This window comes from Nipponia nippon, unplaced genomic scaffold (genome assembly GCF_047370975.1).
Source record: "Nipponia nippon isolate SJK-2023a ecotype South Korea unplaced genomic scaffold, ASM4737097v1 scaffold_77, whole genome shotgun sequence".
Classification (NCBI taxonomy): domain Eukaryota; kingdom Metazoa; phylum Chordata; class Aves; order Pelecaniformes; family Threskiornithidae; genus Nipponia; species Nipponia nippon.
Window position 1 is genome coordinate 207,587 of NW_028262399.1, and position 69,500 is coordinate 277,086.

At 52.9% G+C, this 69,500-nt stretch overlaps 3 protein-coding genes, 1 non-coding gene and 2 pseudogenes across 4 annotated transcripts; 4 read left to right on the top strand and 2 right to left on the bottom strand.

Annotated features, from left to right (window-relative positions):
• The first annotated feature begins 293 nt into the window (after positions 1 to 293).
• LOC148050647 (olfactory receptor 14J1-like) lies at positions 294 to 1,755 on the top strand (annotated as a pseudogene).
• Positions 1,756 to 18,522: 16,767 nt separating this feature from the next.
• On the top strand, positions 18,523 to 19,461 carry LOC148050648 (olfactory receptor 10AG1-like). Its single transcript, XM_087741137.1, has one exon. The coding sequence runs from the start codon at positions 18,523 to 18,525 to the stop codon at positions 19,459 to 19,461; it is 939 nt and encodes a 312-aa protein (XP_087597263.1).
• A 12,590-nt stretch (positions 19,462 to 32,051) lies between these two features.
• On the bottom strand, positions 32,052 to 33,017 carry LOC148050649 (olfactory receptor 6E1-like). The gene has a single exon (XM_087741140.1). The coding sequence runs from the start codon at positions 33,015 to 33,017 to the stop codon at positions 32,052 to 32,054; it is 966 nt and encodes a 321-aa protein (XP_087597266.1).
• Positions 33,018 to 34,982: 1,965 nt separating this feature from the next.
• On the top strand, positions 34,983 to 36,353 carry LOC148050650 (olfactory receptor 6B1-like; annotated as a pseudogene).
• A 3,028-nt stretch (positions 36,354 to 39,381) lies between these two features.
• Positions 39,382 to 39,453, top strand: TRNAA-UGC (transfer RNA alanine (anticodon UGC)). Its single transcript has one exon. It is a non-coding gene; the product is annotated as a tRNA-Ala (tRNA).
• Positions 39,454 to 42,064: 2,611 nt separating this feature from the next.
• On the bottom strand, positions 42,065 to 55,215 carry LOC148050652 (scavenger receptor cysteine-rich type 1 protein M130-like). The gene is made up of 18 exons (XM_087741136.1): positions 55,093 to 55,215; positions 53,785 to 54,099; positions 52,023 to 52,331; positions 51,036 to 51,359; positions 49,065 to 49,373; positions 48,523 to 48,837; positions 47,616 to 47,942; positions 47,215 to 47,529; positions 46,555 to 46,869; positions 46,021 to 46,083; positions 45,618 to 45,932; positions 45,162 to 45,197; positions 44,736 to 44,873; positions 43,901 to 44,014; positions 43,386 to 43,469; positions 43,042 to 43,194; positions 42,604 to 42,813; positions 42,065 to 42,129 (listed from the first exon to the last, which is right to left on the bottom strand). Exons 1-18 carry the CDS (start codon positions 55,193 to 55,195, stop codon positions 42,065 to 42,067), a joined length of 3,810 nt encoding a protein of 1,269 aa, XP_087597262.1. The 5' UTR covers positions 55,196 to 55,215.
• Between the last annotated feature and the right edge of the window lie 14,285 nt (positions 55,216 to 69,500).

Sequence of the window (69,500 nt, forward strand, 5' to 3'; positions counted from 1 at the left end):
GTTCTTGCTGCCAGGCTCTCCGGCAATGGGAATTTTTAGCTGCAAAGTCACAGGAGGATCTTGTGGGTCCTTTCATGCATTTGTGACCATGGGAACACATGTCTCAGCTTTCCTCTAACCTGTGTGGCTGTGGGCAATGCAGTCTGTGGGGCTGGGGTATGAAGTGAATCATACTTAATCAGATGCCATCATTACGACACTTGGCCATCTCCTTGAGGATTCCTTCCAAGCTGTGAGCTTCCCTCCAGGATGAAAACCTGGCCTATAGCACCTTTGTGATATCTGAAGGCACCATGGAGAAGATCAGAGATGCTACGACAGAGAAGATGCTGATGGGTTTGTGAAATGAGCCATGTGTGTCCTGGGCTAGAAGTGGGGTGCTGAGACCTTAGGAGAGGGTGAGACATTTAGTGGTCTGAGGTGGATCCCTCTGCTCACAGCAGTGCATGGTGGCTTTTCAGGGTAATATGGGAGTGTGATCACCCTCCACCTCAGAAAGGTGCAGGCCCAGGGCAGCTGGGAGCCAGACGGAGGGACAGACCAGCTCCCCTCCCTCTGCACTAAGCCACAGGCACTCCTCTTGCCTCGCAGGACTCCCTCTGTTCTCCCTGAGTGCAGCACAAATGCTGGGGCTTTCTGACATGCAAGAACACTCCCCTGGGTGCGAGGGGAGGAGGAGCTGTAAAAGAACCAAACCTCTCAAAGGGTTTGTGCAGGAGGTGGAGGTTGTATGAGAAATGGCTTTGATTTTGCTCAGAGAAGTCCCCCTAACTTGTCAGTCTTTTCCTCCTTGGACAGTGTCCCATGCCCAGAGGCAGCAGGTGTCCAATGACAGCTCCATCACACAGTTTCTTCTCCTGGCATTCGCAGACACACAGGAGCTGCACCTCTTGCACTTCTGGCTCTTCCTGGGCATCTACCTGGCTGCCCTCCTGGGCAACGGCCTCATCATCACTGCAGTAGCCTGCAACTACAACGTCCACACTCCCATGTACTTCTTCCTCCTCAAACTTTCTGTTCTTGACCTGGGCTCCATCGCCATCACTGTCCCCAAAGCCATGGCTAATTCCTTCTGGGACACCAGGGTCATCTCCTACGCAGGTTGTGCTGCCCAGGTTTTCTTTGTATTCTTCTTGATTGCCTCAGAGTATTCTCTCCTCACCGTCATGGCCTATGACCACTATGTTGCCATCTGCAAACCCCTGCACTACGGGACCCTCCTGGGCAGCAGAGCTTGTCCACATGGCAGCAGCTGCCTGGGGCACTGGGTTCCTCAATGCTCTCCTTCACATGGCCAATACATTTTCACTCCCCGTCTGCCATGGCAATGTTGTGGACCAGTTCTTCTGTGAAATCCCCCACATCCTTAAGCTCTCTTGCTCACAATCCTACCTCAGGGAAATTTGGCTTCTTGTGGTTAGTCTCTTAGTAGCATTTGGGTGTTTTGTTTTCATTGTGCTGTCCTATGTGCAGATCTTCAGGGCCGTGCTGAGGATCCCCTCTGAGCAGGGACGCCACAAAGCCTTTTCCACGTGCCTCCCTCACCTGGCCGTGGTCTTCCTGTTAGTCAGCACTGGCATGTTTGCCTACCTGAAGCCCCCCTCCATCTCCTCCCCATCTCTGGCCCTGGTGATGGCAGTTCTGTACTCGGTGGTGCCTCCAGCAGTGAACCCCCTCATCTACAGCATGAGGAACCAGGAGCTCAAAGACGCACTGAAGAAGCTCATTCAATCAGCAGTCTTTCAGCAGCAATAAGCTGCCCATGTCTCTTCACAAGTGATTTCCAATGTATCTGGGGAATCTCCTGTGCTTTGGGCATTTAATCTGTGATCACTGTGTTTCTCCAGGAATGTCTACATGCAGTTCGCTTCTCCAGAGGCATGAAGCCAGTCTGTCTGACCCAAAGGTCTTTGCACATGTGCCTGGCTCAATGGTACAGTGGCCTCCCATGTCACACCTCTGTAATAAATGGGGGTTTCCTCAGTCCTGGTGTCTGGAGGTTGGGCTCTTTTTCCAAAGCTGAGGTCTGGAACAGGCTGAAGGGATTGCCCCCAAAAGGCCGTGCTGCTGTGCTTTGATTCTCTATGGGCTGAGGGCAGTAGAGCTCAGGGCAATGTGTTAGGGAATGGGACTGGAGGGAGCTTTCAGTGGTGCCCGCCCTATTCGGCCACTTCCAGCACTGGCCACTCTCCACAGGTTTATGGGTGAGTTTTGCTGCATGGCCTTTTTTGCCTCCTCCTGTTGGGCTCAGGGCCTGCACTGGGGGAATGGCCATCCCTGTTCGACCTCTCTCCTTGTCCAGACCCTGGCAGACCCCAGAGCAGGGATGTCTGTGAAACTCCACATGGGATGCAGATAGGGCTGGGTAGGTTCCAGGACCTGGAGGAAGCTGTCTCAGTTAGGAGGAACAGAAGGGGGACAGGGCACAAGCGATGTTGTCCTGGTTTCAGCTGGGATAGAGTTAATTTTCTTCTTAAAAGCTGGTATAGTGCTGTGTTTTGGGTTCAGGATGAGAACAATGTCAATAACACACTGATGTTTTGGTTCGGGCTAAGTAGTCCTAAGTTGTTGCTAAGTAGTGCTCACACTGGTCAAGGCACACCAGGTGCAAGAAGCTGGGAGGGGGCACAGCCAGGACAGCTGACCCAGACTGGCCAAAGGGCTGTTCCATACCCCATGACTTCATGCTCAGTATAGAAGCTGGGGAAGAAGGAGGAAGGGGGGGATGTTCTGTGTGATGGCGTTTGTCTTCCCAAGTAACCGCTACACGTGATGGAGCCCTGCTTTCCTGGGGATGGCTGAACACCTGCCTGCCCATGGGAAGGAGTCAATGAATTCCTTGCTTTGCTCTGCTTGTGTGCGCGGCTTTGGCTTCACCTATTAAACTGTTCTGTTTTATTGTACTTCAATTATTAAACTGTTCTTATCTCAGCCCAAGAGTTTTCTCACTTTTCCTCTTCTGATTCTGTCCCCCATCCCATTGTGGGGGAGTGAGTGAGCGGCTGTGTGGTGCTGAGTTGCTGGCTGGGGTTAAACCACGACACCGCCACAGGCTGCTGCAGAGCTCTGGGCACTCACCCCACAGCCCCAGCCCCTCTGAAGGGCACAGCAGCTCCTGTCTCAGCCTCCCCATCAGCCCCAGGGCTGCAGGCTCACCATGGCATGAGCAAATGGAGGTTAGGGAAACTGCAGGAAGCATGGTCTCTGGTCCAGGAGACGCCCACCACAGACTGACTCTGTTCCATCATTGTCAGCCCCTGTCCCCACGCCAGCACAAGAGTCCTGGCCAGGGGACAGAGCAGCCTGCCTCGAGTGGGTGCCTGCAGAAAGAGGTTTCTCTTTCTCATGGATTCCTCCCTGCAGGCACAGAAATGCTCCCTTGCTCTTCTCCACAGTCATCCCTGCTCTCCAGAGAGGCTTTCCCCAGGTCAGCATGTCTGTGCCGGCCTGGCCAGACATTCCTGGTTCCTGCAAGGTCCCACGCTGGCATTGCTGCTCTGCAGAGGGAGGGGGCTGTGGTGCCCTGGGGCCATGGGGTGACCCTGCACTGGCCATGCTGGTCAGGGTCAGAAGCAGACCCAGCTGGAGCAGGAGCACTGCTGCTGAGCCCTTTTCCATCATCCCTGATTGCTCAGGAGCCAAGGACAGGGCTGGGCAGGACCACGGGGTGTCTCTAATGGCACACAGGGCAGGGGATGGCTGCACTGGATCCAGCCCATGGGGTTTCCAAGAGGTTGCCCTGAAACACTCTCCAGTCTTATGGCCCTTTGCCTGCTGTCTCCTCACATCCTCTCCTGGCATTGCAGGGCCCTTGTTAGCCTGTGAGCTCCTCACATTCACCTTTTCCTCTGGGACACTCTTCCTTGGATGGTCACTCATTTTATGAGATGCCACTCACTGCCCACCCAGACTCACACACTGTCCCTGGAGATCCCCTGAGCTCTCCTGGCAGCTCTCAGTTCCTCTTCAGGATGGCATCTGCCATCAGCCCCACTGCAGGTGGGACAGCACCAGGCAGATATGTCAAAGACCGGTTGCTCTTTCAGGGGACATATGCAACCAAGAAGGGAGGTCTTCATCCATGCCTTGGTCCCTAACACATCACCGTGGGACTCTCAGATTGTCACCCTGAATCCATCAGAAGCCCAGAAGAGCAAAAGTCCTTCTGAGGGAGAACCCTATTGGGTGTATTCCTGACAGCAGCTTTGGAAGAGGCGCCCAGCCTTCTGGCCCTGTCCTGAGGAGCCCCTTTGGTTATGAGGGTGCTTGCATGGAGACCAGCTCTGATAGAGTGGTTCACGTGGCCTGCTCCTGCCCTCAGCCACAGGGATGCCACCATACAGATAACAGGACTGTCACAAGTTGCACGAGACCTTAGGGGCAGCAGAAATAAAAGGGCACAGCAGAACAGTGTGGAATTGAGGAGAGACCAGCACTGAAAAGGCAATGTCCTGCTGCTGTCCTTGGCCATGGCTCCAGGAAAGCAGCAGCCCCAACGCGCAGGCGGCAGAGGGATAGTGCCCACCAGGGCTGCTCCTCCGTGAGGTAGCTGGGCATTTGCCTCCTGAAGCCCTCCTGCCGGTTGGGGCTGTTCCCCCAGCTCCAGAGGAGATGTGAAGAGATGGGAGCTGAGACAAATGATTTTCTACTTGTTTCTTTATTGAATTCATCTAAATGGGGAGCTTGGATCCATAGGTACATGAGGACTTTGGGTCAAGAAAAGGCAGGTAGGAGGCCAAGAATAATATTATCACAGGTATGAACAAAAAAACAACACCCCAAATATCCCACAAAGGAAAAATAAAGACACGTATGAAGAAAAGTTAGTCCAGGCTATTCCTCTGATACTGTGGGAGCCCGAGTGGGACAATGGGCACCTTCTTAATATGAAGTAGCTTGTAATCAAATACTTCACACTGCATCCTTCATTTCCTTGTTCCTCATGCTGTAGATGAGGGGGTTCACTGCTGGAGGCACCACCGCGTACAGAACTGCCACCACCAGATCCAGGGATGGGGAGGAGATGGAGGGGGGCTTCAGGTAGGCAAACGTGCCAGAAGTGACATACAGAGAGACCACGGCCAGGTGAGGGAGGCACGTGGAAAAGGCTTTGTGGCGTCCCTGCTCAGAGGGGATCCTTAGTACGGCCCTGAAGATCTGCACATAGGACAGCACAATGAACACAAAACACCCAAATGCTAACAAAGAACTTAAAATAAGGAGCCCGGCTTCCCTGAGGTAGGCGTCTGAGCAGGAGAGCTTGAGGATCTGTGGAGGTTCACAGAAGAACTGGTCCACAGCATTGCCTTGGCAGAGTGGTAGTGAAAATGTATTGACAGTGTGAAGGAGAGCATTGAGAAAAGCACTGCCCCCGGCAGCTGCTGCCATGTGGACACAAGCTCTGCTGCCCAGGAGGGTCCCGTAGTGCAGGGGTTTGCAGATGGCAGCAAAACGGCCATAGGCCATGACAGTGAGAAGGGCACACGCTGCTCCAAGGAAGAAGAAAAGCAGAAAGAGCTGGACAGCACATCCCAAGTACGAGATGTCCCTGGTGTCCCAGAGGGAATTGGCCATGGCTTTGGGACAGTGGTGGAGATGCAGCCCATGTCAAGGAGGGAGAGGTTGAGGAGGAAGAAGTACATGGGTGTGTGGAGGTGGTGGTCACAGGCTACAGCAGTGATGATGAGGCCGTTGCCCAGGAGGGCAGCCAGGTAGATGCCCAGGAAGAGCCAGAAGTGCAAGAGCTGCAGCTCCCGTGTGTCTGCGAATGCCAGGAGGAGGAAGTGGGTGACAGAGCTGCTGTTGGACATTTGCTGTTTCTTGACATGGGGGCACTACTCAAAAAATGAAAGGACAGGTTAAAATCAAGACAGACTCCTCTGAGCAAAACCACTCCAGTTTTCATCGCAATACCCTCCAAGTGAAGTGCATTTCCTTTCTCTGGTCTGCGCTGGCTGAGTGTGGTGTACCGAGCAGGACCTCTGCTCATGTGCTGCTGAGGAGTCAGCTTTGCTCTGCTGCAGTGGCTACATGGGAGCTGGTTTGTGACAGCTCCATTGCTCTCAAGGGATGTCAGACGTAATCCGCCTTTAACAGAAAAGTTCAATATCTGCACTCATGACTCTGAAGAGTGTGGGCTGCAGAAAAGAGGCTTAGCAAGTCTTTATAATAATTTTGTTTGTGGTTTTTATTTTCAACCATCACAACCGGTGGGTATCCCATTTAGGGATAGAAATCCTCATTTTTATGACTGAAAATGTAAGTGTCTTGAGAAAGGACATACAAAAGGGCTCAGATATTTGTAGCTTAGTGCAGAGTCAGGAGAGCTGCAGTGTTACAGAGTCATGGAATCATAGAATCATTTAAGTTGCAAAAGATCTTTAAGATCATCGAGTCCAATCGTTAATGTAGCACTGCCAAGTCCACCACTAAACCATGTTCCTAAGCACCACGTCCACACATCGTTTAAATACTTCCAGGGATGGGGACTCAACCACTTCCCTGGGCAGCCTGTTCCACTGCTTGACAACCCTTTTGGTGAAGAAATCTTTCCTAATAGCCAATCTAAACCATTTCCTCTTGTCCTATCGCTTGTTACTTGGGAGAAGAGACCAACTCCCACCTCACTACAGCCTCCTTTCAGGTGGTTGCAGAGAGCAATAAGGTCTCCCCTCAGCCTCCTCTTCTCCAGGCTGAGCACCCCCAGCTCCCTCAGCCACTCCTCATAAGACTTGTGCTCCAGCCCCTTCACCAGCTTTGTTGCCCTTCTCTGGCCGCGCTCCAGCACCTCGATGTCCTTCTTGGAGTGAGGGACCCAACACTGAACACAGGATTTGAGGTGCAGCCTCACCAGTGCCCAGTACAGGGGAACCATCATTTCCCTAGTCCTGCTGGCCACACTATTCTTGATACAGGCCAGGATGCCATTGTCCCTCTTGGCCACCTGGGCACACTGCCAGCTCATATTCAGCCGGCTGTCTACCAACACCCCCAGGTCCTTTTCTGCCAGACAGCTCTCCAGCCACTCTTCCCCCAGCCTGTAGCGTTGCATGGGGTTGTTGTGACCCAAGGCACTGAGCCTTGTTGAACCTCCTACAGTTGGCCTCGGCCCATCGATCCAGCCTGTCCAGATCGCTCTGTAGGGCCTTCCTGCCCTCCAGCAGATCAACACTCCTGCCCAACTTGGTGTCGTTGGCAAACTTACTGAGGGTGCACTCGATCCCCTCATCCAGATTATTGATAAAGATACTAAGCAGAAGTAGGCCCAATACTGAGCCCTGGGGAATACCGCTTGTGACCGGCCACCAACTGGATTGAACTCCATTCACCACCGCTCTTGGACCTCATCATCCAGCCAGTTTTTTACACAGCAAAGAGTACTTGGGCCCAAGCCATGAGCCGCCAGTTCCTCCAGGAGAATGCTGTGGGAAAAAGTGTCAAAGGCTTTACTGAAGTCCAAGTAGACAACATCCACAGCCTTTCCCTCGTCCACTAAGCAGGTCATCTTGTCATAGAAGGAGATCAGGTTGGTCAAGCAGGACCTGCCTTTCATAAACCCATGCTGACTGGGCCCGATCCCCTGGTTGTCCTATACGTGCCGCATGATGGCACTCAGGATGATCTGGTCCATAACCTTCCCTGGCCCCGCTGTCAGACTGACAGGCCTGTAGTTCCCCAGATCCTCCTTCTGTCCCTTCTTGAAGATGGGCATCATATTTGCTAACCTCCAGTCGACTGGCACCTCCCCACTTAGCCAGGACTGCTCATAAATGATTGGAAGTGGCTTTGTGAGCACTTCTGCCAGCTCCCTCCGTACCCTCGCGTGGATCCCATCTGGCCCCATAGACTTTGTGTGTGTCTACATGGTGTAGCAGGCCGCTGACCATTTCCCCTTCCATTATGGAGGCTTCATTCTGCTCCCCATCCCTGTCTTCCAGCTCAGGGGGCTGGGTACCCCGAGAACAACTGGTCTGACTATTAAAGACTGAGGTAAAGAAGGCATTGAGTACCTCAGTCTTTTCCTCATCCTTTGTCACTATCCAATTAAGGATGGAGATTCTCCTTAGCCCCTTTTTTGTTGCTAATGTATTTATAGGAACATTTTTTTGCTGCCTTTTACGGCAGTAGCCAGATTAAGTTCTAGTTGGGCTTTGGCCCTTCTAATTTTCTCCCCGTGTAACCTCACAACATCCTTGTAGTCCTCCTGAGTTGCCTGCCCCTTCTTCCACAGATCATAACTCTCCTTTTATTCCTGAGTGCCAGCCAAATCTCTCTGAGCTCTGAGCTCTCTCTGCCCACCAGTCTTTTTTCCCATCTGTGCTGCCCTTTCGCTTGTGCTGCCTTGAAGATGACTTCACACACAAATTTCTCTTTAAAACCCCAAACAACTGAACTCGTATGGCAGCAGGGGAGCACTGGTTCAATGGGCAGATCTGCAATCTCTTCTCTCTACCAGCCCAGAGATGGAGCTGTGATGAAGAGAGCAGGACAGGAACCCTCACAGAGAGGAGCAAAGGATTCTGAGAGGAGAGTGCCAAGCCCCAAGGAAAGGCTCAGCACTTCCTAGGATCCCGCAGGAGAGCTGTGCCTTTCTGGGGGCAGCTCACAAGCCCAGCAGGACAGGCAAAGCAAAGAGTCAGGGATCCCGAAGATGACAGGTTCTAAAGAGAGAGCCCGAGCACTGCCCAGCAGACAATGCCCAGAAGACATCTACAGTGAAAGACAACAAAAGAGCTGCCGGAGAGCACCTTCCCCCAGTGCTTGTTTGCAGTTCCCCCCACCCCTTGCCCCTGTCTCTGCTGCCTGGAGCTGTCCCTGCCAGGAGCTGTTTCTCTGGCCCCAAGCCTCCTCCCTGTCAGCGCTCACAGAGCCCATCCCACCTGCTGTGTGCTCAGCTCTGCCCTGCAGACACCTCCCAGCAGCAGGGCACTGCCCAGGGGCCTCTCTGTGTGTGCAGGCTCTGATGGGAACCTCAGATCAAACCTGATGAGGCTGGAAAAGTGATACTGATGCTGTCTGTAAGCCACGGTATGTTGACTTCTGATACTGCCTGGTTTATTCACTTTGAAGAGTAAAAGAGTTGCAATTTCAGTGCCTTCTCCAGAACTGAGAGATGAATTTCTGTGTCCCATTGCCCACCCAGACAACCCAGAGTAGAAGACTGAAAGAACAGGATCCTTCCCTTTTGGGTAGCCCCTGCCTTGCTCTGCTTCTTGGAAAGTCTTCTCCTGGGAATGCCCTGTAGTGATCTGCTGCTGTGAGCAGCCCTGACCTGCGCAGCACCCACTCGAGAGCAGGACCCTGCCCTGCCAGGGGTCGCTCCTTCCACCCACAGCTTCTCCCCGCATCGCTGTGGGGAGCTCCCGGGGCAGGCTGAGTGCTGACCCTGGCAGGCGGCAGAGTCCCTGCCCCAGCACACAGCCCCTGGGGTGCAGGGACCCTGCTCTGAAGGACGGCCCTGGGCACCCCTGGCTGAACACCCATATGCACACCTCCACAACCATCCCCGGGAGAAGGCAGCCGTCCTGTTCTGTCCCTCTGATGGTGCAGCAGGGAAGCTGTGCTCTGGAGCACATCCTTCTCCTCTGCGTTAGAGAAACTAAGAGAGTAATACTGACAGATCCCATAAGCTGTGGGATGTGCCAGCTTTTGATGGTCCCTCCAGGAACTGAAGCTGCATTGCCCTACACCCAGAGACTTACCACATAGAGGGCTGTGAAGATTTCTCCCCCAGTGAGCTCTCCTCCCACTCCCAACTGCCTTTAAGCTCTCTCAGCCTCGCTCCTCTCCCCTTGCTGCCTGCAGGCAGCGCCCTCAGCCCTGTTGCCCTTTGCAGAGGAGCTGCTCCTGGGCAGAGCTGTCTCTCTGCAGTGCTGCCCACTTGCCAGCAGCTCCCTCCATGCCAGGAGCCCAGCCCAGCTCAGCAGCAGAGGCCCAGCCCAAGGTACCACTTTCTCTGCCCCTCTGGGCTCCCTCCAGGTGTCCCTGCGGGTCCAGGGGAACCTGCTGGGAAACAGGCTGAAGGCATCTCTGATGTTCCCTCCCTCAGGTGGGGAGTGACGCTGCTTTCCACCAGTGTCATTTCTCCCATCTGAAGAAGAGTTAGGTCCAAGAATCACCTTATCATTGTCCCATCTTTAGGCAGGACACCCAGGCAAGGACAGGGAATGATCTCATTTACCATTGCTGAGGGAAGGGATTCAGCCTCCATTCATGTCTGTAGTCCTCAGTTTCCCCCATGCACAGCAGAAACCCACAGGAGGTGGGATTCCTCTTGCCTCAGTTCAGGTGTGCACACAATAGGCACCTGCATGTGAGCTCCTTGGCTCAGCTCCCATGCTCATGAATGGAGATGGAGGCCAGGACTGAGGTGTTCAGATGCAAAGACCTGGTGACCCCTGAAGTTCCAGAGGTGCTCCAAGGTACGTGGAGCCAGCTGCAAGCCCTCGTGGAGCAATGCTGAGAGACAGGGCAGCATCTGGGGACATCTTCTTGGAGGCTGGTGGGGAATCTTTGGCCAAATGAAATGACATCAGATGCCCCCTTTTAGGATGATAGAACTTGTCTCTATTTGTTACCTTCTGGGCAGCCTATGCAGGGATTCTTCTGCTGAAATGGCATCATGTACCATAGGCAGAGCTAAGTTTCCCTCTGTCTTTTCATCAGCCACGTTTACTGGATCTCCATTGACTCTAATGATGGTGGCGTCAAGAACATTCTCACATTGCCTGATCAAATTCAGGGCAGTTATTCCGTGTAATGCCAATTCCAGGCCCGTAATGTCATGTGAGGTGCCAAGGCTCTCACACACAGCCACAGGCATTTGGCAGGGACAGCGATGGTCCTGTACAGGAAAGCCATCCCCATTCAGAGTGAGCGTGTGTCAGACACCCGGCAGCATTGCCCGCAGATTCGGTGCCTTGGTGGAAGGAACTGATTGCTAGCTCTGCAGTGGGGCAAGGCCTGTCCTTCTCTATCCAGTGGATGTAGGGCAGTCCATGACTAGGAGAAACATCACCTTGAGGGTCTCCGTGCATGTGCCTACCCTTTCAAACTTCTTTTTTTACTCTCCATCAACCTTTACTCACCCCCCAGGAAAACACAGTCAAGGAACAGACAAACCATTTTCACGGTGGGCCTGTCAGTAGCACCTTGTCATTCCTGGAGACCAGCTTCACCTCCACCAAAGGTCCTAAGGGGCAGAACAGACACCACTGACAAATAACCCGCTTCCTGCCAGGGCTGCCCTTCCCAGCCCTGGTTCTCTCTGTCCTTGCAGTCTGCTCACTCTCTTAGCAGTCAATTTCAGCTTTAAGTTTCCATCTGCCAACCCCTCTGGCATGTCTCTGCTCTGAAGCCAAGCCTTTGCCCACATGGGGTCCTGGACACTTGGTGCCAGGTTTCCCTAAGACAAGTCAGAGCTTGGCCTGGTGCTACAGCTGAGTGCTACAGCCCAAACGGGCACCGATGCCCTCAGCCAGGGGCATAGGCAGGACAAGCTGGAGCCTGTGCTTTTTGACATCGATGGAGTAACTGCCAAGGCATGGTGGGACAAGTCACGCAGCTTGGGGTGCTGCGATGGATGGCTCCAGACTTTTCAGGACAGACAGCCTGGAAGGATCAGGAGTTGGGTTTCCTCAAAGTGAAGAAGCTGCTTGGATGTCTGGAGCTCCTTACTGGGGCAAGTGAAAAGCTGGCTGAGCCCTGGTGAGTGAGGGTCAGAGGAGGCGCCAGTGAAGTTGTGACATCGTGGTGGGAGACAAGGAACCCTCAGTCAGGGTGAGAAAGTGGGCATAGTCATAGACTCATAGAATCATAGAAACATTTAGATTGGAAAAAGCCTGTAAGATCATCGAGTCTGACCATCAACTTAACGCTGCCAAGTCCACTGCTAAACCACGTCCCTAAGCACCGCACGTCTTTTAAATATCTCCATGGATTAGGACTCAGCAGCTTCCCTGGGCAGCCTGTTCCAATGCCTGACAACTCTTTTGGTGTAGAAATTTTACCTAATATCCAATCTAAATCTCCCCTGGTGCAACTTGAGGCCACTTCTTCTTGTCCTATCGCTTGCTACTTGGGAGAAGAGACCGATAGGCACCGCAAGGAAGTCTCTGGATGTAGAAGCCTGGGTCTCACTGGGGTCTTTAATGACGTTGGCATTTCCTGGAAGAGGAACACAGCAGCATGCAAACAGCCCAGGCAGTTTCTGGAGTGTCTTGGGAGAACTTAGCACAGCTGCTAACACACTTGAAACTTGAAAGTCAATTCAAGGGCATCATAATAAGCTGTTACTACTTCAGGGACAGCTAAAGAAGGAGCAAAGCTAATATGGGACCACTGCTAAAGAGTAGGTAGAGACAGATCTGAGATATTTTGTGTGCTCTTTGTCTCCATTATCACCAGCAAGCTCTCCCAGGCCTTTGTGCCTCAAGGCAGGACTCTAGAGGAAAACAGCCAAGAGTGGAGAGGAATCAAATAAGGGGCTACTGGAGCAAACTCAAATGTTACCCATGAAAAGAGACTGGATGTATAAACCTGTATTCACACAGAGGGAGAGAAAGCGTCACCAGCTTGCTGGTCCATGTCCATGGCCCATGAAACAAGAATGAGAATTTACAGACCAGCGTCCAAGTTATGAAGATGAAGACTTCTTACACACTCAGTACACCGAGGTCTTTCCTGCATATGTTTCAACTTCTGCCTAACATCTCCCTCCAGGGGTTGATGCAGTTGCCCACACAGAGGCGTCCACTGCCTCCAGGATCCCCGGGGGTAGCTGAGGCCCCCACCTGGGACTGGGCAATGTGACCCAGAGCTGACGGGAGCCTTTCTGGAGCAGGAGCTGGTGGTCAGGCAGGGTGGGCCAGAGCATCTCAGTGAGACAACGGATTTCTCTTCCTTGAGTAGAAAGGGAAGCCTGGAGAATTGCACGCAAGCTGTCCAGCGCTGGAGGAGAATGAGAAATGAGTGAGTCTAGATGCTGCAGAGTCTACTTGAAGATGCTCCTGTGACCCAGATATGTTTCAGTTAGAGCAGATTTGACTATTCAAAAGAGAGCTTTTCATTCACTTTGTGTCTTTGCTTCCCTCTGTGAATCGATGGAGCCTGGGACTTCAGTGTGTGGCTCACTGCGAGCAAATATGGACAAAGTGCAGGGCAAGGAATGCTTTGGGGGGGTTTTAGGATCTGTGCTTGACACAAAAATGTGTTTTCTGTTGACCTAAGGCCATCCACTGCCAAAAGAGGCCTTCAGAGGAGGTAATGTGGACTTAATGGATGGAGTAATTACATCAGTGGACAAGAGAAATGCTACGGATGTCATCTGTCTGGCCTTCTGTAAGGCCTTTGACATGGGCCCCAACAATATCCTTCTCTCTAAATTGGAAGGCTATGGATTTGATGGGTGGACTGTTCGGTGGATAAGGAATTGGCTGGATGGTCACCTCCAGATGGTAGTGGTCAATGGCTCGATGTCCAGATGGAGAACAGTGATGAGTGGTGTCCCGCAGGGGTCCGTTCTGGGGCCAGTGCTGTTCAATATCTTTATCAATGACATAGACAGCGAGATCGAGTGCACCCTCAGCAAGTTTGCAGATGACACCAAGCTGAGCAGTGCAGTCGACACGCCTGAGGGACAGGACTCCATCCAGAGGGACCTGGACAAGCTTGAGAAGTGGGCCTGTGTGAACTTCATGAGGTTCAACAAGGACAAGCGCAAGGTTCTGCACCTGCGTCGGGGCAATCCCTGGTATCAGCACACGCTGGGGGATGAAGGGATTGAGACCAGCCCTGCCGAGAAGGACTTGGGGGTACCGATACACAAAAAGCTGGACGTGAGCCGGCAATGTGCTCTCACAGCCCAGAAAGCCAACCGTCTCCTGGGCTGCATCAAAAGAAGCGTGGTGAGCAGGGTGAGGGAGGTGATTCTGCCCCTCTACTCTGCTCTGGGGAGACCCCACCGGAGTACTGCGTCCAGCTCTGGGGTCCTCTGCACAGGAAGGACATGGACCTGTTGGAGCGGGTCCAGAGGAGGGCTACAAAAATGATCAGATGGATGGAACACCTCTGCTATGAGGAAAGGCTGAAAGAGTTGGGGTTATTCAGCCTGGAGAAGAGAAGGCTGCAGGGAGACCTTATTGCGGCCTTTCAGTACTTAAAGGGGGCTTATAAGAAGGGTGGGGACAGACTTTTTAGCAGGGCCAATAGGACAAGTGGTGATGGTTTTAAACTAAAGGAGGGTAGATTCAGACTAGATCTAAGGAAGACCTTTTTTACAGTGAGGGTGGTGAAACACTGGAAGGGGTTGCCCAGAGAGGTGGTAGATGCCCCATCCTTGGAAACATTCAAGACCGGGCTCGATGGGGCTCTGAGCAACCTGATCTAGTTGTAGATGTCCCTGCCAATTGCAGGGGGGATGGACTAGATGGCCTTTAAAGGTCCCTTACATCCCAAAGCATTCTAGGATTCTATGATTCTTCATAGCAGCCGTATGGGGCCATGCTTTGGATTTGTGACCAAAACAATGTTGATCACACAGGGATGTTTTAGCTGTTGCTGAACAGTGCCTGCACATTGTCAAGGCCTTTTCTGCTTCTCACCCCACCCCACCAGCGAGTAGGCTGGGGGTGCACAAGAAGTTGGGAGGGGACAGAGCTGGGACAACTGACCCCAACTGACCAAAGGGATATCCCATACCATGTCATGTCATGTTCAGCAAAAAAAAGCTGGGGGAAGGAAGGAGGAAGGGGGAACATTCATGGTAACTTGGGAAGACAAATGCTTCCTAACCTAACCCTGAACTAGCCCTTTTACCTTAAACCTTACCCTAACCATTACCCGAAACTAGCCCTACCACCACTCCAATCATAAACCTCAACTCTAACTCTAACCCTTACCTAACCCTAAACGAACATCAGCCACAGCCTGAAGTCTAACTCTAAACCAGGTGTAACCATAACTCTTACCCTAACCCTAACTCTAATTCTAACTCAAACCTGAACCCAACCCCTGACTAACCTAACAGGTATCCTAAAGCATCTTGCAAAGCCAACAGCACCTGTGTAACGACATCTGTAATATCGTCTCAGGCAATGATTACTATGGTATCAGCATTAGAAAAAAAAGATAATTTGGGTAGATGGGATGGACAGACGAGCATCCTGATATCATCCTGTCAGTGCTGGTTCAAGGCCTGGCAGCATGCAGCAGCTGCCCTCTGCTTCCTCATGAACTGGAGGCTGTAGGCACCATGGCTGTAGGCACCACTGTGTGTCACCCAAATCAGACTCAGGTCAGATGAACCATTTTGTATTTCTCATATACCATGTCCATTGTTTCTCTGTTGAGCTCTAATCAGAGCTTAGTTACGTAGAGAACCAGGCTTTGGGTGGGATATTTCTTGTGCAATGACCTCCTGGAGTAGCTCTGCTGACCCCAGTCTCTCTCCAGATTTACAATCCTACAGCTCTGACAGGAGGAAAGCACCCTGCAGTGCCTGGATTTGTCCAAGCCACAGCACTTCATAGCCTTCCTGACCATTGGGTCCTTTGGTCCTGGTGGGAGATGATCCTCTTGTCTTCATCCTGACCTTGTTGGGTATCCCGAAAGGACAGACTGGAGGCTGTTAAGTCCCATGTCGGGTTTCAGAGCAAGGAATCAGGGACTACATTTACCTCACACAATGGCGGGAGATCCTTTCCTCTGGTGGGGTTATTTGTGCTATTGGCTATAAAGCCACCAAGCCTACCTAGGTCAGATTCAGTCAACCATTCTTGAGGCATTGGGGCCAAATTATTCTGTACAGATACAGAGATCTGCAGTGTAGTGCCATGACACAGTCCTTTTTTCCTTCCTAAGCAGATGTCCCAAACCCAAGCTTCCTCTCCAAGCTCTTTCTGGATGTGAACCAGCATCCAGACCACCACAAGCAGTCAGAGTTCAACCTCTCAGGGCCACCTCCGTCTTGAGGATAACATGGACCACAGGCACGGGTTGGGACCCAGAAAGGTGGAGGTACAGAGAAGCCTTTTCTGCTGCTGCACAGTGAAGTTAAGCACAGACCGAAAAGGCTTATGTTCTGCTTCCCTGCTTGCCTTTTTTGTTTGGTTTGTTTTTCCTTCCAGAAGTTTGGCACTTGTCCTTTGAGCAGCTAAACCTCATGTCTCAGTTTTTCTAAAGACCGATAGTTATGCTGGAAGTTGCTTGTCAGGCTGGCGCCTGTGATTCTGACAGTCTTTCTAAAACAGTTCCTGGTGCTGTGGGTGTCCAGGGAGGAGCAGTGGCAGCACCAGCATCCCCACCTTCTCTCCTGAGGCTGCTTACTAACTGTCTTATAACCAGGTGAGAGTGACAGAGATGTGTCCGGAGAGCCATAGCCAGGTGGTTTTGAGGGGAATGATGGAGAGAAAAAGAGGTCACCACTGCCTCCTGCAGCACCGTGGACTGAGGAGGGTGTTCCTGCCCCTTGGCTCCTGGCAACGGTAAATCCCTTTTGGCATGCCCTGAAATGCTGAGATAGTGTGGCAGCACAGACACCGCCAGAAGCAGCTGCAGGCATCTGTCCAGCTTGGCTGGGCTCACTGGGATGGGCTTTTTCAGCTTTGAAAAGTGCTGCCTGTGAGATAGTCACCATCTAAGAAGTACTCTGGCAGTTTCCCATGAGCAAAGCTAGCCTGAACCGTGCTGCACCCATGATCTTGGGAAGCACTGAGACATCGGAGAGTTAAAAAGAACAGGCTGTATGTTTGAGGACATTTTGAAACAAGCAGGAGATGCTGGTATGTGGGTAATCTGCATGTAAATGGTTGCTTTGAGTGAAAGCCTTAATTTAAAATAAATGTGGGTATCTTGCAGGTTTTTTCAGAGAAGTATTTTATTTTTCTGTACATTTGTATGAAAAAGTAGGTAGATTGGAAAAACAATCATGGTGACTCTTCACTCATGCAAACCCTAATTTTATCTTGGGAATTTTGAATGGCACCTCTCTGAGATGGAAAAAAACTCACAGGAAAAAGGCAGGAATAGCTTGGGAAAAGGATCACACTGTCAGGACCATGTGTTTTTGTGAATTCGGATTTTTCTCTTGAGAAAACCGCCCTGTGTTTTTCACTTGGCTAGTCTGAATGTTTTTATCACATGTTTTCTGACTGGCTGTTCTCATCTTTAGTACATCTGAGTTGAAGAAGACTCCACAAAGGGAGACAGCGATAGCTGGAGAGACATGGCCAGCATCCTCAGTCCTCTGCCTGGAAGAGGGTATTCTTTTCCCATGTCAAACTGAGATTATAAAACATTGTTCAGCTGAGACTCTTCTGCAGAAGAAGCAACCTGCTCTTGCAGCGCTGCTTGCTTGTAGCTCCCATCTCTCAAGTGTGCCCAGCTTTATGCTCTGGGAAGGTGGGAAATGCAAAGGGAAGGCTCAGTTCCCCAGGCAGCAAGGGCATCGCTCTGCTTCTGTGAGGGCTTGCAGGGGAGTGGGAAGCATTGCAGGGTTGGGGCCAGAGCGAATGGGCCCTCGGCTGGATTTGTAAGCTGTCAGAAATCCAAGCGACAGAGCAGCAAGTTTAGGAATGCTGAATTATTCAGGACTCATTCAGAAGTTATAAAAGCCTGACCTGCTCCGGAAAATTGGGTATCGCAAGGAGGTCAGTGAATTTTAATCATTTTCTTCTCTGTATAACTGAAAAGTTCATCAAGCAGTTTGATTGCTTGCATAAAAATGTCTTTTAGCACCCTGAAAACTTGAGATTTATGCATAAACTGCGGCTTATCCGTCTTGTTCAAATGTCCCCTGGATGCATCAGTGTCACAAGAGTCATTGGCAGATAGAAGCGTGTTGTACTTCTGATGGGATTCACCCTTCACCATGTAAAAAGTAATGATTCAGGTCTAAAATAGTCTCCCAGATGTTTGTGGGCGGACACCGCATCAGGGGATGAGCTCTTACATGTGAGGAGAGCTGGCATGAATCTCTCTCGTCGAGATCTAAGAATCAAGGCAGGCCTTGCCTCGCTTTCTTTTGATTGCCTCTCCTTGCCTGGCCTTGCCTTGCTTTGTCTTCCCCTTTTCATCCCTTTCCTCCTTTTCACCCTATTTCTTCTTTGTGTTCTTACATTCAACGCAGCTCTTACAAGATCTGGACAAGGAACGTAAGCCAGACTGTTCTGAAAGGGGTGAGTATTTATCCTTTTTCTTCCTTTTTTTCTCATCTCTCACCAGGTATTCTGTTTAAGAAATTCAACTCTGAAAAAGAAAGTGAAGTTTCTTTTACCTATATTAAAAAAACCAGTCATTCAGGCTCAAGGACTCTGTTCTTTCCTCTTTTTAACCCTCCCCCTGCAACAAGCAAACCATGTTAGATTTCCAAACATTCAGGCAGATCTTGGTCCAGCTCATCTAATCCTGCAATCACGTGTACGCTGATGTTCATAGTCTTTCTCTAGGCTTGAAGTGTGTGGGATGGTGGACAGGCCATTAGCATCCTCTAAGAGCCTGTTGTTTGGATTGCTCTGTCTAGGGAAAATGCCCCAAAGAAAAGGTTTGGAGAATCACACCGTTGGATCCGGATTCGTTCTTCTGGGATTTTCTGACCCCTCCGGCCTGCAGGGCCTATGCTTCACAGTATTCCTGGTCATATACCTCATGATCCTCACAGGGAACAGCCTGATTGCACTCATCACGGTGGTGGACTCAAGCCTTCACAGCCCCATGTATTTCTTCCTGAGGAACTTGTCCATCCTGGAGATCTGCTACACATCAGTCACTCTGCCAAAAATGCTGGTGGGTTTCCTGAGGGCGGATGGCAGGATCTCCTTCCTGGGCTGTGCTGCCCAGCTGTATTGCCTGGTTTTGCTGGGCAGCATTGAATGCCTTCTTCTGGCTGCCATGGCCTATGACCGCTGCATAGCCATATGTGACCCCCTGCACTACACCCTCGTCATGAGCAGGGGTCTCTGCATCAGGCTGGTGGTGGGGTCGTGGGTGGCTGTCATACCAGTGCAAGTAGGACAGACCTACCAGGTGTTCACTTTGCCCTTTTGTGCATCCCATGACCTCCATCACTTTTTCTGTGATGTCCCCCCTCTGCTGGAACTGGCCTGTGCAGACACGTTCTGGAACCAAGTGATGCTGTACACCATCATCCTGCTCTTCGCAATCCTTCCCTTCTCCTTAATAGTTACTTCTTACGTTCAGATTATTAGGGCAATTCTGAAAATGCCTTCAGGTCTGGGCAGACACAAAGCCTATTCCACCTGCTCATCACACCTCGGGGTGGTGACGCTCTTCTATGGCTCGGCCACAGTTGTCTACTTAAAGCAACGGTCAAGGGATTCAGTAGACACCGACAAATACCTTGCCCTGTTTTACACAGTTGTGACCCCCATGTTTAACCCTGTCATCTATAGCCTGAGGAATAAGGAAGTGAGAATTGCCTTGAGGAGACTCCTATGGACAAAGTGATGCTACCGAGGATGTAAAATAGTCCCAAGCAGTACCAAAAGTCCCGCTGGGTTATGTGGTTGCCTGAACAAAGCATCCCATATTTGCTCAGACAAAACCATGCCTCCAGCCTGGCTTTCATCCTCCTCAAGAAGGGGAGAGGTCTCCTGAGGCATTCCTGTTACGCCATGCCCCACCATGATATCTTTGTACTCTAGAGCACCTTCAGTGCCCCTCAAGAGCGTGATGCCAATAGCTACTTCAAGCTGTGTCTTCTGACCAACGTAACGTTCAAGGGAAAGAGTCCAAGCATGGTCAGTAGTCAGCAGGGCCCAGAGGGTGACACAACCGATGAAGAGATGACTACCCTCAGGCTTGAGAAATCACTTGCTAGATGCCACGGACTATCTACAGTGGCCCCGTGTGGGATCAGCTTCAAAAAGTTAAAAGACATGAAGGCCATCTTCCCCTGCTATGATGTCTTGCAGTGAGTTGTGTAATGCTTGACCAACTTGACATAAAGAACAAAAAGAAAAAAAAAATCACCAGGGGGCCAGTCCAGCACTGGAACAGGGGCCCAGAGACCTCTGGAGTTTCTGTTTGTCGTGGTTTAACCCCAGCCAGCAACTAAGCACCACACAGTCGCTTGCTCACTACCCCCCCCGATGGGATGGGAGAGAGAATCAGAAGGGTAAAAGCAGAGAAAATCATAGGTTGAGATAAAGGCAGTTTAATAGGTAAAGCAAAAAACATGTGTGCAAGCAAAGCAAAGCAAGGAATTCATTCCCTCCTTCCCATCGGCAGGCAGGTGTTCAGCCATCTCCAGGAAAGCAGGGCTCCATCACGCATAACGGTGACTTGGGAAGACAAACGCCATCGCTCCAAACATCCCCCTGTTCCTTTTCTGCATGCAGCTTTTTAAAATCATGAGCACAGTTGGGAACGGCTGAAACTGTGGGGGATAACTGTGTTTCCTGAGACAGTATTTGATACACAGACAATCCAAAAAGGTTGTGAAGGTGAATGGGCAGAAGAAACAGGAAAACTGCCCATCCCATGGAGCTCTGCAGAAAGAAGATGGAGCTGTACCCAGCAGAAGGTGATACCAGTGGGATTAGCACGTAGAAAAGGCTTTTGTGGGGAAGGCTTTGCAAAGGAATACCCTGACTTCACCCAGATGAAAAATAGAGACCGGGCAGTGTATTGAAGTGATCGTGAGAAGCGTCCTGGGGTAAAAGACCTTTGATGAGAGAAGGTTGGAGACATTTGGGTCGCAGAGATTTGAGGTAGTCCTTTGACGATCTGAGTAGGTTGAGCTTTGGAAATGAGAAAAATAAAGCAGCTCTCAAGGCTGTCTAAGGAATAAGCGGTACTATCACTATAATAACAGGTACAGCACAGTGCTGTCAGGGAGTTCCTTCTTATTCGTCATTATGATTAATTGAAGCACTTTAATTTCATTCCCAACATTCATTTTTACTTGAGAAAATAGCCATAAGTGCTCAGTAGTTAGCTTCTGGCATGAAGTTCTTAGAACAGTGCTTTTTCTCTCACTGCTAGCTCTTATCACTTAAATATTACATTTAAATATTACACTTCTTAGACAGTATTGCCTTTAAATTACCCCTGCTTCCTATCTCTTCTCCCTGTTTTGTGGAGGAGAGGGTGGAAGAGGGCAGCTGCTTCTTTTTTAGCCAAAGGCAGCCAAGGGACAGATGCCAGGTTAGTGCAAAGGCACAAAGGAAGCCAACATTTTCACGTTCTGGAGACTGACACAACACCATTACCTGTATTTCTGGTCTCTGAAGTCCTAACTGGGCAGCAGAGAGCCTGGAAGCTCTGAGCTCCCTTCATCTGCCCTGCATTTCAGCATGAAAAATGAACCTAACCTGGTCAAAACTATTCTTTTGATTCTCTCCACAGCCTAAAGCACCGCATTTGCCAGGAGACTGGCCAGGACACCAAAGGAGGACTCACGCCTCTCTGCACACAAAGCTTAGGTGTCCCTGGGAATCTCAGGAGGCATGGCATACCCATTCCTGGGTTCTAGGAGCTGGTCAAATGCCTCGTCTCCATTTCCGTAATGGTGGCAGACTTTGTACAGGGGTGCTGACATTTATAGAGCAACCTGCCCAGACCTCAGAGCTGGCCCTGCTTGGAGCCAAAGGTAGAACTAGAGACCTCCTGAGTACAAGACCATTCCACCCTGAATTGTCCTATGACAATTGCAGATGACACCAACTTGAGTAGAAGTGTTGATCTGCTGGAGGGCAGGAAGGCCCTACAGAGGGACCTGGACAGGCTGGATCGATGGGCCGAGGCCAACTGTACGAGACTGAACAAGGCTCAGGGCCGAGTCCTGCACTTGGGTCACAACAACCCCATTGTCCCGATCCAATGTCGGGGGAGGTTTCGATACGATCCCAAGGACGAGATTAAGACGCTGGAATCGGTCAGATGTCGTACAACCTTTTACTTTTATTTGAGGGGAGAAGAAAACGGAAGGAGGAGGGAGGGCAAGGGAGGAGAGGGAAAGAATAGGGGAGAGAGAGAGAAAGAGAGAGAGAGAAGGAGGAGTTTATCACCACCACTTTGAGTCCGATCATCTTCCGCTGGGCCTTCGGTGGCCTCAGGCTTTGTCAGGGACTGAAGCGGGGGGGGGGAGGCTTGAGGGTGTAGGAACAGAAGGAGTGGTCTCGCGCGCTGCCGCCGCCCCCACCGAAGGGCACGTGTGCTCCTTATATAGGGGCTCTCACGCATGCGCGGATCACAAATGCGTACGTGCAGTTCGCCACGGACGTGCTGCCCCCGCCTCTGCTCTTTTCGCTCCTTTTGTCCCTACCTCAGCTCTTTTCGTGCCTTTAGTCCCTGCGCAGGTGCACGAGGTTGTTTTTCTCAAAACTGTGGAGAAGAGGGTTTTCTCGAAGCGCAACGCTGGATGGCGCTACAGCGGCAATGTCGAGACAAAACTGCATTTGGTACTGGTTCTCTACACCACCCCGTGACTCGACATTGCAGCTTGGTGGCATAAGGGAGAGGGAGAAAGAGAAAACAAGGGAGAAAGAAAGAAAACGCAGAGTCGAGAGAGCTGGGGATAAGGGTGGAGGAAAATTGTGGGAAGGAAAAAGGGAATAACATTGTTCCGGGTGAAGGAATGTCTTAACACAGATTAACTGAGGTATTGCTCAATGCAAGCTCGTTCTCGAACAACTTTAACAATTCTTCAACTGTGAAGGGTAAACATTGGAAATGGGGTTAACAATAACTGGTAATATGCAATTTCTTCCTTTAGAAGGAATTGGGGACAGGTTTAAATGATAAGGTTGGTTGTGGCTGATGGATGGCACAGATTTTTGTTACACCATCAGGTGGAACGTTAGGATCAAATTGCATATTTGACACAACGTGTTGAATTAATTGAATAAAACTTGGAATTATACAGGGTAGGAACAGTAAGGTGGCAGTTGCACATAGCAAATACAATATTAGTTGTTTGACCCATGGTGCCCCTGGTAACCAGGACCACAAATCGCCGTTCCAACCGCTCCAGTTTTGACTTGGGCTATTTTGGATCAATTGGAGAACTACTTCTCCCACGTCATCATTTCTAGACAGCAGTTAGCGATATTTAATTTTCCATACACCTCTCCCTCCTCTGCCAACAATCTAAAACCATACAGTGTTGAAGGATTACCGCACGCACCCGTTGAGACCGTCGAGTTAATAGGTCTATGGCGTCAGTGGTTTTGTTGGTGATAATTTCTAGGGCTGCTTGTAGTCTGATTATTCGATTTAGATTATAGATTGGTTCTCTTGCCCCTGCAATGGGCTCGTTAGGATTCCAGGTTGCTGGCCCATAATGTTCAATTATTTGCTCGGGGAGCCATTTGTCATTTCCTCGTTTTTGTGTCCCACCTAAATTTACCTTGGTAGATCGCGTCTTACGGGCAATACTTCTGTCCCCGAGGTTACCATACACCTTTACGCCTAGTTGGGGTCCACCAGTTTCCGGCAAGAGGAAATATAGGGCCCTTATGATCCCTATATAACAAACTCCCGACCACCCCACGGGTAAGAATTTATATGCCATATTCCCACAGATTCAATAATGCCCCTTTTTGGCTTTATTTCCTTGAGCAAATGGCCCATCTTTCCCCGGTGGAAACTGAAAATAAGTTGTGTCTCTGTCACCCAGAGGGCTGAAAAAGGTGGTTGCCCCATCCCTTATTCGGCCGGTACAATACCAAGCCCCATGAGTAGTGAACATTCAATATTTACTTTTTGCAAAGAAAACTAAACAATTACATTTTCTAAGCAAGTACATTTCATGTTACTTGGCTATTAAGTTTTCCCATATACAGGAGTATTTAGTGATGAAAATATAGGAAGATCAAAAAAGTAAGAATTACATACATAGTAAATCATAGGTTGAAATCCTTGAAATGTCTAACATAAACAGGTATCATTGGAAAGTTATTGGGCATTTTTTCTTAAATAAGCACACACACATATATATGCTTAAACATGCACCAGACAATTGGATGTCTTTGTACTATTGCATAAAGACTGTAGTGCATTGAAACATCTAATATTTAGCCTGTTTGCCATAAATATTAAATCTTGAATTATTCATAGAGCTGCAATGAAGTACAAACATGTATGCACACATACGTACCACCAATTATAAAAACTGATATACACAGTGGAATATTCTAATGGGTTGGTGCCCCTGAGTTAAAATGATCCAAAGTAGCAGGTGCATCATGGTCACATCGCCGCCCTTAAAAAACAGAAATAGGAACAAAACTCGCTCCTGGGGTTAGAAGGAGGGAATAATCCATTTGGTATGGATTTTGTGGCTTCTCCCACAGGTATCTTTCGCTTTCCATGTATATTTGTTTAGGGGGGTATCTAACATGAGAGGCACAGCTCCCACGGTGGGAAGCTTGACCAGAACCGGCTGGCCGGGGGAGTAAGATGATGCACTGGGGGAATTAGAGTCTTGAGAGACGGGTACCATGGTTGAGGCTTGTGGACAAAATGCTAGAGTTTTCAGGCACCCGTTTGTACCCCAGCGATTACTGACATTGGCCACTGCCTCCCCCACCCGCTCAGCCCATCCCAGTTGGTGGGGTTTAGTAGGTCTCCTTTATTATTGCAGGTGAGTTGTCTGATAAACATCCCCCCTCCGCCTCCCTCCTCACCCTGAGGGGGTGGAGGTTTTAGTTTCCCGCCACTCTTTTCATCCTTCTTAAACCCTTCCTCCCTGTCCAATGCTGGCACAGAAGGCGGGTTCAGTTTGGGAGGGGTCCTTGCCCAGACCACCTCCGCACCAGGAGCTTTAACTTTTTGGTGGGGAGCCCATCCATTAGGTCTCGGGGCACACCTTTTTGCAGTCCCATTTGCCACAGTCCTTGTCGGATCGAGTGTTTCTCCCGTTTTGTTAGGTCGGGGCTTCCCCCTGAAAAAGCCAGCGATTTATTTGCTGGCTTTGCTTGCCCACATGGCCCTGGTTTCTGCCTTTTGGTGAGTCCTGCCTACTGGCCCATATTTCCTCCCGTAGTTTATTAGTTCCTGAGCTATCTCGCCCCAGGTCCACACCTTGCTCCCCCACTGCCGCTGTTCGGGGGTTACCATTCCCTCCAGGGCAGCTGCGATTCACTCCTCGCGAGGCACATTTTGAATTCTCCCCTGTAATTGGATCCCGATAGGTTTTAACGAGTCGGGGAGTCCTCTTATTAGCGGCATCAGCCACTCAGGGTCTACCGGTAGCAACATTGGAGAGCTTAGATTTGGTTTAAGTTCCTGGTCATATATCATTTGCAGGCATGCCGCCTTCTGTACGTTTTCAAATAGTTGATCGACCGAACCAGTTATAGCTCGGGGATCCCCCCTCTCTAATGGGTTCAGCCCCCCCGCCCAATATGCGGCCCTCTGGGTCAGAGACCATGGGGCTCGGCGATCGCCCGTTGTGAGGAAGACGCCTGGGCCCCAATACCCCTCTGCTTCCTTTTCCGATAGCATGATCCCGTCCCCCCCCGACAGGGATACCCTCCACACGTATTCGGTTTCGGACTCCCTTGCTGTTGTAGCAAAATCCTTTCGGAGTTTATCAATTTGGTGGTGGTGAAAGGGATTTCTTTGGTTACAACTTGGGGACAGTTGTCGCTATCGTCCTCGTATATGTACTCTGTCTTACCAGTGGGCACATATGGGGGGTGGGTATCCACAGTATCTCTTAATCGCTTTAAATCTTTCTGGGGATAGATTTGGCGTACCCCTTTCTCCTCCAGCATTACCTCTGCCTCAGCAGGGGTGTCTGCCTCCCTCAGGAGCTGAACCCTCAGCTCCTCCTTCAAAATCATATTTTGGCACTTCTCTTCCTCTAGCACCCGTTTGGTCTCTAGTAATTGCTCTCGCAGCGGTGCTATCGCCGCTTGTAACGAAGCAGCCACAGCCTCCGATGGGCAGGGCGCTTGTTTCTTGTCCTCCACCGCCGCCAGACACGCTCCTAACACAGCACAAACAATGGCTTTCCCTTTCCCCTTCTTCACTCTAGCTTCTTTATGCAAGACCGCTATTCGCTCCATAACACTTTGCAGTTGGAACCAGTGGTCCCGTGCCCAATCTCGTCCCGGGGGTGAGGGGCGAGAGCGGTATGTTTCTAAAAACTCATATAATTTCTCCGTCTCTTCACAAGAATCGCCTGCCTTTTGGGCGGCCATGTCCTACAAAGGGGAGTTCGTCCCGGGAGGGTCAAACCTTAGAAAAAACAAGTTTCCCCTATGCACTCCCAGGAGGCCAAAACACAAACTAATGCCAAAAAGTTCCTACAAAGGGGGGGGGGTGTCATCCCGAGAGGGTCATGCTTCAGTATCCAAGTTCCCCCTATATGCTCCCAGGAGGCCAAACCGTACACTACTACTAGACAGAGAAGAGCCTACAAAGGGGATACCGTCCTGAGGGGATCACACTGTAAAATTCAAGCTTCCCCTATACTCCCTCAGGGGACCAATCCGCACACTACTACAAGACAAAGACAAGCCTACAAAGGGGATATCATCCTGAGGGGGTCACACCCTAAAATTCAAGTTTCCCCTATAGTCCCTCAGGAGCTCAAATCACAAACTACTACAGGACAGAGGAGAGCCTACAAAGGGGATATCATCCTGAGGGGGTCACACCATAAAATTCAAGATTCCCTTATACTCCCTCAGGAGCTCAAATCACAAACTAGTACACGCGTTTCAGTGCAAAGTCTCAACACCCACTCCTTCCTTGTGCTTCGTTCATCTCCGGCTGCTTCCCTCTCAGGAGAGCAGAACCGCAGATCGGAACTCCGCACTCGCTTCGTACTGGTTTGTACGTCTCGTTCACACACAATCGCGCAGCACACAAATAAGGTTGTATGACACTCTCATCTCAAGGGATCCTGTCCGTGATGCCAATTAAATGTCCCAGTCCAATGTCGGGGGAGGTTTTGATATGATCCCAAGGACGAGATTAAGACGCTGGAATTGGTCAGATGTCATACAACCTTTTACTTTTATTTGAGGGGAGAAGAGAATGGAGGGAGGAGGGAGGGCAAGGGAGGAGAGGAAAAGAATAGGGGAGAGAGAGAGAGAGAAAGAGAAGGAGGAGTTTATCACCACCACTTCGAGTCCGATCATCTTCCGCTGGGCCTTCGGTGGCCTCAGGCTTCATCGGGGACTGAAGTGGGGGGAGGTGTGGTCCTTGAGGGTGCAGGAACGGAAGCAATGGTCTCGTGCGCTGCCGCCGCCCCCACCGAGGGTCACGTGTGCTCCTTATATAGGGGCTCTCACGCATGCGCGGATCACAAATGTGTACGTGCGGTTTGCCACGGACATGCTGCCCCCACTTCTCCTCTTTTAGCACCTTTAGTCCTTGCCTTGGCTCTTTTTGCGCCTTTAGTCCCTGTGCAGGCGCACGAGGTTGTTTTTCTCAAAACTGTGGAGAAGAGGGTTTTCTCAAAGCGCGACGCTGGATGGCGCTACAGCGGCAATGTCGAGACAAAACCACATTTGGTACCGGTTGTCTACAGAAACGTGTCACAGGACATATGGGAGACCTTTTGCAGCATGAGCTGGTAGGCAGGCTGGGTATCTCGGTGTGGTGGAAGACATCACCTGCCTTCAAGGCTGCTGGGTAGGCTATGAAGAGGCCTGTCCAGCATAGCAGCACACTGTGTCCCCTTGGATGCTGGCTGTGAGGTCATTTCTGACCAGGCAGCTGTGGGGAGAGAGATACTCTGAGGTCTTCAAAGCCATCACAATGCTCCCCCCAACAAGGTGAAAGATGTGGGGAGGTCAGGGGCAGCTGGGACAAGATTTGGTGGAGGGAAGAGAGGTTTGGCCAACAGAGACAAAAGATTTTAAAGAGGAAAGATGTGTTTGGGTAATTTTGATGCCACCGTGATACTAAGAAAACATTCATGTTCGGCATCTACCCTATTTCTAACCAGTAAGCTTAAGCCCTAACCCTACCCCTAAATGGCACCCTTCGCCCTGACAGGAATCCACTACACTAATCCCTAACCTCAAACCTTACCCCTAAACCAAAGCCCCAAACCATAAGTGCTTTCTCTCATCCTATTACTCACCCTAATTCCTAGCCTTTATCCGGAACAGCCCTCAGTGGGGCCAATCAATGCTTCAAGGTTTTGCTTCTGCCTTTGACTTCTTGAGAGGTTTGTTCAGTCTCCTCTCAGGATCTGAGGTTCACGGACACAGGGCCAACTACAGCATGGGGGCTCATTAAAATACAGAAAGCCCTAACGAGCTATTTCTCTTCCTGTGATTTTCTTCAACTCTTCAAGACTCGTACAGCTAATTGCACTAATTTCATAGTGTAGTTATGGAGGAAGTTTTCCAAGTGCACCTAATAAAAATCCTTTTCTTAAAGGTTATATTTTATTCATTTCAGTTGAGAGCAGAGATGATAGCAGCATTCTCCAATTGGTATTGATGCCGAGGGTGTCCTCAGGCAGTCTGGACAGCTAGGAAAAGCAGTCCCTTGAGGTCTGGCACTGTAGTGACAACCTTGCCCCTTGCTTCCTCCCTTCCTCAACCTCACCGTTTCTCTCATTGGCCACCTGGGATTTACATCAGTTTCCTGACATCAGACTTCCCTGACCTCTGGGAGCTGAATGTTACAGCTCCATTGCACCATCTCCCACCTCATCTCCTTAGACAACTGGCTGCACACAGGCACAGAAGGATTTTTCCTGTTGGCAAGCAAAGAAAATGAAGCATGATAAAGTTTCATAAACAATAAAATACGCTCCTCGAGCATATGCTGCTTACAAGCTACCTGTAATGAGGTTGCCTTTCTACAAGGGATAATCTTATGAGAAATGTTTTAGATACATAGCTACAGAAAGGTAGAGATAAACATAATTAAAGAATTGGCTAAACAGACACTTGTCCTACTGAAGGACAGGCAAGCTTTTAGTCCCTGAAGCTCAAAGCAGCAGCATAGGTGAGAAGTATCTGAATGAACAAAGAGTAAGGGCAGGAGAAAACTGGAGGATAATGGAAAGGCCCTTTGTCTACACAGTCTACTGGTAAGATGACTTTAGAAATGGTTATTGTATCAGGACAGGTGAAAATACATGAACGATTAGAGAAATTAAATACAGCATATAACAGGCAGAATAGTGGTAATGAAGTTACAGGGGAAGATGGATATTTCTGTGGAATATCCCTTTTGAAAGGTCATGCGATTGGTAGAGGTCTCTTGTGAGTGAGGACAAAGCAATGTTGCGCCCATCACTGAAAGAAGGCTAAGGAGCAACCCAGGGAACCACAGGCTGTACAAGCTCACTTTGGTGAGGAGTAAGCCATCAATATCTCTTGGGTGGTATTTCTGGGATCTTTAAAGAGAAGAATGTGTCCAAAAGCAGTCAGCATGGGCTTTCAAAGGGTAAAGCATGCCTCACCAAGCTGACTGCCTTCATGATGAAGTAACTGCATTTGTGCATGAGGGGACAATAGTGGATGTTGGTCACCTCAACTTCAGCAAGATTTGTGACGTGTTCTCCCTCACTATTCTTGTAGCCAAGTTAGGACATTACATTCTGGAAGGGTAGACAAACAGATGGGTGAAACACCAGTTGGATGATCAGGCTGAGAGAGCAGTGGTGAAGGGGTCATACCCTACCTAAAGGCCAGTGGGACATACTGGGGCAGCACAGGGAACGTTCCTGGGCCCTGTGCAATCGAAAGGCTGTATCCATGACCCAGAAGAGGCAACTCTCATCATGTTTAGCAAGAACAAATGCTGGATTCTGCACCTAGGATGAAATAATGCCGGGCACAAGGAAAGACCGGGAGAGGAGTGGCTGGAGCGCAGCCCTGCAGAGAGGGATCTGGGGGTGCTGGCTGGCAGGGGGCTCAACAGGAGTCAGCAGTGTGCCCTGGCAGCCAAGAGGGCAAACCGCACCCTGGGGTGCAGTATAACGAGGGGCTCAAAAGAGGGGATGTTGTGGTTTAACCCCAGTCAGCAACTAAGCACCACACAGCCACTCGCTCACCCTCCCCCCACAGTGGGATGGGGGAGACAATCAGAAAAAAAAAGTAAAACCTCTGGGTTGAGGTAAAGACAGTTTAAAGATGACCGCAGAGGAAGGAGAAATAATAAATAAATAAATAAATAAATAAATAATAATAATAATAATAATAATAATAGAATATACCAAACAAGTGATGCACAATCACCACCTGCTGACCGATGCCCAGAGTGTCCCCAAGCAGCAGTCACTGTCCCCCAGCCGACTTCCTCCATCTTATATACTGGGCATGACTTCATATGGTATGGAATAGCCCTTTGGCCAGTCTGGGTCAGCTGTCCTGGATGTGCTCCCTCCCAGCTTCTTGTGCACCTGGCAGAGCACGGGAAGCTGAAAAGTCCTTGACTAGTATAACCACTACTCAGCAACAACTAAAACATCAGTCTGTTATCAACATTATTGTCATCCTAATTCCAAACCACAGCACTCTACCAAGTACTAGGAAGAAAATTAATTCTATCCCAGCTGTAAACCAGGACAGGGGATTATCCTGCTGTATTTAGCACTGGTGCAGACTCACTTGGAGTACTGTCTGCAGTTCTGGGCCCCACAATTGAAGAAGGGTGTAAGGTACTTGAATGTGTCCAGAGGAGGGCAACAAAGCTGGTGAAAGGGCTGGAAGAAATGTCCTCTGAGGAGCAGCTGAGGACACTGGGCTTGTCGAGTTTGGACAAAAGGAGGCGGAGGGGTGAGCTCATTGCCCTCTACAGCTTCCTGAGGAGGGGAAGTGGAGAGGGAGGTGTTGAACTCTTCTCTCTTGGATCCAGCGACAGGAAGCGGGGAAATGGTTCAAAGCTGCACCAGGGGAGGTTTAGACTGGACATTAGGAAGCATTTCTTTACCAAGAGGGTGGTCAAACACTGGAACTGGCTTCCTGGAGAGGTGGTCGATGCCCCATGCGTGTCAGTGTTTAAGAGGCATTTGGACAATGCCCTTTATAACATGATTTATCTTTTGGTCAGACCTGAAGTGGCCAGGTATTTGGACAAGATGATCATTGTAGGTCCCTTCCAACTGAACTATTCTGTTCTATTCTGTTCGATTCTATTCTATTCTGTTCTCCTCTGTTCTGTTCTGTTCTGTTCTGTTCTATATATATACCTTTTACAGGGTGGATCCCTCCAGCAGCTGGGCTCAGACGCTCAGTCTCCTCAGTAGCTGCCCTGGCTACCAGCCTCCCCAGTTGCATGCTCCTGGACATATGAGCCCCTGAGGCTGCAACCCCATTCCAGATGCTGCTACAGACCACACCAGTCACAGACACACACACACACACAAACTCTTAAGTCCAGCCACTCCGGTCTCTCAGTTGCTGGCACTAATGACATATGGGCTGTCTGACCCCCTGGTCCTTCTCCAGTTGCTGCACTCATCCCCCATGCTCACATGTTCACGCAGAAGAGAGATTCCCCCACACAGCAATGAGCTAGAAATTAAGTTTACTGAGAAGACAGGGCAGACTGCACTGGTCGGGGTCCTCCCCTAAACTTCCCATAATAAGTCCTGTGCAATCCAAAAATGCTCTTCCCAGGCATCCTATAATGTGTCCTACGCCCCTAGGCAACAATTCCCTTAGTCCAAATGGTGATCCAGAGAGCTGCTCGCAGTGACTCCTCTTGGTGGGTTTCACACCTGGACAATGGGGCTGACAGCTCTCCCAGGGCAACCCTGGAAGGAGCTGGGACAAGATGTTCCTTCCTCAGGAGCCTGGGTTCCCACCTGCCACGGTGCCTCTGTGCTCTTCTCGCTTTGTGGAAATGGGCTCTTGATGAGCTGGTGCCTCTTCTGTGGTGGCTCTGGGAGCAGCTGGGGCAGGGTGTTGACTGAGTTATTCTTCCTGCCATCGGTAGTGCCTTCTTTGTGTGCGCAGATGAGCTGCTTCTCACTTAACCTAACGCAACCCAAGAAGAACATGCATCTCCTGAGGCATCTGTATTTGCAGGTTACATACCTATGCACTGGTATTATTTAGCATATTTAACATAGCAGCTCATTGGAATTGCTGTCCAGAAATGCATCAGGATTAGGGGAAAAGCTGTGCTGTTGCACAGGCAATGGTTTCGTTCAGGGCCAGTATCACAGTCTTGTTTCTAAGGCTATAGATGAATGGATTTAAGAGTGGGTACAGGACAGTGTTCAGCAAAGCTACAGTTCTGTTTGTCTCCAAGGAAATGTCTCTGGAAGGACGCACATAGAGAGCAATGCAGCTCCCATATGCAATGGCCAAGGTGGTGAGGTGGGAAGAACATGTAGTAAAAGCTTTTTTCCTCCCAGCAGCTGCTGGCAGGTGTAGAATACAGAAAAGGATGCCCATGTAAAATGCCAGAGTTAAACATAAGGAACCCAGTATGATAAACGATAATAAAACAGAGTCTGTTTTCCAAAGCAGGCTGGGGTCAGAGCAGGACAATTTGAATAAGGGGGAGTGGATCTTGTTTGAGCCACAGAAAGTCAGCTTGTAGAGGAGGACCAGACAGTAACTGAAGGCTGTGATGCCTATGACCCAAGCAGCAACAACCAGGTGGATGCAGAGCTGAGGCTTCATGATGGCAGCATAACGCAAAGGATGGCAGATGGCAACGTAGTGGTCAAAGGACATGACAGCAAGTAAAACCAACTCTGTACAGCCCAGGGCAAAATAGAAACAGGACTGGGCAAAGCAGCTGCTTAGTGAGATTGTCCTCCTACCAGAACTCAGGATCACAAACAATTTGATGCTTGTGGAGGATGTGAACCAGATTTCCAGGAAGGCCAGATTGCTGATGAAAAAGTACATGGGGGTTTGCAGGCGGTGATCTACACCCAGGAGGAAAATGATGGTTGCCTTCCCCATCACTGTTGTCAGGTATATGAGCAGAAGGAGCAGAGAGAGAAATAGCTGTAGTCTTTGATCAAGCCCTGAGAAACCCTCTAGGATGAACTCAGTAACTGCAGTTTCATTTTCTGCTCCCATGCTGAATTTCAGTTCATCCTGCCGAGACAGGAACATGACCAAACCCAAGTGTGATTATTTCACAGTCTGGATGAAAGGAATCCTTCCTGCTCTGCTTCTTTCCTTTCTTGCAGTCTTCCTCCTAGAGAGCACAGAGAGAGAGAGAGTCCTTCAAGCCTTTCTCACCCCCTGATTTTTCTGGTTTACATTTTGGTTAGAGTCCTCAGAGAATTTGTTGTCATCTTTCTACCTTTCTCAAACTCTTACAAAGGATTCTTTCTCCAGAACAGAAGATTTTAAAGAGGCTGCAAGCTATTTCACCCCATTCCTGGCAAATTCCACATTCACTCAGACCTTTTGCAAACATCTGTCACACCTATGTGCCAAACTCATCTCTTCTATTGCACAAATGCTAAACCATCAAATGAAATGAAATGAAATCAAATCAAATCAAATCAAATGTGTATGTTGAAAGCTATTCTTTCTGCTTTTCAGAGGCACTTGCCCTTTTGCACTAGGAATCCCTGAGAGTCTCTTCTTTTCAAAATAAGTAATAGCCAGCATCTCTTTTGTAATCCCCTGCTTCCTTCCACACCTTCTTGCTCTCTGTTTCTTCAGGAAAGGGGGTGGGAGTGGAATAGGGACCAAGTATAACTCGTCTTCTTTCGTGCTCTAAATAATGACTGAAATGGATGATGACTCCACACAGTCTGTCACACAATCTCATCTGACCTCTGTCTGCACTGAAGCACGGTTGTTTCCAAAGAGTTGCTCATTGCTATTGCCATCAAATGTCCTTACCTAAACGCAGAGCAAGAGAAGAGCGTCTGGAAGAGATTTGTAACCTTTCTTTTGCATGCCAGTTATAGGTTGGGAGGAACCAGCCTCTAGTGTTTTCTCTTGCTTCCATTGACTCTAGAGGGAGCCTGGGGAAAACCAGTTCTCACAGGCACCTGCAGCCAAGTAGATGAAACTCACTATTCAAGTCTCAAATCACTGATTTATTAACGTTGTTTGTTTGTTTTTTTAATCAAAATAGACATCTAACAGAAGGAAGCACAAGAAAAATATATGCAATAAAGACTGATGTTTTTCCCTTGATCTTTACATTTGTTTTTAGACAAGGAAAGGAGCAGAGCAGATGACTTCAAAAGTAGGATGATTCCAAGTGCAAGGGGAGGAGAGGGAGGGGAGGAGATGGTGGGTTTGAAGCAGTGAAACAGATCTTCTCCACAGGCTGTGTTGTCCCCTTAGGCTCTGTCCCAGGGCAGAATGGGTAGCACTTCCACAAGGAGTAAAATGGGAAGATCAGTACAGGGCAGTGCTCCATGTTTGCACTGACATTTTAGCTTGGGGTTCAGGCTAGCCTTAGATCCCAAATGTCCGGCTTGTTCTTGGCCTCTAGTCTGGCACAGGGGAAGCTCTGCGCTGGGTTCCTTTGGGAAATTTTCTGAGATTAAACCACTGGCTGTATTTGAGCAAAAGCTCAAGCTCAGTCACCTACAGCAGTATGAGTGCAGTGAATCAGTGAATGAGAGGGGACAGTCCCAGCGTCCATTTTCTGGGTCAGTTCAAACACTCAAAGGGTTGTGTCTTCTTACTCTCTTGGGTGACACCTCAATTCTCTAAAATTGTTCTTCTCCTGAATGCACTTTCTTAGGGGAACCTGCAAATTGGCAGACAGCTTACAACAAAGAAGCTTCTCTTCAGGCCCCGCATCGTCAAGCATGCAGCCAGCATATGCCATAGTGAGTGAAGAAATATAGGGTATGCAGGTGAAGGATATCCAGGTGAAGAAGGCCTTAGTGCAGCTTTGCACAGAGGTTATCCTCAGGACATTGCATATAATGTAGGCATAAACCACAGCAGTCAGTGTGAAGGAGCTCAGCAACACAGCGGAGAAGAGCGCAACGCTCATGTTTCATAGTAGCTGGTGCCCATGCGGGGGGCTCTCAGCAAAGGGATGATGCCGCAGAAGAAGCAGTCTCTACAGTGGGCACAGAGGATCTAATGGCATACAGGATGGTGGGGCTGAGCATGGAGAGAGATGCCGTTCCCCAGCAGCTAAAGATGAGCATGGAGCACAGCCAGGAGTTGGTAAGGACAGAGTCGTGTGAGGGGCTGCAAATGGCCCTGCAGCAATCGAAACACATCTCAACACATAGGTTAAACTCAGCTGTGCTGACGGAGAAGAAGGGACTTGTAAGCAGCCACAGAGATATCTTAATCTCCAGCATGAGACTGACAAACATGTTAGGGGGAATGACCAGAGTGAACCAAATATCCAAGAAGGACAAGGTTCTGTGGAAGGGATGCCTGCAGGTGTGGCACTAGTGGTGGAGCCAAAGGATGGCAATGGTGATTGCATTCCCCATGACAGCAAGCAGAGAAATCACCAGCAGCAGTGTGAAAAGGAGGGCGTTCAACTCATAAAGGACTGAATAGGCCTTCAGGAAAAATATTCTTGCTCTGGTATGGTTGTGAGGATCCATGTTGGTACCCGGTCAGTTGAAGGTGTGGCAAGGGTAATCAATATCGTGCTTGGTGAAATTCCTCTTGTTACCTTTGTCAACCTTCCTTTCCCTTTTCTTAGGTTTCCTTGTCCTTCTTTCGTGGACCTCAGATCAGATGCTTAATTCCTCCAATGTGGAAATCTGCTCTACCTCCACTACCCTGCCCAGGCTGCTGGCCAGCTTCCTAACCAGGGACAGAACTGTTTCTGCTCAAGGCTGCATGACACAATTCTTTTTCTTTGCCTGTTGTGCAGGTACCGAGAGTCATCTGCTGGCCACCATGTCCTAGGATCGGTACTTGGCCATATGTCACCCCCTGCTCTATGCCAGCCTCATGAAGCAGAAGCTCTGTCTCCAGCTGGCGGCTGGGTCTTGGCTAGCTGGATTACTAATGTCTACCATAGTCACTGGGCTACTTTCCAACTTACACTTCTGTGGTCCCAATGCAATTGATCACTTCTTCTGAGATTTTGCCCCATTGCTGGAGCTCGCCTGCAGTGACATCATGGTGCTTAGACTGGTTACTTTCATCATCTGCTTTCTGGATGTGGTCTTCCCATTTATGTTCACCTTGGTATCCTATATCTGCATCATAGCTGCGATCCTGAGGATCCCAGCCACCACGAGGAGGCAGAAGGCCTTCTCCACCTGCTCCTCTCACCTCAGCGTGGTCACTGTTTTCTATGGTACCCTCATCGATGCCTATATGATACCCAGAATAGCCTCACTGAGGCAGCTCAGTACAGTGCTGTCCTTTTTCTACACCACGCCCATGGCCAATCCACTCGTCTACAGCCTGCAGAACAGGCAAGTCAAGGGGGCTCTTGGAAATGCCCTCAGAAAAACTGTGGCCTGCATCAAGAGCTCCTACCTGTTGTGACCCACCAGGAATAAACAGGTTGTGGTTGTGTCAAGTGTGGACAACTCAGAAGTGCATATTTTGTGTACCAGGTATATCTTTAGAAGTGCAGAATCTTGGGACTGTTTGGGGAATGAGAAGTGGGAAAAGAGAATTTGTGTCTTAAGGAAATACAGGTCTGGTCCTGAAGAGTGTAAAAAACTTCCCTGGATTTCTTCTTGCTTTAAAGTAACCACAATTGTGATCCTGCAAGTGGGAGCTGTTGAAATGCCACACCTGCCCAGGAGTGGCAGAAAACTTACTCTAAACATGTTGTTTTCTCTTCCGTTACCCAGCCAAGCTGAGGGGTGGGGGTCCTGCGTGTCTGGGATTCCTCAGGACATCTTCATATTGACAGTGAGAAGGGGGAAGGTGAATCAAGCCCTTCCACTGGACATGTCTAAATCTGAGTAGATGAATCCCATCCCTCCTGTTCTCTGGGCTCTCTAGCAGAGGAGAACTGTGAAAGCTAGTGTCGTGGTTTAACCCCAGCCAGCAACTAAGCACCACGCAGCCGCTCGCTCACTCCCCACCAGTGGGACGGGGGAGAGAATCAGAAGGGTAAAACGGAGAAAACTCGTGGGTTGAGATAAGAACAGTTTAATAATTGAAGTAAAATAAATTAGAACAGTTAAATAAGCAAAGCAAAAACCGTGCACGCAAACAAAGCAAAACAAAGAATTCATTCACTACTTCCCATCGGCAGGCAGATGTTCAGCCATCCCCAGGAAAGCAGGGCTCCATCACGCGTAACGGTTACTTGCGAAGACAAACGCCATCATACCCAATGTCCCCCCCTTCCTTCTTCCTCCCCCAGCTTATATACTGAGCATGACGTCATATGGTATGGAATAGCCCTTGGGCCAGTCTGGGTCAGCACCCCCCGGCTGTGCCCCCTCCCAGCTTCTTGTGCCCCTGGCAGAGCAGGGGAAGCTGAAAAGTCTTTGACCAGTGTGAGCGCCACTTAGCACCTCTTTAGCAACAGCTTAGCACTACTTAGCAAGAGCCAAAGCATCAGTGCATCATCGACATTGTTCTCATCCTAAACCCAAAACACAGCCCCATACTGGCTACCAAGACGAAAATTAACTCTATCCCAGCTGAAACCAGGACAGCTAGTCTGATAGGGCCAACTCCTCTGGAAAAAAAAAAAAAAAAGTAGATCCTTCTTCAGAAGAAAGGTACACACAAGCTGGGTCTCAGCTTCCCAAACTTTTAACACAGAAATCATTACTTCCCACTTCTTTCCTTCTCCTAATCTGACCCCCCTCCACGCCCCCTCTCCCAATGTAATTACTTACTTGTTTCCCACTGGCTGACTTAGATATTGCAAATGGAGTCCTTCTGTTTTCTTCTTTCTTGCAAAAGAGAGCGAGGGCATGCTCATGGGGCATGACTGAGAACATCCACCCCCAGCAGCGGGCTTTCCCCATTACCTAGGCTGAGGCATGCTCACAAGATGGAAATGTCTCCATCATCCCTGATTTGTGCAAGGGCCTTCAGCCCTGACATACTCCCACAACACACTTATTCCTTCTCCACCCACAGACGTAAATCCCTTCCCACTTCCAGGCTCAAATCATGGTTGCAAGAATTTGATGCACTTCAGAAGAGGCCTTGAGCTTCTTGGATCTTCTTGGTGCTTATGGCAATGTTCCTGGCTCCCTCCAGATTTGACGGGCTTCCTGTCTATAACAAGGGCTTTCTGACAAGCTTTTACGAAATGTTTGTTTTTCTGTCATTCCTGTATGTGGAAAGAGTAGACAGAATAAAGAAAGAAAAATCCACCAAAACAGATGCTGAGTGAAGTGCCAGTAAGAACCAGGTGAGGTACCCCCATGGCTGTGGCATCCTGACAAGAAGTCTGTCCTGAGAAGGGGATCCAGCCTCTGCCACTCTGGAGTGGGCATTCAGCAGTGCCCGTGCCACCTGGCAGAGACTGTCTGTCCAAGCACAGTTACTGTCTTGTCAGCTTTGAGTGCGAGCTTGAAACTGCTTGGCTGCAGGGGTAGTGCCTGCGGGATTACCACTGCTCCAAAAGAGCAGTCCTTCCAGGTCTTTCTTGCGCAAGAACGGGAGAGTCATTGCTGAGGATGGGCTTTGGGGCCGTGTGTGCAAAGCAGAATAGATGAGCAGCCCATCCCCTTAACTCCACTCAAGCACTCCAGAAGGTCACAGTGACTGTGCTCTGGTTTTGATTCCCCTAAACCCTCTCTGCTAGGCAGGGGCTCAGCAGGCAAAAATCTATGGCACTGGGCAACACAATTGCCCCAGCTGTACCACCCTGAGGACACCACCCCTGCGTGTGATCAAACCATCAACCTTTCGGTTAACAACTGAACACACTCACCCACCCTGCCACAGGGACCCCAGCCAGGGCTGTCCCCGGACACGGCTTTGCTGTCAGGACAGTCCTCAGTGCTGAAGGAATGGGAACGTCCCTGAGCCCAACCCCCAGCCCCAGCCCCATGGAGATGGAAGCCTGCTGTTCACCTCGCCTGCAGGGCTGCTGGGGAACAGAGGGGTGCAGGGGGAGGCCCGGTGCCTGGAGGAGGGGGTATAAGATTTCTGCCTCCATGTACCCTCCATGGCATGCCCTGGGATGCCATCGGAGCCTGGGGGCACATCAGTCCAGGGAGGGCATTTCCCTCACCCTGTTGCACTGCTGCTGCTGCAGAGTTGGGGACAGATGTGGCACAGTCGGCTGTTGCCCTGGGTGGCAGAGGAGGCTCAGGGGAAGGGATTTTCTCCTCTCCGTTGACCCATCCCAGAGTGGGCCAGAGTGTGGGAGCAGCACCTGCAGCCAGAGCCTCCTTCTGCCCCATTGCCCTGCAGAGACCTTGAAGGGGCAGCGCTCTGCAGTGCAGCCCTGTGCCAGGGTCAGGCCTCAACTCCCCCTGTGTCAGAATGATTCAAGTGCCATTTAGTGCAGAGGGTTCGTGGGCACCCAGGGGAATACAGAATTTGTCATAGGCACATCACAGGAGGAGAGTGCCTCTCCTACTGTTAAGGGGATGTAGCTCAGTGGCAGAGCACCTGCTTTGCAGGTGGGAGGTCCTGGGTTCAATCCCCAGCATCTCCAGGGCTACTTTTGCTCTGACTCCTCAGCCTCAGGCAGGTGCGGGCTGGAGCTTGGGCACTGGCTCTCTCCAGGCTCTGTGGGCCTGCCCTGCCCACCCAGGGCTTGCCTGTGAGGTGAGGAGGGCTGTGTGTGCTGCTTCTGCTGAGCCCCCTCTTGGAGGAGAAGCAGGCAGCTGTGCTGGACCTGGGCTCAGGTCACTGCCCTGCACCACAGACCCACCCACCACCCAGGGACAATGCTCGGCAGCAGAGTGTGGGGAGACCTCAGGGAGGGGAGAGGTGTCAGCAGCACACTAGGAATCATTTCTGGCTGCACTGAGAGATGTGGTGTGAGGATGCTGGTCCAGCTCAGGCGTCCTTTGGGACCAGGGCCACACTGCCTTGGTGGCTTTCCAGGGGTAAGGGTCTGAGATTGTCCTCTCTCCAGGTGGAGATCCCATACCACATGGGAAGCACTCCTCTGTGCCTGCAGGGAGGGCTGTCTGAGTTGGATGAGCCTGGGCAGGGCTGTGGGACTCCCAGCTGGAGGAATGACATTTCTTATCCTGACCCTGTCTCCAGGTCCTTCTCCTTCCACCATCACCACTGGCTTAAGCAGAGCCTCAGCTCAGGGCACCTGCAACTGCTGAGGTCAGGCACAGCCCTGCAGAGGTGGGGCTGGTGGGGCCGGTGCCAACCTCTTGTTCCTGGGGTGTTTGGTGTCTCTGTCGATGCTGCGCTGGTGGGATCAGGGAGGCACAGGCCTGTGCACAGCCATGCACAGGCGGGAAGGGCCAGATGATGCCTTGGCTGGTCCCCCAGCTAAAACACCCGCAACCAAGAGTGTGACACGGCCTTTCACTGCAGGGTGCCCAGCCCCCGGGAACAGTGAGCCCAAACTAAGAGAAATAAGGCTGCTCTCCCAGGGGCTTTCCACAGCCATGCTCTGCCCAGCGTGGGGCAGCAGTGCTGAGAGTTGGGGGTCTCACTGTGACCCCCCTCAGGTAGGTCCTCGGGAGCTGCAGGAGCAAGCACAGACCTGGGGCACAGTGACAATCCTGCTTTGCTGCAGAGACCACACCCAGCCCACAGGGCCAGACTGTTCAGGTCCCAAAAATGCCATGAAATGGGCTCTTCCTGCTCAGGCCTGCTGCTCCCTCAAGCACACCAGGCCTGTAGCATACCTCCCTGAGGAAGAGGAGGCAAACCTCTGCCAGATGCCAGAGTAAGGGAGAAACATAATACATGTGGGAGGGCAGAGCAGGTGGGGAGGTGGCATGGGACAGGCACTGGGCTCTCTCGCTGGTGCCCACTTGGGGAACCTTGAGTCTGCAGGTTAGTGTCCATACTGCCCACAGGACCCACCATCCTGTGTTCAAAAGATAACACTCCCCTCTTCTTCTTTACTTCACTTTTATACCTTATTTCTCTGAGATGCAGGGCTGGAGCTTATCCCAGTGGGAGTCTTCCAGGGGATGGAGGCTGTGTTTGCAATGCCCATGTTATATCACCCATCACCGTGGGAGTCTCACCCTGGGAACACTGCTCTCGTGTGGGGGCTGCCAGCAGGAAGGCTCCAGGGTATGGAGCAGAGGGATGTGTGAGCCTGGGCTTCCTCCAGATCCCCCAGAGTCCCCCCAGGGGTGGAGGAGCTCCCAGCAGGGAATGGGTCAATGTGGAAGTGGGAGAGGATGTTGGCGAGAGCTGCCTCCTGTCCTCTTCTCCTCTAGGGCGAGATCCTGCTGTTGGCAGCAGTACTGAGCTGCAGCAACTCCCCACAGGGAGCCAACACACCTTCCAGCCTGCAGCAGAGGAGCCTTTCAGGGAAGAGCTGGAGGGGTGTGGACACCCACCAGTGGGAGCAGGGAGGGCAGTTTGGGCTCCAGGTCCTGACAAGTGCCAAACTCTTCTCCCCGCCTGGCTCCTGTGGGTTTTTCTGCCCATGGGCACTGGGGCTGGCGAAAGCCCCAGCCAAGGGAGAGGGACTCAGGCTCCGCTCCCAGCAGCACCTGTTTTAGGGGAGGGACACAAAATCTCCTCTGCCATGGAAACGTGCCCACATGAGCATCCTCCTGGATGGGCCCTTCTCCAGACCAGGGGCTAGGCCACAGCTTTTGGCTGCAGCACATGTCTCATGGGGATCCCTTCTCCACCCCCAGCCCTCCAACAGAGCTGAGGGAAAGGTGCCCCCATCCCCCCTGTACCTGCACACAAGTACTGCCCCGACACAAACCCAAACTGACACCCCTGGCGAGGCAGCAGGAGGGCAGGGGTGGGGGCTGGAGGGGAGCAGGAGGAGGGGGTCCCAGGGCTGCTGTGGGGCCTTACAGCCCCTGCTCAGGAAGAAGGCAGCTCTGTGGCTGTGACAAGAGTGCTCGGGGGTCTGTGAGGGCCCAAGGCTCCAGGAACAGCCCATGGAGATGGGTCCTGGCAGAGCATGAGGAGAGGGAATTCCAGCCCCGTGTGTCCCAGAAAGTGGCTCTGCACCCTGTACTGGGGCAGTCTGAGCAGAGCTGCCTCCTAACCATTGTGGGAGGTAATCCAGGGGCCATGATCCCCGGAGGGGCTGGCTGGGGTGTTCAGGGCACTGTGGCCACCTTAGGGCTCACTTCTGTCGGGCCACAGCCCAGGGCTTACCCTGACATGGCAGCTCTGTCATGGCCTCTGCACTGTGGGACCAGCATGGCCCAGGCAGGGCCTGGGGGAAAGAGCAGCTGGAAACCCCAGGGTGAGGAAATGGGTGCTCCCTCTGGGGTGCATCACGGCAACTATCAGAGAGCCATTTTGAGTAGAAACTGCCTGTGGCCAGCAGGATGGAAAAGGCTCTGTCAGCAGGATTAGTCCCCAGGCACCAGGGGCTCTCGCAGCCCCACAGCCTGACCCCGAGCCTGCTGTCCCTGAGACGCGCCCCTTCCCTACCACTGTGTCTTTGTTCTCTGCTCCCCTGATCAGCCTCAGGGAGATGACCTGACACCTGGGCAGGCAAGCAGCAGCTCTGGGTCAAAGCCCCCAGAGACTTTTAATAAGAACCAATATGGATGCACAGTGTAAAAATGGGAATAAAAATAGAGGAAACTCCCGGCCATTTCTGCTGCCCGTGGTAAAGGGAGACGGTTCCCTGGTGCTCACAGCTCTCCCAGCTGCACAGACCTCTCCTCCCTCCTGCCTGCACCCAGCTGCACAGCAGGAATGGGCTCTCCTGGCCTGGGACTCAGGGACTGTTGTGAACCAAGCTCTGCTGTCACAGCCTTTGTGTCCTCATGGGGATGTGCCAGAGACACCTCTTCAGCATCATCATAGCCCATGCTCCCCAGGGACACGGATGAGGTGTCTCCTTCAGCTCCAGGGACCCCAGCACTTCTCCGGGAGAGCAGCCTGCCCCCTGGAAGCAGCAAGGCAGGACATTGCACTTCACCCCACGGGGTCTGCACATCACCTTCCTCCCCACTCCTTACCACATTCAGCTCCTTCTCCCACCCCCAGTCCCTCCAAGGACAACTCCTGGGTCAGGTTCCCCTTTCCCAGGAGCTTTGGGTGTCAGTATGGTAGTGACTTGCGTGGCACCAGGGATGGTACCCCAGGAACCGGCAGCACTATCTTTCCCTCTCACCTCCAGGTGCATCCCTGGGCCCCGCTCCCTCCGCTGGTGCCCTGGGCATTTCCCAAGCTCCCTGCCTGGGGGAAGCATCATCCTCAGGGTCAGAAACCTCCCTGGCATCATCATAGCCATCCACTGGGTCACCTCCAGGCAGGACAAGAACATCTGAAAGGAGAGGGCAGCTGGTGACAGCGAGGAGATACACCCTCCAGAGCAGAGGATGCACAGGGACAGAGGGCTGAGACACTGGTGTTGGCAGCACCGCAGGAGGCCCCCATGTCCTTCCCATCTCTGATGGTGACACCTCTGTCCATCACATGGCTGCAGGGAGATCAATGCCTTCCCGCCTCTGTTACCTGGTGCTGATCCCAGACCATCCTCCTCCTCGCTGTCCCCAGGGTAGGGCTGCAGCTGGGTCAGGGACTCCTCTGAATAGGACCCTGGTGAGATGCACAGTGGGTGTTATGGAGCGAGCCCCATGGACTTGTCTCATAGTCAACGCTGCTGGGGAAGGGGGACCCACAGAGCTGGGGCTGCATGGGGAGGAGGGCTGGAAATTTACCCTGCTCCCCCAGGACAAACACCATCTCAAAGGTGCTCCCAGAGCTGCCCTAGCGCAGCCCCTTCCCTCACTCCTCGGGTGTCACATGGGGTGCAGGGGCAGGAAGAGAGGGGCTGTCCAGCTGGGATGGGCAAAGCTGGTTGGGAGGAAGCTCCTCTCCCGGGCCCAGGACCTGGATGCCCTCCCCACAGACCACACGGCCCCAGCACTGCAGGGACCATGGGCTGGGAGGCTTCAGGGGATCAGCCCTGTGTTGGGGCCAGGGGAAAGGGTCCCGCAGATGGGCCTGCAGGGAGGACCCACACCCACCTGAGCGACCAAACCTTGCCTGCTTCTCCCACACTGGGCTGTAACCAATCTCCTCATACACAGCCTCGGGGAAGAGCTCCTGAGCCCTCCTGGAGCCTGGGGACAGAGGCAGGGCTGGCACAGGGATAGGCAGAGAGAGAGGCAATGGGATCCCACTGTGCTCCCCCAAACCTGTTCCTTTGGCCAGCCCAGGACTGGTCCGACAGCACAGCCCCACTGCACTGTCCAGGCACGGCTGCCACATCCCCAGTGAGGGCAACATTGCTGTGGAGATTATCTGGGGCAGCGTCACCCTCGCATCATCCTTTCGGAGACAGCACTCATGCCCCTCTGGCCCCTGGGTCATTCGCCCCTTGTCTGACCTTGGAGCAGCTCCCATGTTTCTTCGCCACCTGGAGATGCCCCTTATCTGCCCCATGGGTCTATAGCAGGGCCCCTTCCCTGCTGGGGGATGGGTGAGGATGGGCAGGGCTGGGCAGAAGGACAGCTTGGGGGTCTGACAGCATGGAGATGGACTCTACTGCCCCATGCTCCTCCGGTCATCTCCCTTGCCCCAGAGCCCCCTCCAGCCCTACCCAGAGCACTGCCAGCCTTGGCCATCTCCACTCTGCCATTTCTCTCCTCGCCCCATCACTAGCTCCCCCCGCCTCTGGGCTCTCTCCATCCCTTGCTGCTGGTGACCCATGGCCAGGCAGTCAATGGGGTGGTGCATAGGACAGGTGGCAGCACACAGTCTCATCCCCCCAGCTCTGCCTGTACCCCTCAATGACACCCCACAGCACCCCACAGCCCTTCCAGGAGGCATGGTCCCTGGGACTGCTATGGAAGGACCCACCTCTGCGCCCAGCCCTGGCGCTTAGCACTTGTCCAGCCAGGAGGGCCAGGAGCAGGCAGAGAAGGGCCCCCAGGATGATGCAGATGATGACGGGCACTGAGACTCTCCCGCTGCTGGTCAAACGACCCCGGGTAGGATCTGCATGGGCAAAAACATAGAAGGGGCAACACCAGGCCTGGGAGAGTTGAGGGCAGCACCAGTCCTGACCCCCATCACTCAAGGCAGCAGAGGGTGGAGGACCCCAGAGGTGAGTAATGGGGAAGCTTCCACCCTGCTGAGGAAATTACAGCCCTCCCCAACTCTCCTACCACCACCCCAGTGTCTCCTCCTGGGAGCTTCACACCCCAGCAAGGAGCCCCTTCCATCCAGCTGTGGGTCACAGCCTGCTGCTGAGGATACCCAGCCTCGGGCCGGAGGACAAGTTACCTGCTCGGGGTGGGGATGCTGCTGTCCTGGCTGGAGCTGCAGAGGAGGAAAAGGAGAGCGGGGCTGAGAGGACGGGTGTGTGGGTACTGGGGAGCCTCCTTCCCAACACGCCCTGTGTGTGTCTGGAGATGTCCCTGACACATCCCACCCAACCTGCCCCTCCAGTAGCGCTAGAAAGGGAGGCCGGGACAGGGCCCACAGCCTGTGCTTTGGGTGGCAGGCAGGATGGCACAGGCAGCCCAGGGGACAGCCCTGGGGCTGCAGGGCCCCACAGGTGGTGGCCTGAGGACATGCAGCTCCACTGAGGCTGCTCCCCACCTGGCACCAGGCTCCTGCACTCTGCAGGAATCGTCTTGCTCTTGGGAGGTCAGGGGCCATGCCAGGACCAAGTGGGTGAACGGCCTTCTCTAGCTCCCTGCCAACACCTGAACAAGAGGTCCCAGTCCTGCCGCTCACCTGAGCAGCGCACAGCAGCGTCTTCCTTATGCCGGCAAGCACCGCCATCCCCGGGCAAGGCCCAGCAGTGCTGCAGGGACAGCTCCGTCCCCCGGCACTCCACCTGCTCCAGCCAGATGGGGCCTTGCCCCATCCCAAATGCAGCCTCATTCAGGGCAGACACCGCAGGGCCACAGCCCAGCTGCCTGCACACCACCTCAGCATCTTGGATGTCCCAGGAGTCATCGCACACCGTCCCCCAGGAGCCACGGTGCCAGACCTCCACTCTGCCCGAGCACCTGTCCTCGCCTCCCACGGCACGAATCTTCTCCCTGTCTGGAGAAGGCAAAGACCTCCCGTGGCACCCAGACAGCAAGCAGAGCCCTGCCAGACAAGAAGGGTACACAGAGGAGCAGCTCAATACCTGTGCAGCTCGTGGAGTTGGGGCATGGGGCCAACGGGGCCAGGGACATTTCTGGGCGTCGCCCTGAAGAAAGAAACCCTGTAGTGAAGGGGCTGGTTCAGGGGATCGTGCAGAACACAGCAAGGCTGAGCTCTACTTGTGCCTCCCTGTACCATCTTGGTCATGGCAGCATCTGAACCCCAGTCATTCAGGGGACACGCGCAGGTCTAGGGGGACCCTGACTGCTCAGCCCCTAAAGGTCCCTGGTTCACAGAGCAGCGGTAGTGTGTCTATGGAGGGGAGACTCTTCTGAACCCTGTCTGGTCTCTTCTGAGACCTCACCTGGACATGGCTCTGCCTCTTCCAGGTGCTAGTGGCAACCTGGGTGGCAACTGCTGCTGGACGTGTGTGGCTGTGGTCACATTTGTGCCACCGGCAAGAGTAGGGTCTGACACGGGAAGGAAAAGCCCCTCCAAGCTCTTTCTCTGCCTTTGGCTGTGCCCAGCGGGGAGCAGGAGCTGGGGTGACACTGGTGCCCGAGTGGCTCAGAGTTACCGTTGCAGGTGATGTGGATCTCGTCTTGCAGGTCTTCACATGACTGTGCATCCCAGGGAGTGGAGGGACACTGCCAGAAGGAGCTGGTTTTCTCCCCACACTGCACGTTATCCAGCCACGCAGGGCCAGACAGCCTGCCATAGGGCAGCTGTGTTTCCAGGGATCCTCCATCCCCGCAGCCTAGCTCCTTGCATGCCAGCGACACCGTGTCGAGAGTCATCGAGTTGGAGCAAATGCTCCCCCATGTCCCGTTGTAGAAAACCTGCAGGCGCCCGGAGCAGCCATCGCTGTTCTCCAGCCTCAGGGCCACGAACTCTGGAAGGAAAGGCACCAAGGGGGAACAGGCTGGTCTGGGGCTGTGGGAGAGGGGAGGCCTCTGCACTCGCCAGGCCCTCAGCCAGGCAGGGGCATGGCCAGCACATCCCTCTTGCACCCAGGAGCAGAGAAAAGTCCCTGATGCACTGACACCCCTGCCCTTCCCGATAACACTTGGGAACTGCTGAGCTCCCCAGGGACCCCCAGTGGGACTGAGGGTGCCCGTGCACGGGTGCCTGCAGCATGGGCTCAGGCAGGAGTTCAGAGGCAGCCAGGGACAGCCTTTGCCGTGCCAGGCTCTCCCCGCGTCCTGGCCTCCCCACGAACCAGGGTCCCACCACAGACCTGAGCAGATGATTCCTGCGTCCTCTTTGTGCCCGCAGTCGTGCTGCCCCCAGGGCCTGGCAGGGCAGTCCCAGAGGGCAGCTTCATACCCGGAGCAGTTCATGCCATCCAGCCAGATCTGTCCGGAGCCTTCCCCGAACCGAGCGGAGCCAGTCGCCTCCACTGCCCCTCCACAGCCCAGCTGGTGGCAAACGACAGCAGCATCAGACAGGTCCCAGCCATCGTCGCAGACGGTCCCCCAGCTGCCCTGGTAGTAGATCTCCACTCTCCCGGTGCAGCGTCCAGACCCATTCACCAGCCGGACCTGCCGGCTCCCTGCAGTGGGGAGAAACCCCAGTTGCTGTCAGGGGCTGGCTGCCCACCCACCCCATCATCTGGGGGGCCTGTGCAGTGCCGCTCACCCCAGCAAATGACTCCCACGTCCTCCGCAACCCCTGCCGCCAGTGCACTCTTGGGCAGGGAGGTGTTGCATTGGGTCAGGTTGGTCTCATGCCCTGCGCACCGGACCCCTCGCAGCCCTACGGGGCCCGTCCCTCGCTCAGGTTTTGGGGGGTTGTAGGCTTTCTCTGCCTGTCCGCACTGCAGCTGCCGGCACACCACGTTGGCCTCCTGCATGTCCCACTGGTCATCCAGGACTCTGCCCCACGTCCCACGCTGGAAGATCTCCACTCGCCCGTCGCACCGGCTCCCTCCACCCACCAGCCGCAGGGACGCAAAGCCGGCTGAGCCTGGGGAGAGCAGAGATGCCACAGCCATTGGCGGCACAAGGGAGCATGGCACCCTTCAGGGAGGACGGCAAGGGGGAGTTTTCAAAAAAAACAGGGCAAGATTGAGCCTTGTGCTGACAAGAAGCAAGGGCAGAGCCCAGGCCCGCTCTGCAGCTCACACCCAGGTCTGCTGCTGCTGGGGGCACCCAGGCAGCTCCTGCCTGGGTGGTGGGAGGAGGCTCTGCAGGGCTCTCTGTGGGGATGGGATGTGATTGTCTGCAGCTAGAGGGATGGAGCAGAGCCCTGCAGCCCTGTCCTGGGCTCATCCCACAGCAGAAAAACACAGGAGCCCAGGCCTGCCAGTGGCACCAGGGCCTAAGCCGCTGCCCTGGGGGCAGATGGCTGCCTCCATTCAGTCCCCTGCTCTCCCACAGCAGAGCAGTCACTCTGAGCAGGCAAAGCCCTCCAGAAGGCTCCTGGGGAAGCAAGGGTTTCTCCAGGGAGAAATTCAGCCTGGTACTGCCATGGGACCCCTGCTTTGGGTGGCCATGTCGCACACAAAGGGCAAATGGATTTAATGCAGCACTTTCCCAGCACTCACCTGAGCAAATGACAGCGGCGTTGCTCCCATGGGGGCACGGTGAGGCCCCCAGGGTGATCACTGGGCACTGTCCCAGGTGGGCTTCAGTCCCGTCACAGTGGAATGAGTCTCTCCAGACAGGGCCAGTCTCTCTCCCAAAATGTTCTCCTCCAGGAATGGACTCGGCAAACCCGCAGTTGAGTTGACGACAGAGAACGTGGGCATCCGAGAGATCCCAGCGGGAGGCACAGAGGGTCCCCCAGGTCCCCAGCACCTGGGCCTCCACCCTCCCTGCACACGCCGTGCTGCCGTTCACCAGCCTGAACCCTGTGTACTCTGGGGACAGAGAAGGAGGACTGAGGGTGGATTGGTGCTCCTGTACCCTCAGTAGCTGGCGCAGAGGCCAGGGGGACAGCATGCCTTTCTTCTCCTTCTGCACTATTTTCATGCTGCAGACAACCCATCACCCCTCCTGTCCTCACACCCAGCCCATCATGGTCCTTGCTCTGTTCCCCAACCCCCGGCACAGCTCAGGTGTTCAACACCCCACCCTGAGTCCTTACGTGTGCAGGTGACAATAGTGCTGTTCGCATAGGTGCAAGGCTGGTCCCTCGCAGACCCCCTGGGGCAGGAGGTGAGGAGGGATTCATTCCCCACACACTGCAGCTCTCCATCCCACATGGGACCCATCCCTTCTCCAAAGTGAGCTGCCCCAGCCACAGGCAGGGCCACGCCGCACTGCAACTCCCTGCAGACCACGTCAGCAGCTTTGGGACCAAAGCTGGAATCACAGACAGTTTTCCACTGGTCCCCATCATGGATCTCCACACGTCCTGAGCAGTGGCTCTTCCCTTCCACCAGCCGGACAAATCCTGGAAAAAAAAGAAAACAACTGAGAGCTCTCTGGCAGTTCCCACATCACCTCCAAGCAAGCTGTGACCAAATGGCCCATTGCACATCCCAGGAGAAGCTGGTGGGGGAGTGTTGGAGACACAAACACATCCAGCCCCCCCTGCACCTCTTCTCTACACCATCACAGCACTCAAGGGTATGTGTCTATCCCAGACCCACAGCAGACCCTGACAACCACATTGCCACCTTTGGGACCAAAGCGTGAGTCACATGCAATTTTCCAAGGGTCACGGTCACAGCTCACTATACGTCCTTAGCAGGGGCTATTCCCTCTGACCAGCCAGCAAGATCACAGAGCAACCAAAGACCCCTGAAAGTTCCCACAGCCCTCTGACAGTCCCCTGACCATGTCCCACCTGATCTCCAAGGTGGGCAAAGGCAAAAAGCCCCACGACCACCCCAGCTGCTCTCAGGGGATGCTGATGGCACAAACAAAGCAGGACCCGCCTGCCGCTCCTCAGAAATCAGCCCAGCACATGTGAGCTTGCTTCTGTCCCAAACCCACTGCCACAGGCACTGCTCAGACAATCTGCTGCTGCCCCACAGACCTTGGGCTGCCCGGCACTGGTCCCTGGGCACTGCAGCACCCAGAGCACTTGGGGTCCAGGGAAATGAGCCCAGACACTCTTGGCTGCTGCAGCTCTCTCTGCCCCACTGAGCTCAGGGCCAGGCATGAGGAACCTCTTGGTGCCACCAGAAACAGGCCCTGTTCCCAGGGGGGTCTTGGGCGGTTGGGGCACTGCTGGGAGATGGGACATGTCACAGGGCACAAGCATAGTGAGGCTGTACCTGTGGTTGGCATCTGTGGCAGCCCTCTGCTACGGCACCTGCCCAGGCAAAAGGTCCTCAGTCCTGGCCAGAGCGCACTGCTGGATGCTCATGTCCCTGGCCAACAGCCGGGCAGAGGGCAGGAGAGTGGACAGAAGAGCAGCCCTGGGCTTACACAAGCTCCCAGTGCAAGGGCAGGCACAGAGGAGAGCCAGTCAATGCTGGCAAATCCAGAAGTGCAAGGCGGCCAGGGGCTGGGACAGACATAAGAGGCTGGGCAGCAGGTCAGCGCTCCTGGATGGGACCGTGTCCCCACGGGCAGGCTCTCATGGGGTGACCCTGGGAGATGAATGAGGTGCCACATGACACCTTGCTCCACAGACCAGGCCAAGCGCTCCTCCTCTCCGAGCAACCCCTTTGCTTCAGCCAAGGGACTTGTGCCTGCCAGGGAGCACAACCCCAAAGCAGCTACCATCCCATGCCCTTCCCTGGTGCTGTGGGTGGCCATGTGAGTCACTCTTGGTGCCTCTGGCATGGGGGGACCTGGCCCTTGGCACGGCCAGGCAGGTCCTGGGTGAATACAAGGAGAAAGATGGGAATCAACAGACAATGCAGGGCAGGGTGGGGGATTCATCTGAGCCAGCTCAGAGGCCAGGCAGAGTATGGGCACCTTAGGTTAGGCTCCCTCTGGGCTTTTCCCAGGGACTGGGAACACCAGCAATGACAGCCTCAGCTCGGCAGTGCGACTGGCCACATTGGGCGATGCTCTGGTGCCCACTTGTTGCTCCCTGAGGGCACAGCCAGGTCTCTATTCCATCCCAGCCCCAGAGGTGAGGAATAGGCTGTCCCCTTACCTGAACACATCACTCCAGCGTCACCATCATGAAGGCAATTATTTTCACCCCATCCTCCGTGTGGGCAGTCAGAGAGGGCAGATTCGGTGCCATTACAGCCAACATCATCCATCCAAATGGGGCCAGATCCTGGCCCAAAGTGTCCATACTGAGGGGCTCCAACAGCAGACCCACAGCCCAGCTGCTTACAAACCACTGCTGCATCGTTCATGTCCCAGTAGTGACCACACACGGTCCCCCACTGGCCCCCATGTTTCACCTCCACTCTCCCAGCACAGTGCCTGCTGCCGTTCACCAGCCTCACCTCCACAGCACCTTCAAACACTGACACAGGACCAGTCAGGACAGCACTCAGCCCCAGCACTGTGGGTCTGAGGGAACCCCTGCCCGGGTGGAGTCAGAGGTGCCAGGGTGGGAGCCCACTCCCCTCCAGGATGTCCCTGGGGCACTGCAGGGGCCCCTTCTATCCCCACGGGCTGCGCAAGCCTGAGGATGCCCAGCTCCACTCCTGCTGGGTCATTTGTGGCCCCACAGACTTTGGCACCTCCTTCCACCACAACGGCCCCCTGCAACCTACCCTTGGCCCACACCCACCCAGGGCACTCATCCCTCCCCAGACAGCACCCTGAGAAGAGACCTGCCCCCACCCGGGCTCCCCCAGGCACACACTGCTGCTTCTCCCCAGGGCCCTGAGATCCCCTGCACCACAGCCTGCCCTGGGCATCTCTCAGCTCATCCTCCACCCTCAGCCCTTTACGTGTCCCCTCTGGTGCAACAGGATGATCCCAGTGAGCCCTCCCAACCCATGCCCCCTCCTTGTCCTTGGGCATCAGCCCAGCCCTGCCCTTGTCTAGGATCCCCCAGGAAGGTCATCTCTCTGCCAGCCTGTGGGAACAGACACCCCAGGTCCCTTGTCTCCACAAGCACAACCTGCCCCCCTAAGGCTGGAGCTACCCCAGTGCTCAACACCCCACCCTGAGCTCTTACATGTGCAGGTGACAACAGCGCTGTTTGTGTGGGTGCAGGGCTGGTCCCTGGGGCACTCCCTGGGGCAGGCGGTGAGGAGGGATTCATTCCCCACACACTGCAGCTCTCCATCCCACATGGGACTCATCCCTTCTCCAAAGTGAGCTGCCCCGGCCACAGGCAGGGGCACACCGCACTGCAACTCCCTGCAGACCACGTCAGCAGCTTTGGGACCAAAGCTGGAATCACAGACAGTTTTCCACTGGTCCCCGTCATGGATCTCCACCCATCCTGAGCAGCGGCTCTTCCCTTCCACCAGCCGGACAAATCCTGGAAAAAAACTAAAATAACTGGGAGTTCCCAGAGCCCTCTGGCAGATACATGACCACATCCTGCATCACTTCCAAGCAAGCCGTGACCAAATGGCCCATTGCACGTCCCAGGGGAAGCTGTTGGGGGAGTGTTGGTGACACAAAGACATCCAGGCCCCCCTGCACCCCTTCTCTACACCATCGCAGCACTAGAGGATACGTGTCTGTTGCAGCACCAGGCACTGCTCAGACAACCTGCTGCTGCACAAGGCACCCTGTGCTGCCTGGCATGGTCCCCCCAGCACCGCAGTGGTGCGAGCAGTTTGGGTCCAGGAGAACTGGCCTAGATGATAATGACTGCTGCAGCCTGCTCAGCGCCTGCAGAGTTTGGGATCAGGCAGGACCATCACCTTGATGCAGCCAGAAATGCACCCCTCTCCCAGGGGAGTTCTGGGGCATTGGGAGGTTCCTGTTAGGGGCAGATGTCACGGAGCACAGCAATGGTGTGGCTGTTACCATGGCTGGTGCCTGTCCAGACCCCTCCGATGCCTGCTCAGATAGGGTGTCCTCAGCCAGGCACACAGTGCTCTGCCCAGAGGTGCACAGGTCCCAAGCCAACAGCCAGGCAGAGGGACAGGAGACCCGCATGCCCCCCTGGGCTCATGCTGGCTCAGAGGGTAACAGCAGGCACAGGTGAGAGTCAGTAAATGATGCCAAAGCCTCTGTTTCTTGGGGCAGTGTGGGGAATCATGGGCAGGCAGGAGAGGCTGGGCAGCAGGTCAGCGCTGCCTGCATGGGGCCATGCCCCTGTGGGGCTGTCACAGCCCCAGGCACCTTCCAGTACGAGCCTGTGCATGCCATGATGCAGAAGGGAGCAGCCAGAGTCAAGCAGCTGCCAAGCTCCTGAGCCTCGCAGTGCTGGACCACACAGCTGAGCCCCAGGGACAGGCAGCGAAGGGCTGTGCGCCACCCTGCTCCTCTCCCAGGGCCCAGCACTCATGCTCTCCAAAAAGCCCTTTTGATTCAGTTGAGGTACTCATGCCTGTCAAGGGGAATGACCTGGGGGACCAGCCATCTCATGCCGTTTCTCCAAGGTGTGGAGTGCCAAGCAAGTCCCCCCTGGTTTCTCCAGCTCAGGGACCCTCAGCATTGTTGGCTGGGAACTGGCAGAATGGGTGGAGACCAGTGGAGATCAGCGGACACCCCGGGGCAGGGATGGAAGATTCATCTGCAGCCCAAGACACTGACTGAAGAGGGGCTGAGACACTGTGGCAGGGTCAGTTCACCCTGCGGTAGGCTCCCTCTGGGCTTTTCCCAGGGACTGGGAACACCAGCAACGACAGTCCCAGCTTGGCAGTGTGACCAGCCACATTGGGCAGTGCTCCACTGCCTACCTGTTTCTCCCTGAGGGCACACCCAAGGTCCCTTCCCCCATCACATTGGCAAAGGGGAGGAACAAGCTGTCCCCTTACCTGAACACATCGCTCCAGCGTCCCACCTATGATCACAGTCATGTTTACCCCATCCTCTGTGCGGGCAGTCAGACAGGGCAGATTCGGTGCCATTACAGCCAACATCATCCATCCAAATGGGGCCAGATCCTGGCCCAAAGTGTCCATACTGAGGGGCTCCAACAGCAGACCCACAGTCCAGCTGCTTGCAAACCACTGCCGCATCGTTCATGCTCCAGTAGTCACCACACACTGTCCCCCACTGGCCCCCATGTTTCACCTCCACTCTCCCAGCACAGTGCCTGCTGCCGTTCACCAGCCTCACCTCCACAGCACCTTCAAACACAAACATGGGACCAGTCAGGCACAGCACCAAGCCCCAGCACTGTGGGTCTGGGGGAAGTCCCTGCTCAGGCCATGTCAGAGGTACCAGGGTGGGAGCTCTCTCCCCTCCAGGCTGTCCCCAGTGTAGTGTGGGGGTCCCTTCTATCCCCATGGGCTGCGCAAGGCTGGAGGTGTGCAGTTCTGGCCCTGCTGGGTCATTTGCCATCCCACCGCACAAGGCACCTTTTCCCACCCCAACGGCCACCTGCCCCCTGCCCACACACACCTGCACACTGTGCCCACCCCTGCACAGGGCACCCTCTTTCCCTGAGCCCAGCACCCCCTGGACAGCCCCGTGTACCCAGGCCTGCAGCTTCCCATGCAAATCGCCTGCCCTGGCACCATCCATACCCCCCCCCACCACCACCACCAGGGCTTTCTGTGCTCCCACCAAGACGATTCCGATGATCCCCCCACCCACATCCCCTCCTCACCCCTGGTGTCAGCCCAGCCTCTGCACTGGGCCAAGCCTCCCAGGAAGGATGTCTCTCTACGCAGATGCCCCCGTCCCCTTCTCTCTGTGGGGCACAAACTGTCCTCATGGGGTCAGGGCTCCCCTGGAACAAGGGGGCAGTCAGCAGCACACAAACCCTCCGCGGTACCCCAGAGGCTGGCAGTGCCCTGGGGATCTCTGCATGCTGCCGTCACCAGCTAGGCCACCATGGGCTCCAGAGGCACAGTGCTGGGCATCAGGGGGTCCCAAAAGGGTACCCCAGGACAGGCTGTCTGTGAATACAGCCAGGCACAGGCTGCCTTCAACACCGGAGCCCTGGAAAAGGAGGTACTCTCCCACCCAGACAGGCTGGCACAGGGACCATGGACTTGAGCACCTTCTGACCCTCATCTCAGTAGCACCTGCAAAGCAACCCCATTCCCAGACAGATCCCGATGACCATGCGGGTACCTGCTGGCCCTGGGCTGTGGGACAATGGAACTGGCACTTACCTCTGCACAGCTGTACCCAGAGGAGCAGCCGGAGCAGCCACAGCATCTGAGGGGACAGGAGTCCCTCTGTGCCCATCCAGAGCCTCCTGCCCTGCCAGCACATCCCTGCCGTGCCACACTCCCTGCCACAGCTCCTGGGGACTCATGGGGACAGTGATGACAGGAGGGCAATATATCTCTGCAGATCCCAGCCCAGCTACAGGACGAGCCAATCAAAGCAGCAGGACCTTTTTAGACATTATCGGGAGCTATCTCCCCTCCGACACAGCCCAGCCCTCCAATGAACTTCTCCAGTGCCATTCATGACCATATATGAGAGACGGCTCTGCTGCAGGTGTCACGTCACTGTGGTGGGGGGCTGTCACAGGACAGGGCTGGTGGTGGTGGTGGGAAATGGGTTTTTCACCCCTTGAACCCTGCTGTGTTGACCAGGAGCACTGAGCATCTCCTATGCCAGGCACATCCAAGAGCCCAAGGTGAGAGTGTCCAGCCGCCCCCATGCCATGGGAACCACAGGGCTGGGACTGCACCGGAGGCTGTGTCAGGAAGGGAAGGAAGGAGCCCCTGACCCTGCTACAGACCCCGCTGTGCTGGGAGCAGCAGCTGGGGAAAGGCCTTAGCCCAGGCCAGAGCCCCATCCCAGGGGTGCTGGCTCACCCATCCTTCCCTGGAGAGCCCCATGGAAGGTCCCTCGTGTCCCTGCCCTGGCAGCAGACCCACAGCCCAGAGGCTCAGACATGTCCCTGACTCTCAGCCTGTCACCAAGGGGCCGTTATTCCCCACAGGCGGATCAGGAGCTCCAGCCTGCAGGTGCACAAACCACAGCCCCCGTGGCCTCGCAGCGCTCCCTGCGCTCCCCCCGCAGCGCCCAGGCAGGAAGTTTCCTGTGGTTTCCTCCTGGCACCGTGCCCAGGCACATCCCGGCAGTGCCCCAGAGCCACCCCCACCCCGACTGCTCCAGCCAGGGCTGCAGGGGCTGCTCCTTCGGCCTCGCAGACACAGGGCTGGGCAGCTCCCGTCCCCCGTGATGCCCTTGGGACAGCACATGGCCGCTCTGCACTGAGCCCCACAGCCATGGGGTGCCATTGGTGATGTGACCACTGCCACCCTCCTACTGCCACCTCTGTGTGCTTATGGGTTATACTGACGGTGACCTCACACCCTCCTACTGCCAACGCTGCGTGTGCATGAGTTACACTGTCACACGTGTATGGACTTCTGCTGATGATCATTCTTCCAAAAAGTCATATTTGGGCGTGGTCTAAATATTATTTTGGTGACATCAGAAGCACCTACATGAGCTATGTGCCAGCTCCTGGCCTATCAGCTACTCAGGCACCAGCAACATTGCAAGCTCATACACAGTCCCTGGCCTATCTGCTACTCAGCCACAGATGATGTCATAGCATCTACCTCTGATGTTGGCCTGCTCCTGGCCTATCGGCTACTCAGGCACCAATGACCTCAGAACCACCTACAGAAACTGTGGGCCTGCTCCTGCCCTATCAGCTACTCAGGCAGCAGTGACCTCAAAACAACGTACACATACCTGTTGTCATTTAACCCCAGCCAGCAGCTAAGTCCCACACAGTCGCTCACTATTTCACTAAATAGAAAGGTAATTCTACCTCAGCCAAAGCCAGTACAATGCCAGATGCCTGCTCCTGCCCTATCAGCTACTCAGGCACCCGTGACCTCACAAGAACATCTACATCCATTTGCCATGTACTCGCTGTTGAGGTACTCAGCCTCCGGCGACCTCACAAGCACCTATAAGGGCCATGCACGTGGTCCTGGCCTATCAGCTATTCAGCTAAGAGTGACATCACAAGTACATAACCAAACCATGTGTCTCCCTCTTGCTTATCAGCTACTCAGGCACCAGTGACCTGACCACCACATATCTACCTACTTGCTATCCACTCGCCTAAGAGATACGAAGGCACAAGTGACCTCACAAGTGACCTCACAAGCTCTGGCACAAGCCACATCCATGCTTTTGGCCTATCAGCTACTCAGGCATCAGTAATCTCACAACCACTTACACAAGCCATGTGCCAGCTCTCAGCCTATCATCTACTCAAGCACATACCAACCTATTTGCTATGTGCTGACGTGTTGGAGAGACCCCATGTGGCAGCTCCCACGCCGTCACTTGCTCACTCCCCATCAACGGGATGGGAGGGAACCAGAAGGGCAAAAGTGAGAAAACAAATCTCATGGGTCAAGATAAAGACAGTTTAATAAGTGGAGGAGTGGATCTCACAGCAGGAGATCGATGCCCGGCCTGTCTCTGAGCAAAGGATACTTTGGAGAACACACCCTCCTCCCCAGTTTTATTGCTGACCATGACATCATATGGCATGGAATATCGATTTGGTCAGCTGGGGTCAGCTATCCTGGCTTTTCTCCGCATTGCCAGGGCAGAGCGAGAGACAGAGAAAGCCTTGATGCTGTGCAAGCACTGCTCAGCAATAGTTACAATGTCGGCGTGCTGTCAAAGCTGTTTTGGCCACCAAGGCAAAGCACAGCACCACAGGGGCTGCTAAGAAGAAAATTAACTTCATCCCAGCCGGACCCAGTACAATCTCCACCCCTCATTCCATACTGTGTGCATCCTGCTCAGGTCCTACAGTATTCAATACATTTCCATCCACCACCACCACTCCCTTCCCCATCCTTTGACATGACATAAACACAGCATACTGGGTTTGGCTGGTGTGGCTCAGGTGGACCTGGACAAGTCCCAGCGCACTTCTGACTTCTCCCCTCACTCAGTCAGCCAGAGCATTTTGAAGCATTCAACCAGGTTATCAACCTCAGGACAAGGAATCACATGTATCACCAGCCCACACCCCACACTGGTCTTACAGGTAGCTGTCAGATCCCCCACAACCCTGGGGAAAGGGAGTTCCCCACCAGCACCCTTCCCCTCTCTTTGGCACCTCAAAATCCAGTTTGCTGTTCATGGGCTCATTGGCTAGTTCCTCTCGTTCACATGGTCTTTGCTCAGATCCTCTGTGGGTCTTTTCCATATGGTCCCCATGCACATATTCTTCTGAAGCTGGCATTTTGTCCTGTTTTTTTTTTCGTGTTCGCGGACAGCGTTGCCTGTGTCTTGCAGCAGAGAGAAAATCTGAGAGTCTTCCCCAGTTCACCCTGAATGGCCATCCTGCTGGGCTGGGATGCGGGAGCCTCCTAGGCTGGTTCACAGGACTGGGCTCTTTGTATGCTGGCAGGATTTGTGCCAAGGGCCCCTTGGTGACCTCCTGGGCCACCCCTCCTGGGAGGGGGCCGTAGCCCTCGGGCATGTTCCAGCTTGTCTGTGTCCTCCCCACCCTCTTGAAGTTGCCCCCACCCCACACATGTCTGGGCTTCTTCTGCAGCCTGGTAAAGTGGGGACCTCGACCCACCCTTGTCCTTTGCTTTCTATTCACATTTAAACTCTGATTATTCATTCCAGTAGCTCTTATTAAAGAAGGTTTTATCCATTTTATACCTATGCTGCAACGGCTATATAGATTCAATTTCTCTTCCTTTATAAATGGTTACATATATATATATAAAAAGGCATACACGTCTATGTTTATAGAAGTATATGTATTTAAAATATTGTATCTAATCATAAATAAGTAAAAATATAGTTATACTTATTTGTACACTCAGTTTTAGATATCTTTCTAAAAATGTTTCTATTGTACATCAATCTGCATATTTTTCTATCCGAGCACTTCCTTGTCCAAAGGAGGCAGGCACCAATCAAAGGGCTGCATGGGAACACATGGGTCTGACGGTGTCAAAGAAATGGCTGCCAGCCAACCACAGCACCGTATGAGAACCTCTGGGGAATGAGGCCGTCACAAGTGGCGGCCTCCCTGTACGTAATGACAGGGGGCTTCCCTTGCTGACTGCTTCTGGGCGCAGAGGGAGGGGAGGCTCCTCTTGCCAGCCAATCACAGGATTTCCTGAGAAGACGTGGGTTCGATGCTCTCAAGCAATTACTGTCAGCCAACCACAGAGCAGTGTGATGTTTAAGATCATGGCAGCTCACTGTTGTCAAATGGTGGCACCACGTCATAAAATGGCACCACCACCCCCCAAATGGCAGCCTAAAGAAAATGATGGCCAAAACAAAATGGCAGTCCCGGTGTATGCAGGGGAAGGGCCTTCTGGGTCAGATGTACTTCCGGGTCAACCAGAAGGGGTGGCTGCTCCTTCCAACCAATCACAACCAAGCATGTGATCAGTAGAGGGGAGTGCCTTCCGGGGCAAATGGCCCCTGAGGCTGCTGGGAAGGGGCGGGACTTCTGCTGGCAGCTGGTGGGCGGGGCATGGCGCATGTCTGCCCTCTGGTGGCAGTGGTGCCTGTGCTCCTGGCGTGTTCCAGGGCCGTGACCCAAATGAGCACAAGGAAGGCTCGTGGTGAGGTAAAAATCTTCCTTTGAACCGCTGTCAGAGAACGGGTCACTGCGGTGTCAGAGCTTCAGTGTCTGTGCCTGACGTGAGGACTTTCCCGCCTCACTGTGCTTCCAGGCTGCAGAACCCTTCTCCAAAAAACCGCTGTGGGACCCTCCTGGGTCTCGTGGGAAAATGTGCATGACTGTGCTGAGGATCCCCTGGGAGCAGGGACAGCACAAAGCCTTTTCCGCGTGCCTCCTCCCCTGGCCGTGGTCTCCCTCTTTATCAGCACCTGAAGCCCCCCTCCATCTCCTCCCCATCCCTGGGTCTGGTGATGGCAGCCCTGTACTCAGTGGTGCCTCCAGCAGTGACCCCCCCTCACCTACAGCATGAGGAACCAGGAGCTCAAGGGTGGAATTAGGATTACATGAAAGTTTCTGCAATAGTGATCAACTCTGCATCTCTCCCCGCAAATGACTCCCAGGATATCCCATCCAAAAGTGGTGCTTTGGTGTATTATCATTGTTTTTGTCATTATCATTTCACTTTACCATTATTCTTACTTGTGGTTGTAATGTTCCTAGAGAAATGTTTGGATTTGTCTCGCTTCTCCAGAGGCATGAACCTGCTCTGTCTCACCTGGAGCCTGGGTAAGAGTGTGTCTAACACTGGGGCGGAGCTGACTGCCCCATAGCCTCTCTGTAATAAAACGGGATCTCCCCCGTGCAGTGGGGAGATGAGCAGCAGCCATCCCCATCCAGCTGGAGCTGCTCCACACCCAGAGCAGCAAGGCCAGTGTGGAGTCGCCCTGTGACCCCAGGCACCACAGCCAAATCACTCTGCAGAGCAGCATCACCAGCTCGGGGCCCTGCGGGGTAGGTGGGGAGGGGGTAAGGAACTGCCAGGTAGATGAGAGGAGGGCTAGGGAGAGATCAGAACAGAGGTGACCTGGGCTGGAAATTGCCTCAGAGACAAAAATACCAGCTGTCCTGGTTTCAGCTAGGAAAGAGTTAAATTTTTTCCTAGTAGCTGGTATAGTGCTGCGTTTTGGATTTAGTATGAGAGTAATGTTGATAACAGACTGATGTTTTAGTTGTTGCTAAGTACTGTTGCTAAATTGTTGCTAAGTCCCTGCATCCTCCTTCTTGCCCCGCTCCAAGATGAGACATTTGCTGTCTTCCAGTCGTCAGGAACCTCACCACATCCCCTTGACCTTTCAAACATGATTTCAAGTGGCCTTGCAAGGACATCAGCCATCTTCCTCAGCACTCATGAGTGCATCCCCTCAGGTCCCACGGACTTATGCATGTGCAGTTTGTTTAACTGTTCCCTAAGCTGAGACTCCTGCACCAAGGGTAAGTCTTCCTTGCTCCTTGCCTCTGGTCTTGGGGGCCTGGGATTCCTGAAGGGTGGTCTTACCAGTAAACGCAGAGAGGAAGAAGGCGTGGAGTACCTTGGCCTCTTCTGTGTTCTCTGTCACCGGGGTCCCACCCCATCTAGCAGCAGGCCCACATTTTCCTGAGCCTTCCTTTTGCTGCTGGCATCGTTGTTAAATCCTCTCTTGATGCCCTTCACGTTCAGATGGAAGCACCAGATTGAGATTGAGATGGGCTTTGGCTTTCCTAACACCCTCTCTGAATGCTCAGGAGGTTCTTGTTGCCCTCCAGAAACCTCCTGAGTGTCTTGTGCCCTGCTGTGCTGCCCCTCCAGCAGATGTCCAGCTGGGTAATGTCTGCCACGAGGACCAGGGCCTGCAAATGAGAAGCTGCTTCTACTTGTCGGAAGAAGGCCTCATCTGTTGCTTCTTCCTAATACAGTTGGTCCACAACAGACACCAACTACAACATTACCCACGTTGCTCTGCCCACTAATCCTGATCCATCGGCTCTCATCTGGCTCCTCACCTGTCACTAGCAGAGCTCCATGCTTTCCTTCTGCTCTCCCACAGACAGGGCACCTTCCCCTCCTCACTGACCTGCCCCATCCTTCCTAAAGAGGCAGCTTCCATCCATGGCCACGCTCCAGTGGTGTGAGCTATCTGACCACGTCCCTGATACCCAAGTGAGATTACAGCTCAAGAACTGCCCACAGACTCCTAATTCCTCCTGTTTGCTCCCCAAGCCATCTGCATTCCGGTGCAGGCCCATCAGAGGTGTGCCCAGCCATGCTGATTCCCTGCTGAGACCGAGGGCTACTTGACAGGTGCCCACAAACAGCCCTGGTTGTACCCTTTGCTTCACCTCCAGCTTTCTTATTCCTTGTTTCCCTTCTCCCAGGTTCTTCCCTTTGGTCATCCTCAATCCCTCTCATTCAAGAAGCCCACCCCTGATTTCCCTTTACCCGCTGGCCCAGGCTTTGCTTGCCTGTTGCCCTCCTTTGGTGTTTCTGGACTGGCAGCATTGGGAATTCTTACCTTGGTCAGCAAGGCCGTTGAACTACTACCTCCTTTTATTCTCCATCATGGCCTTCAATTCCTCATGCTGTCGTCTTGTTAGAGGCACCACAGGACAGGGTGAGCCACCTACACGCACACATGAACAGCCGACACAATTAAGATTCAGTTCATGGGGACCTTGAGAAACTCGGGGATTTGGCCTGCCAAGCTGGGGTGTAGTAGCCTGCAATCGCGTGAAAGGTGGTTTCAGGGAGGATGAAGATTTCCTTTGTAGAGGAAACAGCATGAGGAAGGAAAAGCTTTGGAGTCTGAGCCTGGGCATGAGGAAGATGAAATGTCACTTGAAGGGTGGTGGCATGGTGCAACCGGTCACTGGCGGTGGCGGTGTTTGTCTGTGATCAGCCCGTGGCTTTCTGTTTCAGAGAGAGATACAGGTGGGGACATGGGAGGATGAGAGCAAGGTGGGGAAGTGGATCGTGTGTCTACAGCCTGCAGGGAAACAGGCACAGGCGTGGGACAGCGTAGGACATCCTGGGCTGGAGACGGCCAACGATGATAGCCATAAGAACTGTTTTTGACAGAGAGATTGGAAGGGATAGATATAAATGCAATGAAGGAGCTGATTAAAGAGTGAATTTGACTTCTGAAAGATGGGGTGAGTTTCTAAGTTCCTGAAGCTCAAAGCATCAACGAGATAATTGGGAGGCATCTGAATGAACAAAAAGCAGGGGGAGAGGGGAGTCTGGAGAGCAATGGGAAGGGCAAATGTCCTGATACCTCTGCTGACAAGATGCCCTTAGACATGGTCATTTAATCAAGAGAGGTAGGAAGACCTGAAAGATAAGGGAGATTGAATACGCAGCGTAATATAACAGATAGAGCAGCCATAATGCAAGTACAGGAGATCAATATTTTTTCTCCTATGATTAATGCACTCCCTGCAAATTCCCATTCTGGCATGATGGGAAACCCTGCCATTATATTAAAAGTACTCAATTGTTTCAGCTGGTGAAAACGGGCTCCTATTTTTTTCTCAGTGTTGCAGATTTGTTCACCTTCCAGGCAGACCTTGTTTGTCTGACCATAAAACATCCAGGGCGGCGTTTAGAGGCCTCGGTGTACCTGAGGTGTTTGCCTGGGGCTGGCAGCTATCAGGCAGGACGTGTGGGAGAGCAGAGCCCCTCGGGATCTGCAGGCAGAGGCTGGGCAGGGGGTTCCCAGGGTGTCTGTACTGGCAGGAGGTGTCTGTGTCCCTGTAGCTGAAGGCATTTGGGTCCTACATCCAACCACAATAAAATTTAAAAGCTGAAAAGTGTTTTCAAACATTTTCTTTGCTTTGCAGCTTTGTGTTTAATTCTTTATGTTTACTGACGTTTTCTAAACTTTTTTTTTTTTTCAAGCTAGCAGCATTTAAAAAAAAGGTCATTTTGTGTCTTGCCCAGAGCCCCGTACCCCCAAGACAGTTCTTGCCCAGGACTGTCAGCGATACCCCTCAGTCTTTGCCGAGAGAGAGTCACACTGGGGTATCGAACCTCTTTTCGCTGGCTGAGATGTTAGTTTAGGTGGTCACATACAGCACAGGAAGATTCTTGCCCCATAAACATTTGCTCTGTGGTTATCAGAGAAGGGGCCTGACACCATAGGATCAGTTCAAGTTGGAGGGGACCTTGGGAGTTCTGCAGTCCAACCTGCCAGAAAGAAAAGGGTCAGACCAGGTTGTTCATGGCTTGATCCGGTCTGAGTTTGGAAACCTCCAAGGACGGAGTCTGCACAGCATCTCTGGGTGACCTGCTCCAACGCTTGGCTCAGCTCACACTGAAACAGACTTTCCTTATCTGCAGGCTTAATCTCTCCTCTTTCACCTTCCACCCCCTGTCTTTTGTCCTCCCACCATGCTGCATGGTGAAAAGCCTGTCTCTCTATTCTCCATCAAGTCCTTGTAGGTACTGGCAGGCCACAGTGAGGTCCTCTCAGCCTTCATTTCTCCAGGCTGGAGTAGCTCATCTCCCTCAGCCTCTCCTCAGGGGAAAGGTGCTCCAGTCCCTGACCATCTTGGAGGTCCTTTGCTTCAAGCAGAGGGATTCAAGCACTGAGCCCAGCAGGAGGATGGAAATGGCCAAAGAGGACAATTCACCCATGAACTTGGGGTGTGCTGCCAGTGCTGGAAATGGCCAGTGAGAAAGGCTGGGGGGTAACAAATGCCCTGGGGCACCTGCCCCAACTCTCCATGGCACCAAAGGCACAGAGCAGCCTCCTCTCTCCTGTGTCTGCAAGTCTCAGCTCCCTTCCACGAGCCCTGGCTCTGCAGCACCAACCCCTGGTGCGAGTCCTCACCCTGCAAGGTCAGACACCTCAGCTAACTTCAGTGCGTTCCTCTCCTGAGCACTTTCCAGCCCAGCCCAGTCCCTCTCTGGCTCTCTCCATCACTTCCCACCCCCTACCCATCTCGCCCCTGCCCAGCCCAAGAAAGCAGCCCATTCTGGGCTGACCCCATGGCAGTGCCTATTGATGGGTACTGCAGAGCTCTGCACACTCAACCCCACAGCCCCAGCCCCTCTGAAGGTCACAGTAGCTCCTGGGAGGCAGAGAAGTGTCTCAGCCCCAGGGCCAGCCATGGCATGAGGAGATGGAAGCCAGTGGCTGCTCCTGTCTCCAAGACATCCTTATTGTCCACTGCCAGAAAGCCCCTGTGTGCCAGCCCCTCTCCCAGGAAAAGACTCCTGGCCCAGAGAACCCTCAGGCTGCTCCGGCTGCCCAAGCAATAGAAATCTTGTCTTCAAGGACAGCATAATCCAAGCACTGCCAGGGTTCATCTCAAAACTTAATTGAAACTCCAAAGGGAATCCAAGGGCATTAAGATGAGCTGTTGCTACTTCAGGAACAGCTAAGGAAGAGTCAGAAATACTGTCAGACCACTGCTAAATTTAGTAAGAGTAGGTGTAGATAGATCTGAGACACTCTACATTCTCTTTGCCTCTGCTACCACCAGCGAGGTCTCCCAGGCCTCGGTGCTTTGAGGCAGGACGCTGGAGGAGGGCAACCAGCAGTGGATGGCGTTCAAGCCAGGGGTTCCTTGAGCAAACTGCACCCTTACCAGTCCATGGGACTGGAGGGGCTGCATGCAAGGGTGCTGAGAGAGTGTTTTTCACCACTGGTTCATTGTAATTCGAGTAAGAAAGGCAGTCAGACTCTGCGAGGTATCGTTTAACATGCTGTTCATAAGCACTAACACTATGAAGAGAGAATCATGCAGATAATCTCAGGTCCCTTTTAGATGGTGGGAACCCCAGGTGGTGTAGCATTGAACAGGCCTCTGACCCACACACAGCATGCCATGCAGACCCACGCATAGAAGCCATTCCGCTGTTTTGATCATTCAAGCTACTGGAGGCATTTATTACAAAAGAAGAACTCTTTCAATCATCTCTACAGTCTAACAGAAGCGATGTTCTCATGAGAACTCCTTGCTGTATTGTTAGATACAGGCAAGGCCACGCAGGAGGTGTAAGGGCAGTACTGAGTGGGAGCTGCCTGCAGGCTCCTCTGTGACAATGAGTTGCTGAAGTTGTCCTGCGGCCAAAGGCTCCGTTCTGCATGGCACAGGCGTGAAGGCCAGGCTGTGTGTGCAGCACAGCACAGCTTGCTGTCCAATGGTCTTCTGGTCAGGGTCACTGCTCAGGTTTCCCTGTTACAAGTCTGCACTCCACCCTGGTGCCACAGCTGAGCTGTGGAGGAGGAGGTGGATCAGAGCCAGGAGGAGGTGGATCAGAGGCCGGAGGAGCTGGAGCCCCGTGGCTTGTCACACAACTGTGACGGTTTTGGATGAAATGAGATGTGGTGGGACAGCTTGCTCACATGGGGTTCTGCAGTGGAGGAATGCAGGCTCTGCTGGAGAGACTGGCAAGGAGGATGAGTATGGGGGATGCCCCCGTGTTCTCTTCCTGTGGAGGAAGACAACCAGCAGTGGATGGGAATCAACTCAAGGGTTACTTGAGGAAACTCAAGCGAAAAGGAGATGGGTGTTTTGACCAAGTCCCTGAACACAAGTATTGGTATGCCATGACACCTGAGATTCCACTTTTGGGTCCAGAGGAGCATGATGTTCCTTGAGGTGTCCTGGAATATCTCCTGACCCAGGTGATGCTTTAGGCTGTGAAAAGAATCAAAACACCACCTCTGACTGCAGTGATTTCACCTTCAGTGCTGACATCCAGGGATGGAGGGACTTCAGACCTTCCAGGCATGCTGCTGAAGGATGAGGTCTTCAGAGATCCAAAAGGAAGATAACGGTGTTGTATCAGTGTGCATCACATAAATCTTTGGCCTGCTTTGTGCTTTTCACCAGTTTGGGATCTGTCCCTTGACATTGTTTTGATAAAAAAATAAACTCCTCTCGCACACACTTGAAATAAGGATGAAAGAGAGCAGAAATGAATTAGGGGCAATATTGTCTAAGAGGTGTTACCATGAAATGATAACAAAGAGCTCGCAATGACAGAAAAACCACTGTTCTAAAAACTTCATGCCAGGGGCTAAATTCTGTTAAGTTATAGCTGTCTTGTCAAGTAAGAATGAAGGAGAGGAATAAAAGTAAAGAAATTAAGTTTATCATCATCAACAAGGAGAAAAGAAATTTTAGACCATGGTACTGTTACTGGTTTTAGTGAAAACAGAAGTAAGTCCATAATGTAGCCGCTAAGCTCCCAGCCAGCTGCTCGCTCGCTCCCCTCTCCTGAGGGATGTCCTGGTTTCAGCTGGGATAGCGTTAATTTTCTTCCTAGTAGCTGGTACAGTGCTGTGTTTTGGATTTAGGATGGGAATAATGTTGATAACACACTGATGTTTTAGTTGTTGCTAAGTAGTGCTTCCACTAGTCAAGGACTTTTCAGCTTCCCATGCTCTGCCCAGTGCACAAGAAGCTGGGAGGGAGCACAGCCAGGACAGCTGACCCAGACTGGCCCAAGGGCTATTCCATACCATGTGACGTCATGCTCAGTATAGAAACTGGAGGGAGTTGTCTGGGGGGCAACAATCGCTGCTCAGGGCATCGGTCGGTGGGTGGTAAGCAATTGTATAGTGTATCACTTCCTTTATTATTATTGTATTGTTATTATTATGTTATTATTACTACTAATACTACTCTTCTATTCTCTTTTCCCTCACCTATTAAACTGTTCTTATCTCAACCCACGAGTTTTCTCCCTTTTACCCTTCCAAGTCTCTCGAGGTGGAGCGAGTGAGCAAGCAGCTGTGTGGTACCTGACAGTACTTTGTGGTGCTTAAACAAGGGGATCAAAGGGTTCAAGACAATGACAGACATGCTTTGAATGTGCTAGACTGAATCGGAAGGTGTTATTGGGTTTAGCTATTGCTTGGCAGGCTCCTGTCCTTGCAATAGGCCTTGCTTCCCTTCCTGTATATTACAGTCTCGTGCTCGTTAGTGGCTACTTTTCGCTTTCACTATTCCTTCTTCGGTATCCTTTTACCTCTTCCTTCTTCGTCCTGTTGCCTCCTGGTGCCTCCTGCTCTTCCTGCTCCTGTTGCCTCCCGTTGCCTCATGATGCTTTCTCCTTCTCTTCCTCCACACCCTCCTGAAGCCTTCTCTTCCCTCCTCTTCCATCCTCTTGCCTTCTCCTACTCATACCCCTATACTTCCTCCTCTTTTCTCCTCTTTTAGCCTGCTCTCTTTTCCTCCTCCTCCTCCTCCTCTTGCCTCCTATTGCTTCCTATTGCCTTGTCGTGGTTTCACCCCTGCTAGCAACTAAGGACCACAGAGCCGCTCGCTCACTCCCCCCCAGTGGGATGGGGGAGAGAATTGGAAGGGTAAAAGGGAGAAAACTCGTGGGCTGAGATAAGAACAGTTTAATAATTGAAGAAGAATAAAATAGAACTGTTAAATAGGTAAAGCAAAAGCTGCGCACGCAAAGAAAGCAAAACAAGGAATTCATTCACTACTTCCCATCAGCAGGCAGGTCTTCAGAGGCATCCCCAGGAAAGCAGGGCTCCATCAAGCAAAACAGTTACTTGGGAAGACAAACGCCATCACACCGAACAACCCCCCTTTCCTTCTTCTTCCCCCAGTTTCTACACTGAGCAGGACATCATGTGGAATGGAATAGCCCATGGGTCAGGCTGGGTCAGCTGTCCTGCCTGTGCTCTCTCCGAGTTTCTTGTGCACCTGGCAGAGCATAGGAAGCTGAAAATTCCTTGACCAGTGTGAGCACTACTGAGCAACTATTTAGCAACAGCATAGCACTACTTAGCAAGAAACAAAACATCAGTCTATCAACATAATTCTCACCCTAAACCCAAAACACAGCACTACACCAGCTACTAGGAAGAAACTTAACTCTATCCAAGCTGAAACCAGGAAATGCCTCGTCCTCCACTTGCATCTTCTTTATTCCACTTCCCACCACTTCCCTCCTCCTTTGTCTTTTTCTTGACTCCTCTTGCCTACTCCTTCTTTTGCCTTGTATCCTACTCTAAACTCATCTCTGCTCCCGTTGCCTCCTCTTGCCTCCTTCTCCTACTGTCTCTCCTACTCCTCGTCTCCCTTCTTGTTGCTCTCTCTGGCCTCCTCCTATTCCTCCACCTGTTACTTCCTGTTGCCTCATGAAGATGATTGCCTTCTCTTCCTCCACAGCCTCCTGCAGCCTCCTCTTCCCTCCTCTTCCATCCTACGGCCTACTTCTCCTCTTCCTCTTGCCTTTTCCTACTCAGCCTCCCTTTCCTCTTCCTCCTCTTTGCTCCTCTTTTAGCCTGCTCTCTTCTCCTCCTCCTCTTCGGCCGCCTCCTCCTCGCGCCTCCCATTGCCTCCTATTGCCGCCTTCTCCTCGCGCCTCTTCTGCCCTCCTCTTGCCTCCTCCTTTGGCACTTTTGCTTGCCTCCTCCTTCTTCTGCCTTCTGGCCTGCTCTGACCTCCTCTTGCCTCCTCTTTTGCCCTCCTCCTGCTCTCCACCATTGCCTCCTCCTCCTTCTCCTATTGCCTCCTGCTCCCTCAGCTCGCATCCTCGCCTCTCCTCCTTTTGCGCTTTTCCTTCCCTCCTCCTCCTTTACCTTCTGCCTCCTGCTCTCGCCTCCTCTTGCCTCTCCTTTTGCCCTCCTCCTCGCGCCTCCTCGCGCCTCTTGGGCCATCCTGCTGCCTCCTCCTCTTCCTCCTCCTGCAGCCTCACCTTGCCTCCTCTTGCCTCATTCTCCTCCTCCTCCTCTTTTCTTCACCTCCCATCCTTTTGCCTTCTCCTTTGCCTCCTTCTCTTCCTCTGCCTCCTATTCCTTCCTCTTTGCTCCTCTTGCCTTTTCCTCCTCCTGCTTTCTCCCATTGCCTCCTCTTCCATACTCCTCCTCCTCTTCCCTCCTAGGGCGCCTTCCTGCCTCTACCTCTTTGGCTCCCTCTTGCCTCCTCCTCCTTTACCTCCTCTCTCCTCCTCTGCCCTCCTCGCGCCTCTACTTTTGCCCTGCCCTCTTCCCTCCTCGCGCCTCCTCCTCCTCCTCCTCTTGCCACCCTTGGCCTCCTGCTACCTCTGCCTCCTAAGACCCCTCTGCCTTCCTCTTCCCTCCTCTTCTCACGCTCTTCTTCTCCACCTCACACGCCTCCTCTCCTCAACTCTTCCCG

Excerpts from the sequence above, each read along its gene's own strand:
- LOC148050649 (XM_087741140.1), bottom strand. The coding sequence starts at position 33,017 with ATGTTCCTGTCTCGGCAGGATGAACTGAAATTCAGCATGGGAGCAGAA.
- LOC148050648 (XM_087741137.1), top strand. The coding sequence starts at position 18,523 with ATGCCCCAAAGAAAAGGTTTGGAGAATCACACCGTTGGATCCGGATTC.
- LOC148050652 (XM_087741136.1), bottom strand. The coding sequence starts at position 55,195 with ATGTGCTGGCAGGGCAGGAGGCTCTGGATGGGCACAGAGGGACTCCTG. Across the intron at positions 51,360-52,022 it reads CGCTGTTGTCACCTGCACAT|TGTTTGAAGGTGCTGTGGAG; the intron begins GTAAGAGCTCAG and ends GTCCTGTGTCAG. Across the intron at positions 48,838-49,064 it reads CACTATTGTCACCTGCACAC|AGTACACAGGGTTCAGGCTG; the intron begins GTAAGGACTCAG and ends CTCTGTCCCCAG.